This window comes from Gossypium arboreum, chromosome 2 (assembly GCF_025698485.1).
Source record: "Gossypium arboreum isolate Shixiya-1 chromosome 2, ASM2569848v2, whole genome shotgun sequence".
Taxonomy (NCBI): Eukaryota; Viridiplantae; Streptophyta; class Magnoliopsida; order Malvales; family Malvaceae; genus Gossypium; species Gossypium arboreum.
Genome location: NC_069071.1, coordinates 8,639,508 through 8,711,596, shown reverse-complemented (window position 1 = coordinate 8,711,596; position 72,089 = coordinate 8,639,508). Strand labels below are relative to the sequence as shown.

Genomic DNA, 72,089 nt, shown 5'->3' with positions numbered 1-72,089 from the left:
CTAATTATGGAACACAGCCTGGGACACGGGTAGACACATGACCGTGTGTCTTAAAAATTTTGGGTGCAGATTAGTTCACACGGGCACAGAGAATTACACAGCCTGGTGACACGACCATGTGACCTTGAGCCACACAGTCATAAAGAATTACATGATTTGCGCACACGAGCATGTAGAGTAGTCACACTAGGGTATGGATAGTCACACGGTTTGGGCTATGTCACACGACCTAGCCACACAGTTATGTGACCCCTGTTTTCACAATTATTTTCATTTTTTTCTAAAAATTTTCTGATTTATTCAGATCGATCCCCGATTTCTTTTAAATCGTTTTTAGGACTTCGATAGCTTGACTTAATGCCCAAATGTGTATGTTTGCTATGATTAGAATGAAATATTGGAATTTATAATTAAGTTAAATTACTTGTTCTGTATAGAATTTAAAGGTTCTGTTTTGTACAGTAACATTTCGTAACCCTGATCTAACTACAGAAACGAGCTAAGGGTATTACATCTAAATTGTTAGATGATACATGTATTATTTGTACAACAAATTGGTGATCGTAGGACATGGCTTAAATGTTGGGTCATTTTGGTATAAACTATGTTATATGCTTGTAAATATGTTTTACTAATAATGTATGTTTTTTTGTCAGAGGAAAGCAAATTGGTAAATAGGTTAGATTATGAGGAGTTACATATTAGCTTAAAATTATTATTACAAGTATAATGAATTATCTCTGTGAATTATATTGAAACAAGAAGTAGTGTTGATTTTATTCACAGAACAAGTTTATTATCGAGGATGGTAAGCTTGATAACTTCAAATTATTAGTATATGGTAGATATATACATGTAGATATACACGTTTATTTAGGTATGATTGTTAACCATAATATTATCTACTTAAATTATAAAAATACCACTGAATGTTTTACTCAACATACAAATTGTATGTTAAGATTAGATATAATTCAAAATTCCAGTGCATCAACAACATTCAATCTATAATTCTGGCCTCATTCATATTTTAATTTGACATAAACCTAATAGGTTAGATTTTGGGGTTGTTGAATAATATTAAAATCAAACGTTATATCTTATATTCTAATAATAATATATATAGTGAATTTGTTGCATGCTATTAGGTGCATATACAAATGAAACATAAATTTACTCTAGTCTGAATAAGAAATGTATAAATTTAATTATTAAATTATTGTAATTACTCCCGGTGTTACAAAATTAAAGATAGGAGGTGTCGAGGTTCTCATAATTATTCATCTCTTCCACCACTAACTTTTAAATCCAAATACATGATTTAGTCCTCACCACCACAACAGCACCAACCTCGCCACAATAAGAATTGATCACTATCACTGTCACCACTGTTTTCAATAAATCTATCACAAGTCCTTATCCAAATTACCAAGCTCCCCACCATCAGCCTTCCCGTTTCAATTCTTATCCTAAACACAATATAAAAAAATAAAGCTTTCTGAATGAATCATAAAGACATCCGAAATTCCATCGTTATTACAGAACAAAAAATGAGTTAACAAATAATATTTATCTTACAATTAGGTCGTTGTGTACTATGCTTATAATAACAAAATTCTAAACTCAGCACAATAAAACGCGTCTTCAAAAGTAACACCCTACCACCCATCAACACACATCATATCATAACAAACAAATCCAATATCTGCTTCAGCATTTAAACCTCGCTTCGTACTCCTGGGGTTGCTGCAACGATTTTTATGAAAAATGTTATTTCATGATAAAATATAACAAAACTACCCACCTATGTATGTGTCGTAAACAACTTACCATAAATAAGGCTGATATTGATCGGCCTGCAAACCACCTCATGTGCATTGCACGTTGAGCTTTACCTGCTGCTTCTGCGGAGTCAAATCGCAGATAGACGCATCCAGCGCTGTTCCTGTACAAAAGACAAAGAAGTATTACAAGGAGAAAAAGAAGAATAAAAAAACACTAAAACTGCAGTCGGTAAGAGGCAAAGCAAACAAATCTTTACTGATCAAATTTAGTAACATTTTTAATTGACTTAATAAGGGAAAATGTTCGGCAAAAAATACTTCAGGATAATGAATTGGGCAGTCTGACAGATCAAAATTATTAAGCATTGACCGCACCAAATGATGTCAAGCATGGAGAAAATACCACCAGAAGTATGTGAATTCCGACCGTTTAACCAGGAACGGAAAATACCACCAGGTATGCACCATGAACATGACTCGCCATAAATTGTACATGTATGTCTCAATAGTTTCATCAAACAATACAAATAGATTAATAGATTTAAAAATCGCAAGGATCCCCTCGATTGATAGCCCTATATTTCCAGTCTATAGAGCACATGAATGAAGGATACAGATTTCAGTACCAAAATCCAAGCATCTCTTCCCATAAGTAATTATATATATAAGAAATAAAAGGAATTCTGATGCAAAAGAAACATATATATTTTCCTTCTGTTTTTCTACTACAAATTTTCATCTTTCCAATTTTCTTTCCCCTCTACTAAGCAAAGCCATATGATTTATGCATTAACGAAGTCATCAAGTAAAATAAAGTAAGCATAGATTTGACTGGAGCACAATTATTAAGCCAACTACAAAACAAAACTGCAAAATATTAGCTTATCTAAAGTGCTTACTTGTCTACATATATATGCTTCACCCTGCCATATTTGCTGCATTCTTCTTCGACATCCTCTTTAATATCCAAATCAAAATCTGGTTCCGTCTGAAATAGAACTTACAGGAAATGACTACCTTGTACAAGCCATAAAAAAAGAAGAAGATAACAAGGAAATAGCATGTTTAAACAAAAGAAAATTCAAACCTCAGTTGCAGGATCAAACATATTCTTCAGCAGCAAACATTCACTGGGCTGGCCAACAGAATCAAGTGCTGTAGTAGACATGATTGGAGGTAGAATTGGTGTTGGATATGCAGCTTGGCCATTGACAGGTAAAGTAACAGCCTGTGGATTCGGAGCTGACCCATTAAGGAGGGGTACTCCAAGGGAGCCCGTAATGCTGACAATCACTATTACATTAGATATATTATATTTTAAATTGGAAAGGACTATTTAAAAGTAAAAACCAACCTTGTCGCAATACCAGAGCGGTCCAGCTTCCGCATAAGCAATGCCCTTGATTGAGCATTCAAGGCCTGGATGAAAATACAGGAGAAAAATAAGCAGAAAGAGAAAGAGCAAGAAACAAAATTTAAACTTCCTAAGAATTATTAGAATGAGGCAATCTCGGAAGAAATAGTTTCAACCATAGAATTATTTAGATATCATTCTTTAATTGGCTGAAAATTTATGTTGAAAACAGCCATTGAAATCGTTTAGAAATTGTAAAATACCAATACAATAATATGCATTCAAGCTTACCAAGCCACCACCCTCATCATCATCGAAGTCAGCAGATTTTGCTGCAGTATCTTGGGTAACAACATGATCTGTAACAGATGAAACCTATTTGCAAATATAACCACAAATATGTTAATTTCGAAGACTACAATTAGAAGCCGGCAATAGTTACAGAGGAACAAACACACATAAATGGAACAGCGATTATAGTACTTCAGAATACTGTTATAAAGCTCATGAAATTAACAAGCCCACCTTAATGGTTCGACCAGCAATCTCCAGCTTTCCATTCAATGCACTTTGAGCTGCTTTTGCATGTTCAAGTTGAGCAAACTGTAAAGAACAACAACAAATGAGTAGATGTATAATTATTGTGATGAAAATAAACATTTTAATTCAACTTTTAACTACCTGAACAAATCCAAAACCTTTGCACTGCCCAGTCTCAAGGTCAAGTGGTAGTTGTACAAGCTCAACTGGGCCAAAAGGTTCAAATATCTGAGCCATTAACATAATGATGAGAAAAGGGTTTAGAATGAAAATCATGTACCTTTAAAATAATAATAACCAAGTCAAAGATAAAAATAAAACTGGATAGTATCAATTAGGAAGCAGATCAGAGAATAAAATACATCTCAAACAGTCATGAAACTCTTTCCAAACTACTTCGTAAGCAACTTCTGTGGAATGTGTTTCATCCACAAATTTTCATTTAACAAGTTTAACTTACAGTCAGCAATTGCAAAGAAATTTTAAGAATAAAAAGAAAATTATTACAAGTCTTTCATAAACAAAATAAAAGATCAGTAACTTCTGATTATGCTGGTAAGCTAATTGTCCTATTACCTGTCTAAGCTGCATTTCTGTCATATTGAAGTGCAGGTTACCCACATACAATTTTCTATCAACAGCTCCATATGGCCCAGCAACACCACCTGTGCCTGCACCAGAAGTATTGGACTGAACAAGATTCTTTTCAGCCTCAGAAGGTTTAACCATCACAGGTTGACCAAGAAGCAGTTGACCAGACAACGCTATTGCCATTGGAACAGACATCACATCATAAAACTCAATGTACCTACAATTTCATCAGTGGCTGTAATTAGTTTCTTTCAAATTATGAGGGGAAAAATATGATCAAAACTTACAAAGAATAAAGCAAATAGATGTAGGGAAAGAAAACTGTAGTGCAGAAAGCTCATGCTGAGTATCTTTGTTGAATCTGATGTCTCATGTGATAAAAATACGTTAGCTCAGCAAAACAAGATTAGAAAAGCTGAATAGATATCATACACCAAGATAACCAAGTAACACATCAGGACTTAAAAAGGAGGTTGTATTGTTGCCCTGTCCTCACAATATAAAAATAAAAAAAAAAGCCAGAAGGAACAACCTTCTAACGTTATACTCTAGAACTAAGATGTCAGAATTAACTCTGAAAATTACCAAAATCAAAGATGAAGATAAGAACCAAGAAATCATCCCAACCCCTCACGTTCAACCTCAACAAGCAAAAAAAAAATTGAAAATTAACATATTAGGGGAATAAAAAAAGAAAAAGCCCTGCAAATGAGTTTTAAGTCCTCTAAGAAAAACCACATTTAGATTAAGTTCGAAGAAGTATCATTAAATCCTTATCAGAACCATTAACAAGCTAAGAATTGGTCGAAGGTACTCATCTTTATCTGTTACCTTAACGCATAGAAAATTCAAAACAGTAGAATTCTGGGAGAAGAAAAAAATTTAGGTATATGTCATCTACCTTGCGAACGCAGCATGAATTGATTAAACATGAGTGCAATTCCCATCATCCATCATCATTATCGCATTGCTAGTGAATTTAAGAATACAGTTAAACTTGATTCTTGAAAGCATAGACGCGAATACTTATTTAACAAGACTGCAAAAGAAAGTATAACTTTGCTCAACATAAAAGCACATACCCAACTCCCTTTGATCGTCTTGAGTTCCTATCCATGATCAGCCGAACATCCCTCACCTGAAAATCATAATGTAGATAAATATGAGATCAAACAGAAAACAGTAGCTGCAAAAAATTAAATATACCGGGAAATTCCAGACTTTCAACATTCATCATAAAAGACCTATCAAAGGGTTCCTGAAAATATTGTTTTAACACATGTGATTTTAACTCACCCCACATGTATAGTATGTTGAGACACAACAAATTCATAATACTACTCGTAACTGAAGGCAGAGGAGCATATACTGCAAGAGGAAGTAGATGTATCTCAATATTACGCATATATGCATCAATTTATAGTTATTATCACCAATCTATGAAGGCACAAAAGAAACAAAATTGATGACCATGCAAAATGAGATTGCCACATACCACGAATCTAAATGAGGAATTTAATTGAAACAAATCTAGAATTCTAAATTTACACTTGTATTCTCAAAATCATTTACATTAACTTTTTCCAAACTGATTAATATGGACTCCTGGGATACTTGAAAGCTATGGTGAAAATATTGCATACAACCTTCACATTAAGAAAAAAAAAAACCAAATTAAACCTGACTAACCTTTCCTGCTTTTGAGAAGAACTCATAGACATCTCTCTCCGTTGCTTTTAGAGGCATCTGCCATCAACCAATTCAAATTCAACAGTAATCAATATATGCAAAAGGAAATGCATGTTTGTACACATATGTATAACATTTATGCCTAATAGTCCTTCAAAGATGAAAGCAAAAAACAGAATTCATCTACCTGATAAGCAAAAACGGTTCTCTGGTCCCTCTCAGGATCAGCTTCAGGCTCTGTTGCTTCCTTCGTATCTTTAAATCTCCTGAAACATACATATTCATTAGATAATCTAGAATATCACAAAAATCCTGCTCTTAGCAAACTGGTCTATCCAAATTTAGAACAGCATACCATCCACATATATCAAACATGCCCATCCAGATGGCACAATAGTTCTACAGATGCGAACTACTAAAAAAAACCCTCTCACTATGTTTCTTTCACATCAATCACTGAGGTGGATAAATTCTTAAACATCAAAATAGAGCATGAAATTCTCTCCCAAGGAGAAGTTGTCTCAACAATGAACACCCCCACCATGTTCTTGAACTCACTTAGATCATAAAAAGGAAACACAATTGGATTGCAAAAAACACAACGGAATTGCCTCAAAACACAATTTGCTTAGAGAAAGAGACGATAAAAGGGCACCTGCTGTCTCTGATGTCAATGTCACGTTCTCTGTCCCGCTCCTTCTCTCGCTCGCGCTCACTCTCGTGCCTCCTCGACCTACTGCTGCTCCTCTCTCTCCTCTCTCTCTCCCTTTCCTTCTCCTTCTCCCTTTCTCTCCTCTCTCTCTCCTTTTCCCTCTCTCTCCTCTCCTTCTCTCTCTCTTTCTCTTTCTCTTTCTCCTTATCCCTATCTCTCCTTTCTCTTTCCCTATCCCTTTCTCTATCTTTTTCCTTTTCCCTTCCTCTACTGCTCCTCCTCTCTAAATCTCTATCCCTATCTCTCTGCCTTTCCCTTTCCCTTTCTCTATCACGGCTGCTTCTACGCCGATCTTTGTCACGATCTCGCCTCTCCTCGTCATCCTCTTCGCGACCGCTTCTCGATTTCTTGCTACTACTCTTGCCTTCATCATCCTCTTCATCTCTCTCGCTATCTCTCTTCCTATAGCTTCTCTCGTTCTTATCCCCCACTCCTCCTCCGTCTTTGGTCTTCTTCTTCGAATCTTCCTGCTCCTCCACGGTTTTCTCCAAATACTCGTACTCGTCGAAATCCATTAATTATTCTCGAAAAATTGGAAGATTTCAGCTCTTGCTCTTCAAGTCTATGAATCGCAGGGCTAGGGTTTGGGGGAGTTAGGGTTTTGTTGGAGGTTTCAACTTTCAATTGAGGGGGTTTGGGGAAGTTAGGGTTTAATTTGGTCCTCGAAAGTCGAAATCTGGGAGGGACGTGGGGTTAGGATGTAATTGGCATTGACTCGTGGGTTTTTAAGAGATGAATTTGTCATTTTTTTTTATTTCAGATTATATTTTAATTATTTATGTTTAAAAGATTACGTTTTAATAATTTATGTTATTATTTTATTATAAAATGATCACTTTTTATTAAATTTATTTATCTCCTAACAATAATATTACATGGTAGTCTAATTAGATTTTAAGTGTCAACTTTAATTTCCTATTGAGATGAGAATATATTTTTATTAAATAAATTTAATTAATTAAAATTTTGAAATTCTAAATCTTAGTTAAAAATTGTTCATATTCCTTTTTTTACTTTTCTTTTCAATTGACTAAAAAGTTATTATCATCAAAATTTTTATTCGGTACAAAAATAAAAGAAGATTCAATGGAAGGTCCAGGTATGTCTTCTTCACCAATAAATTTATATTTTAAAACTTAAAATAAAGTGGTTGTCGACAAATAAGAAGATAGTAATCATTTTTGTTCGTAATCATTATATTTTTCAATTCTTCACGTTTTTAATAATTAATTTCTTAATCCGATTTTTCCCAATCTAAATCAGCTTGTTTGTTCACAATCCCTTTGTGGGTATCTTTTTTTTTATCTGAAATTCTTTTTGTTGTTAATATTCATATCAAGAATTTTAATTTAGGGTTTTTATTAAATAATAAAAAATTTAAGCTTTCATTTTTCAGTATTTAATAAAAGAGACAGATGAATGCAAGGAAGACATACTTGAAACCTCTATTGAATTCTGATTTCAACTATTTTGATATTAATAATAGTTTTTCCAATCAAATGAAAAAAAAAACCGTTGATAAAAAAAAGAGACTTGAAGAAAAATTAAAAGAGGAGATTAATAGATTTTTAGTTAATGTTTAGGTTTAAAAATTTTAATTAATTAAATTTGTTAATTAAAATCTATTTTATCTTATTTAGAAATTTAAGTTGATATCTAAAATCTAATTAAACTATCACATAAAATTACTGTTAGAGAAATAACGAAACTTAACGGTGGAGTAATGATTTCGTAACCAAAGTAATTTCTCCGGAGAATGAGAGATCAAATAAAACAAGTTTAAGGCTGCACAGCATAGCAATCCAGTGGCAGCGAGTGATTCCTTCCTATTGGCCCACTGGATAAAGATAACTTGCCTTGACATCATAGACCATGTATAAATTGGTAAATCCCTAAATTTGTAAATAATATGAATTAAGAGATAAACGTACTTTTTTTTATGAGATAAATCTAAATTTATATACAGATAAATATGAAGAGAAAACCTTTTAAACTAAAAAACTTATTAATTTACATATATTTTTTAATTAATTAGTAGTATAGTTTTGTGTTCTTTTATACAATGAAAAATGAGATAACAACTTTATTATAAGTTTATATCACTTTCAAGACAAACTAGGGTGATAGGCATCAATTTGAACCAAAAATAAAATATTTACATTTTACTTCTTTTAAAAAATTAAAATGAGATACTAATATATGTATTTTGATTTTAAAATTGAAAAATGTGTTCAACCCCTTAAAATGTTGATTTTATAAGTTTAAACATGATAAAATTACACTTTAATCTCTCAAAATATATAATTTAATTACAATACCTTAAATAAACTTTAACTTCGCCCTATTTATTCACTTTATTTATGGTTCAGTCGATAATAGTTCAATTCTAATTTTATAATCATAGTAAAAAAACTATTATATGTCTTTAAAGTTAAATATAAAATAAAATAAATAACATGTAATGCTTTTCCATCCGGTAAGTTGAAAAACCGTCAATTCTTAAAGTGTATGATATTACGCGCTTAAGCACAATCGAGTTCATATCTTCTAAGTTGTCACAATAATAACAACAATACCAATTAAATTAAGACTCAAATAGCATCGAGGGGCGATGGGAAGGATGCAGGAAGTAGCCTTAGCAATTCATTTATAGCTTTTGTCATTTAAAAAAAAATTCAACAGAGTTAACTTTTTTCGTTAATTCTAATAAAAAATACAATTATAAATTTAACCCTCAATATTTATATTTTTTTTCAATTTAACCCTACATTTTTTTTTTGCTTTAATTATTATAAAATTATAAAAATTTTCTCATACGTGCCAACAGATTAAATATAGGAAATATACTAAACTTACCATTAATCATTACTATTAAAAATTTTAACTTTTAAATCTCATTTATTGGCAATAAATCTCATGTATATTAAATGATTTATATTATAGATTATTGAACTTAACCTCAACTTTGATATAGATCATAAACTTTTGATTTAATCATATTACATCATTTAATTTTAATAATTAATAATTTCAGTCACTTATAATAACACTATTAAAATATTTTAATAAAATAATTGAACTCACATTCTTTCAATTTTCAACATATAAACAAATTAATAGCTAATTAAAATTTTTAAATAAATTTTTCAGTTTATTTTTAAAGTTCGATTAGATGGTAAGATAGAATTCCAAATTTTTTAATCTTTTCTTTTTAATGTCGACACTAATATCAGATAAATATTAGATTAACATTAGAGATTAGTATTAGATTAATATTATATTAGGGTTTCATTTAAAATTAATTGGATATCATTTAGGTGATTATTATATATATTTTTAAAATAAAAATATTAAGATAAATCTAAAACAAATGCTAAAGGGGTAGAAAAGCCCACAAATTTTTGTAAAAAAATCAATGAAGCCCTCGCAAAACATCACCCAATTAAGCCCCTAAATTTAAAAATTACATCAATTAAACCATTTGACCAATGGTTTTCGTTGTTGATCATGGCTATCTTTTAATCCTGCTGACATGTCACTTAATAGTTACCAACTATATTTTTTAAAACTGAAAATTCCACATAGGCTAATGACATGGCATTTTCTTTTATTTTAAAGGAAAACTTAAACCAAAATTTGTAAAAAGTAAGTGACATGGTTAATTCCTTTTATTAACCCTAACTCCCTAAATAAGACCCTAAAATAATACCTAAAGAAAAAATCTAGCCTGAAATAGTATATGAAGTAAACATTTGCCTCTATTTCTTCTTTCCTAGTGAGTTCTCATCTCTCAAATATAGAAGAAAATTTTTCTTCTATAGGCTATTGATTTGATGTATGGTTGTTGTCTCACGAACTCTCTTTTCTTTTATTATAACAATTCTATGGAGTTTAGGAAGATGACAATGTCATCACGTTTATCATTTGAAGGTAGCCGAACAAATGTGCACTGATCATTCTGTTGGTAGTACAAGAAATTGTATAGCTATTGTGGTGTCAAATGTCTAATGTGGACAACATGGAAATCCACTATAAGAAATAACATTTTTAGTGGAGGAAAAGTAGTCACTAAAATTAATGGTGACCAGATATAAAGTTGTCACTTGTTCTCGCAAATACCTCTGTCATTATTGTATTTGTGACAATTGTCACAATGTCATCACAATTATTTAATTTTTTTTATCAATTTTTAGTCACTAAAATTTAAGCAATTGTGACAAAAAATGTTACATATATTTAATCTTTTGTGACCAAATTGTTGACACTAAAACTATAAGTACTTGTGACAGTAATAAATGCTCCCATATATTCAACTTTTTCGTGAATTTTCGACATTAAAATTGTAAGCAATTGTGGCAAAAATAAACGGTTACAATTATTTAATTTTTGTGACCAAATTTTTTACACTATAATCGTAAGCAATTCTAATGAACATAAATTGTCATAATAATTTTTTCTACGGTGACATATTTTTTACTTTGAAATTATATTTCTAACAAGAAAAATAGTCACAATAACTAATTTGCTTATGACGAAAATATTAACAATAGTTATAAAAATTATTGTCACTCCTGTTATTTCAAATGTCTATTCACTAATGTGTATTGAAATTATATCTCATGAGTTGAGTAATAATCAAATTTTATCTAAAATTAAATCAATATTTTATGATAAGCCTGGTCCCAAAACATGTTTCAAAGTTCATATATTGGTTGATTGAACTTGATCAAATTTTGACAAAAAGGTGGGCATAGCCATAAATAATCCATTAGTTTCTAAGTTATAATTATGAACATATGTAACTATATTTTTTATTAATTAAAAATAAAAATAATAGAAAAAATTAAAAATACCCTCAATATTTTGCAAAAATTAGAATTTGGTCCATAAGACCTACACATGTTGGTAAGTTAGAGTCACCCAAACACTACTATTAAGGGTCATTTCTGCCGATTAGTCGCCATCCTATCAACTAGAACCTTATCATACCCAAACCTTCAAACTAGCAGCCATCAACCCCTCCCAAAAAAAAGAATTTTCCTTAAGTCCAAACAAGAAACCTGCAAAATACAAAATAAGTAAGTCAAATAAGAAAAAAAATAAAGAGAAGAGAAATTAAAAAAGAAGGGAGAACACCTTGAATCTTGCAATGTTGGAGAGGTCTTGGACCTCTATTGTGAGACTCAAATGGTGGCAAGGCTTATAGGATGAAAGTAGGCAGTGGTCCAATGTCAAACTCGATTTGATGGCAAAAAATGTCAGATCGAAGTTTATTCATTCATGTGGTGAAATTGGGTGCGAGTGTTTTCTCTGGAGGTTTGAACCAAGGAAGAGAACGGAGAAGGATGGGCTTCGTTTTAGAGTGAGAAAAAAAAGGCCACCAAATGGCGAGGGAAAGTGATAAAGGTGCTGGCTAAGTTTTGTTTGTAACATCCTTAACACCTAGTAAGATGGAAATAGTATTATTTCGGGATTTGCACGTGTTATATTTTAGAAAAAAATTGATTCGAATATGGTTTTCTTACACAACGAAAAATTTAAATTTTGAAAACCAAGCCAATTTGTGATATTCTTAGTAATAAACCATTTTTACCAAATCGCACTTGTGTTTTCAACTAAACGGATTATTGTCATTCCTGATTTTCAACCGAATGACCTTCTCCACTATTCTCATTCTAAAAACTGCTTTGAGTGTGTGCTCAAATGAATTTAAATCAAACACAGAGCCAAAAATTATTTATTTTACTTTTAGTGAAAAAGTAAATCTCTCTTTAATAGAAACGGGTAGAATTGTTATTCCATAAAATATAATTTATAATTATAAAATAAATTCTCACTATTTTCAGGTAGAATAACAATATATCAAAATTTTATCTTTAGCCCTACAAGTATCATCTATTTATAGGGAGAAGAAGTGAAACCATTGTTGAATTGGTAGAATTATATTTCAATAGAAAAGCAAAATCTCAGTTTAACTGGAATTGGGGGTGGCAACTCTAATTAAATATATTAGGGTTTATCGTATCGTGTATTTAGCATGAGGAGCTTTTGGGCCTCTCCTGTAACGAATCCAATTAGAAGTAGTTCTTGGACTTTTAACCAATATTTTACAATTCAATCAAACACAATACATTTTTTTTAACTTCTCAAAATAAACATCATAAATTAATTTCTCAATTAAATAATTTTTCTACATGCAATGATTCACTATTTCTAATTAATTTAATTATATTTTTAACTTCAATTAATTAATTAATTAATAATTCTTAGGTCATTTCCATACTTAGTGAGAAAATAACATTCATTTCCAAATGTTCTCATTTCTCTAACTTTACCATTTTTTGTTCATTTGATTTAACATGCAATTCATTTCTAATTTCAACGAGCTAGCGAATGGACCGATTAGACATATGTGAGTAGGGCTCAAATTATTTATAATTAAATTTTACTTTCCACCTATTAATTATAAACTCATTTAGCCACAAAGTTATTCCACTATAGTATCGTGACTCAGCTCTCCCAAATGATATACCATTACGAAAGCAACTCGATTAGTGCTTGTCCAATGACCTTGTCATAAGTGTGTTACCTTTACATATCATTAACCTCTTTGGGATAAATTTGTTTTCCTGATATGACTATATTTTATCTCATGGTAATCATTACATATTCCTTCATGAAAAGTCAATGTTATCAAATAGCAATCAAGTCATTCATCATAAAGACGAACGACCCGCTTTATTCATATCTCAAGCTATGGATTCCACAATTGTAAATGACGCTACATAATGCAAAAGTTATATACCCAACGCACCAGCTTTCAGTTCCTTATCTATTTGAACTCAGGCTTTTATCTATTTGAACTCAGGCTTTTACTTACATCAAAGTATACGAGTTATGCATACATAGTTCGTCATCCACTCAGGATTAAGGTTATCACACTATGAACGTCATAAGTGAATAAATTCATCAATAGATTTAGGATCTATTCTTATTGGGTCCAGTCTAACATGCTTGGTTTTTGATAATATTTACGTTTTTTAGATCGTTACAGTGTAATGTACAAAGCCCATGCTTGAATTTCTGATTTTGATGAATATTTTGAGTTATTCCATTGATGGATATTTGAGTTTTGTGATGTTAGTTGATGAATTATGAAAGATATGTTTTGGATTAATATGTTTTGTATTAGAATTTTTGATAAATTTGAGTAATTAGGGTTAAATTGTAAAAAAAATAAATTGAGGGACTAAAATGTGAAATAAATGAAATGTATGGACTTGTATGAGCATAAGGAAGATTCGGCCTAAGCACGGTGTGTGTTTTGTGCAATTTGGACTAAATTGTAAAAAGTGTAAAATGTCAGGGGTAAAATGGTAATTTGCTCATTTATGTGTTTTTGGACTAAATTGAGTGAAAATATGTTTGAATGAGTTTAATTTGAATATGTTTAGACCAAGAACCAAAGAAATCGAATTTGGATCGGAGGAAAACCAAAGTTGTCGATTAGTCGTTCCGTTTCGATTATCGTTGTCCGAGGTAAGTTTATAAGCAAATAAATGTTGTTAATTTTAAATAAATACGAGTTTTATATGTTGAAATGAACTATGTGAAAATATATATGTGTTAGCCAAATGTGTATATGCTTGGGAGCTATGTTTACGAATTCGTTTCGACCGAGTTACGACGTCCGAAAGCCCCATACGAACCTTAAGAATAGCTAAGATACATATGTCATGACATAGGATTTCTGATATGTGATTACATGTAAAACCATGTCTGGGACATTGGCATCGTATTTGATTCGTGTAAGACCCTGTCTGGGACAATGGCATCGATATGTGATTGCATGTAAGACCACGTTTGGGACTTTGGCATTGTACGATATGTGTGATTATCTGAGTATCCTATCCAATTCCAAATGGTTCAATGGGCAATGAAAAGTTGTGATCGAATGTGTAAATCGAGCTAAAGTGATCAGGTATGAGATAGTTGATTACTTATTTGAAAATAAGGTAAGTTGGTTATTTGATATGTGATGCAAATTATACATGATGCTAATGTAAATATATGTGTAATTGTGAAGTATATCCGGCCACATGTCATGTATAATTATGTGATATTAAAGTTTGATACGTGAGTATATGCATATAAGTGTATAAATATTCGGTTATATATATTGATAATATGTCTTTGAAAGTGTATGATACTTTCATAATAGAAATATGTACATTCGGACAAGATAAAGTTCATTTATGAAAGTATATGTTGTATATGAAACTTTAAACTTGAGATTAAATGTGATTATGTTATTATAAATTGGTTTGGTTAAATTGAGTTGATATTGGCATTGAGTTATTTATTCGCTTATGACTTACTAAGCTATGATAGCTTACTGTGTGTGTATGTTTGCCTCTGTTTTATAGATTTTGGAGTCTAGTTACGAGCTCGGGGATCGTCAGTAAAGTCTATCACACTATCGACTGTTTTCAGTACTTTATAAGCTGAATTTCAAACCTATGGCATGTATAGGCTAGATTACATTTGGATATGTTGGATTTTGGTATGTGTATATATATGAGCCATGCGAAAATGGCTTGTTTATTTTGTTAAGTTTTGTTTCAAGATTTAATAAAATTATAGTTATGTTTGATTATGGTTTGGTGATTCAGCTATGGTTTATACATGGATAAATATATGTGAACTTTGTTAATGTGCTTTGTTAATGTGTTATTATGTGATTTGGGTTTTTTAAAGTATATTAGATTATGGCATATAGGTGAAATTATGGTTGGATATATGGTTGAGTAATATGCTTAATGAATGGTTGTAGCTTGATCATGTTCAAAGGTAATGTGTATTTTAATGATATATGATATGCGTGAGATATGCCTGATATCATGGATGGATATATTTGGCAATTGAAATTGAAAATGGGTTATTATATGAAATGTGGAAATTGTTTATTAATTTGTTATAGATATGTGATTAACTGAGTAGGTAAACTTGCAAAATGAATTGTCGATCATGAAACAGTCACTTAGGTTGGAAATGCAAGTGTTTAAGTTTAATAAATGGTACAATATGATTTGAATATAAATTTTGGCTATATATATATATATGCGCATAACCGAATTTGTATGTAATGAATTGGTCTTGTGTATGACTTTAATTCTTTAAGATATTAGACAAGTGTTTGCAATGTTTATATATATACATATTTGTGATGTATATGATGTGAAATGCAAATTATGATAAACATATTGGTTTGGTTATGTGAAATGTTATATGCGTGTATAATAATAGAGTATAATGGAAGTAGACATTAAATAAAGCATAAGTATTTAGCATGTTTAATATTCGACTAAAGCTTTAGAAATTGACCATATGAATAGTAACTTATGTTTTTAATAAAAAAGATGGTTTGATGCAATTTTAGTATGTTGCTTTGTTATTGTGCTTTAATTATTAAGTATATGTTATGTGACGTTTTATGTGTATTAATGGAATAGCAATTAGGTAAGCTTGGTTTAGTCAAAACTTATAATAAGGTTGCATGTATATTTGGTCTTGAAGAATAAGTAATAAGTTGTTTAATTTATATGCTTGTATTTGGCTGGTTGATAATAATTTATGGTGATTGTTTATTGATTAAAGTGTAACATGTAATGTTTTGGTTTGGTTAGTAATGTTCGAAAGTTGTGTCTCGTTCGATAATACCTCGTAACCCCATTCTGGTGACGGATACGAGTTAGAGGTGTTACATTCGATGTTGTTGTCAAATGCTTGTTTACCAAAATCTTTTTGGGTTGAAGCGGCCTTTACTGTATGTTTTCTTATTTACCCTTCTTCATCGGTTGCCATTGAGAAAAAGACTCCACAAGAGGTATGGTCTAGTAATCTTACTGATTATTCTAATTTGAAGATTTTTGGGTGTCACGTGTATGCTCATATTGATAATGGGAAATTAAAACCTGGATCCATTAAATGTGTTTTTCTTAGTTATAAGGCTGGTGTTAAATGGTACAAGTTATTGTGTCTTAAAAATAGAAAAGTTGTGATTAGCAGAGATGTTGTTTTTGATGAAACTGCTATGCTACCTAACTTATCTATTAAATACCCTTCCAATAAAGACCAACAAAAGTAGGTAGAGCTTTAGATTGATCCTGAATCTACAACAAAGTTTACTTTTCAAGTTAGTATAGAAACTCAGAGTAGAGCTACTTCTTCACCACAATTCAGAGTAGAGCTACTTCTTCACCATAATATTCTATCGCAAAGAACAAACCTATAAAAGAAATTAAATCTCCAAAGAGGTACGTCGAGGTTGATCTAGTTGCTTATACTTTAAATGTGGTTGAAGATATAGATGCAAATCAAGAACCATCTACTTATTCCGAAGCAATTAGCTGTAAAGATTTAGGAAAATAGATGATTGCCATGTAAGAAAAGATGGAATCGTTCTATAAGAACAGAACATGGGATCTAGTGAAGCTTCTTAAAGGTAAAAAGACTGTTCGTTGTAAATAGGTGTTCGACAAGATAGAAGGAACTTCAGGAGTTGAAGAACCCAAATATAAATCAATGCTAGTTGCAAAAGGTTATAGTCAGATTTCAGGTGTAGACTTCACAGATGTGTTTTCTTCAGTTGTGAAGTATAGTTCGATTTGAGTTTTGCTTGGTATTATGGCCATGTATGATTTAGAGCTCAAAAAATTAGATATAAAAATAATTTTCTTGCATAAAGAACTTGAGAAAGATATTTACATACAACAACTAGAATGTTCTATAGTCTCGAAAAAGGAGGACTATTTTTGCTTGTTGAAAAAAGTCCCTTTATGGATTAAAACAGTCACCAAGGCAGTGGTATAAGGGGTTTGATTATTTTATGACTACTCATGATTTTAAAAGAAGCAGCTTTGACAGTTGTGTTTATTTTAAGAAAAACAGTGATGGTTCTTTTATGTATCTACTCTATTACGTTGATGACATGTTGATAGCAGCCAATGATAAAGTAAAGATAAGAAAGGTCAAAGCCCAACCTAATAAAGAATTTGAGATGAAGGATTCGGGAGCAACAAAAAAGATACGTGGGATGGAGATTCTTAGAGATAAAAAAGTATGTAAATTGTACCTAAGTTAAAACGAGTACATTGAGAAAGTTTTTTGCAAGTTCAATATGCAAAATGCCAAACCTGTTAGTACTCCATTAGTAGCCCACTTCAGACTTTCATCGGCTTTGTCTCCACAATTAGATGATGAGATTGACTACATGTCACGTATTTCATATTACAGTGCAATAGGATTTCTCATGTATACTATGGTTTGCTCACGTCCAGATTTATCATATGCAGTTAGTGCAGTTAGTAGATACATGACGAATCCTGGTAAAGAACACTGAAAAGTAGTTCAATGGATTTTCAAATACTTACGAGGTACTACTAATGTTTACTTATAATTTTGAAGAATTGGAGATAGAGTCATTGGGTATGTTGATTCTAATTTTGCTCGAGACCTTGATAAAAGAAGATCTCTCACAGGGTATGTCTTTACTTTTGGGGGTTGCGCAATCAATTGGAAAAACACTTTGCGAACTACAGTTGCTTTGTCTACTACTGAAGCTGAGTACATGGTAATTACTAAAGCTTATAAATAAGCTATTTGATTAGAAAGACTGTTTGGTGAACTCAGTAAAGACCTTCAGATCAATACAATATTTTGTGATAGTTAGAGTGTCATCTTCCTTACGAAAGATCAAATGTTTCATAAGAAAACAAAGCACATTGATGTTTGGTATCATTTTGTGCGTGATATCATTGCTCGTGAAGATATTGTTTTGAGCAAAGTTAATATTCATGATAATCCTGCAGATATGTTGATTGAGTCACTTCCTATAACCAAGTTTGAGCATTGCTTGGACTTAGTTGGTGTTCATTGTTGAAGAACACCCCTTAAGGGGTTTCGTGGAATAGATGGAGAATTTGTTCGTTGAGAGTTCGTAGTGAAGAACTTATTTATTGAGAATTCGTGTCAAGGTGGAGATTGTTAGAGTTGAGTGACTCGAATCCTTGTTAAAATAAAATACAGTGATAAAATAAAATAAAAGTAAAATCAATATAGAACTATACTTCTTTTATTTTACATTTATTAGAATAATGTTTTTCAAGCTTACTACACTTGATATATTTGACATTTATTAGAATAATATTTTTTCAAACCTATAAATAGATGTAGTCTAAACTCCTATTGTATTATTCGAATTCGACATTAGTGAATTTCTTTTCCTTTGCCCGTGGTTTTTCCCCGAAAGGATTTCCATATAAAATCTGTGTGTTCTTATTTTTATTTTTTTGCTTTGCGACCGTTCTATATTGCCATTATCAATGTTAGTTTCTACAATATTTTTAATGTATTATATATATTTAAAAATAATATGGCCAGGCCAGGCTGAGCATGGTTTTTAACATTTTTATCTGGACCGGCCTTGGATAAAATTTTAGGCTCATTTTTTAGACTGAGCCTAGCAAACGAGAAAATTTTGAATAGGCCCGACTCGAACTCGACCCGACCCATGAGCACATTTAGGAATGCTTCTCAAAAATACTTTTGAATAAAAAAACACTTTTAAGGAGAATCTAAAACTTATAACTTCTGAAAAAAGTAAAAGCATTTTTGAGAAATATTTCTATACTATCCCTAAATCTATTTGATATTATAAAAAATACTTTAATAATTAAATTTCCAGCAGTCTTAAATATAAAAAATATATATAAGTTGTATTTATTCCAAAAAGAAAACTAAAAAGTGCAAAAAAAAAAAAAAAACGTGGACCCATGCGACAACAACTCGAACGATTCAAAAGGGATAAAGAAAGGAAAAACCATTTGATAAAACACGTTCCCATTGTTTTGAGCAAAAAAGAAAAAGAAAGGCGCTCCCATTTTATCCACTTTTGGCGCGAAAATTTCAAAAGAATCCCAAACCGAATTTTAATAACGAGGGAAACCCAAGCAAAAAAAATCTCAAATTTCAAAACCATTTGTTCTTTTCTTTTATCGCATTATATAAACCGCGCTTATGGTTACTCTTTTTCTGCAAGCCTTAAACCTGGTCGACGAAATTGCTTAGAGGTAGAGAAGGATTGACGATGTATGTGGTTAAGAGAGACGGGAGGCAAGAGGCCGTTCATTTCGATAAGATAACGGCGAGGTTGAAGAAATTGAGCTATGGGCTTAGCATCGATCACTGCGATCCAGTCCTTGTCGCTCAGAAGGTCTGCGCTGGTGTTTATAAAGGGGTCAGTACTAGCCAGCTTGATGAGTTGGCCGCTGAAACCGCCGCTGCTATGACTGCGAACCACCCTGATTATGCTTCCGTGAGTTTGTTTCTTTTTTTTTTTTTTTTTTTAAAAATAATGATTCTAAACATTTTGAAATTCTTTTACTAATTCAAATGTGTAATTGCAGTTGGCGGCGAGGATTGTCGTTTCGAATTTACATAAAAATACTAGGAAGTCATTCTCTGAGACGTAAGCGATTTCTATTTAATTTGATAAAGGTTGTTTTTTTTTTTTTTGGAGAGAGGCGAGTGATGTTTTGAGGATGGGTGGTTTATAAATGTAGGATTAAGATCATGTACAACCATTTCAATGAGAGATCTGGACTGAAGGCGCCTTTGATTGCTGATGATGTTTATGAAATCATCATGAAGGTACTATGATTATGTTTCATTCTTTTTTACTCTCAAATTTTGATTATTGCTTTTCTAGTTTGAAATATGGTAGATCTTTTGGCTAGAGTGTCACTTTACACTCAAGTTATTGATGCCTTTTTGATCTCTGTTGAAATTTCTAGTTTAAAAAATGGTAAACCCTTTATCTTGTGGTTGATGACAAAATTGTGTTGGACTAAGCCTACAAAAGCTTGGCATGCTTGTAGAATTGGAAGTGATCCATTTGTGTTATGAATGTTGACGAGTTGTGTATTATCTACATTATGATACTTGATACTGACTGCAAAAATAATGGCCTTGCAAAATTTATACAGTATTTTTTAATACTTTTTAAAGCCTTTTTTAGCTGGATTTATATTTGATGTCCTTACTGCTTATAATTTTATACATTGTTAGAAGTAGATGATCACATTGTGAGTGCATCAAATGCTGATCCTTTCTAGTTATGTGAAGTTTTTAGTGTTTGCTTTGTTTTGTTGCCCTTTAGTTATGCATATTTTCAACATTGTGTATTCTTTCTAATTCCTCTTATGTGTAATGATTACATGTATAAAGGCTAAATTTTGTTGTTGTGTTGATTTCAGAATGCTGCTCTGTTGGATAGTGAGATCATATATGATCGGGACTTTGACTATGATTATTTTGGTTTCAAAACCCTTGAGAGGTCCTACCTCTTAAAAGTTCAAGGGAAGGTTATAGAAAGGCCCCAACACATGTTAATGAGGGTTGCAGTTGGAATTCATAAGAATGACATTGATTCTGCTATAAAAACTTATCACATGATGTCTCAAAGATGGTTTACTCATGCTTCTCCCACACTTTTCAATGCTGGAACTCCAAGGCCTCAAGTAAGTTTTGTGTGCAAATATTAGATTGAGGCACCTTATTTATTGTCATTGTTCATTAAATTCTTTTGCTTACATATGTAGTTCTTTGACTTGTGTTCTGGCAGTTGAGCAGCTGCTTTTTACTGTGTATGAAAGATGATAGTATCGAGGGAATATATGACACTTTGAAGGAGTGTGCTATAATCAGCAAATCAGCTGGAGGAATTGGTGTCTCAGTTCACAATATTCGGGCTACAAGTAGTTACATTCGTGGAACAAATGGTACATCTAATGGCATTGTCCCAATGCTGCGGGTGTTCAATGACACTGCTCGTTATGTTGATCAAGGAGGGGGGAAAAGAAAGGGTATACTTGAACTGTTGTAATTCTATATGCTGTGTTTTCTGACAATGTTTGGTAGCCCTTTTATTAAAAATGATGCCTTTGATGCATTTAGGTGCCTTTGCTATATATTTGGAGCCATGGCATGCTGACATTTTTGAGTTTCTAGACCTCCGGAAGAACCATGGAAAGGTATTTTATGTAGTTTGAATTTGTTTGCATGAGCTGTGTTATTTGGGTGTTAAGTTCTTTCTTTGGCTGATTTGTTGCAATACTGTATAGTATCATATCATATCCAATAATGTCCAAGTTTTGTTGCTGTAGGAAGAGCACCGGGCGCGTGATCTATTTTATGCTCTATGGGTGCCTGATCTTTTCATGCAAAGAGTCCAGAGTAATGGGCAGTGGTCATTATTCTGTCCTAATGAATCTCCAGGACTGGCAGATTGTTGGGGTGAAGAATTTGAGGAGCTGTATATTCATTATGAAAGAGAGGTTAATGCTGTTATATATTTGGTTAATGCTTTTATATTTTTCGCAACTAGAATTCATTTCCTAAAGTTTTCTTGTTTGATATTCAGGGCAAAGCAAAGAAGGTTGTCCAAGCACAGAGCTTGTGGTTTGAGATTCTGAAATCCCAGATGGAAACTGGTACCCCTTACATGCTATTTAAGGTGATTTGTCCAAACAAGCTTTATATTTTATGGGGTATTTCTGTTCTCAGATGAGTATTGTGTTGTTGACCCTTTGCCTCCCACTGTTTATCCAGGATACGTGCAATAGAAAAAGCAACCAGCAAAATCTCGGCACCATTAAATCTTCTAATCTGTGTACTGAGATCATTGAATACACAAGTCCAACAGAAACTGCTGTTTGCAATCTGGCCTCTATTGCACTACCAAGATATGTGAGGGAAAAGGTAGGTGTTGTATGGTGCTTATGTTGTACATGTTGCTTTATCTTGAATCTGCATGTTAATTTAATTAGCTTTGACTTTTTATCTACTTCAGGGGGTTCCACCGGAGTCTCATCCATGTAAGCTTGTTGGTAGTAGAGGTTCTCAGAATAGATATTTCGACTTTGACAAACTGGCTGAGGTTTGATTCTTTACTTTGCTAAAGCACTTATCCAGATATTGCTAGATCGTTTTTCATCCATCTAGTGTATCATTGTGATGGCATCATGAGTTCTGTGTTGGTGCATGATGTCACTTTTGATATTATTTGTTAATAATGATTGTTATGTCTTTCCTTGCACTGTTGTGACAGGTTACTGAAATTGTTACAAGAAATCTTAACAAAATAATTGATGTTAATTACTACCCTGTTGAAACTGCAAAAAGATCAAATTTGCGTCATAGACCCATTGGTATTGGAGTTCAGGGGCTTGCAGATACATTCATCTTACTTGGCATGGCCTTTGATTCACCTGAGGTATATTTGATCATGAATATATGAATCTGATATACCATTTAAGTTGAATCAATTTTGTCTGATAATTTACTGGTTTCAAATTTCAGGCTCAGCAGCTGAACAAGGACATATTTGAGACCATATACTACCATGCTCTGAAAGCTTCTTCTAATATAGCTGAGAAAGAGGGGCCATATGAGACATATAATGGGAGTCCTGTGAGTAAGGTATGTGATTTTGGCAATTCTTTGAAATGCATACAAGTATTCTGGTTATATTTGATGTGATTGCAATATCTTACTAAATGCTCATTTCTTGCTGATATGTTTTGCTCATGACTTAGTTTCCTGTTAAATTTCAGGGTATTCTCCAGCAAGATATGTGGGGTGTTACTGCTTCAAATCTGTGGGACTGGAATGCTCTTAGAGACAACATAGCTAAGCATGGAGTGAGAAATTCACTTTTGTTAGCACCTATGCCAACTGCATCAACTAGCCAGATTCTTGGAAATAATGAGTGCTTTGAACCATATACTTCCAATATCTATAGTCGTAGAGTTCTGAGGTTTGTCCTGGCTTTCTCTTATGCGTCTTGCTCCATTTCTTAGTTGTCCATTGCTTAAAACTTATTTTCTATTTTTCTCCAGTGGTGAGTTTGTAGTGGTGAACAAGCATCTTCTTCATGACTTAACTGAGATGAGTCTTTGGACACCTGTTGTTAAGAACAAGATAATACACGCAGATGGTTCAGTTCAAAATATTCCTGAAATACCTCATGAACTGAAAGCAATTTACCGGTATGGATTGCTGGGTTTTTTTGACTTCTTCGTCTCAATCCCAGTCCCCTTTTCTCTCATTACCTCTTCAGAATGAAGTTAAAGTATATATTTGTTTCTGATTTACTAGGACTGTTTGGGAAATTAAGCAAAAAACATTAGTTGATATGGCTGTTGATCGAGGATGCTACATAGACCAGAGCCAAAGCTTAAATATACATATGGACCAACCAAATTTCGGAAAACTTACATCCTTACACTTCTATGCCTGGTCCAAGGTATTAAAGCTTGGCTTTTATCATGATTAAACACAGATTAATGCCAGTAGTTGCATGATGGTTGCTGATTCCCTTGACTGTATATACAGGGTCTGAAGACAGGAATGTATTATTTAAGATCTCGTGCAGCAGCTGATGCAATTAAATTCACCGTTGATACATCGATGTTGAAGGTAATACATACTGTTCTGATTCATGTTGAAGTTGCATAACATCTAGAATGTCATGAAATTTGCAAATTATATTGATTTTAATTTTTTTATTATTTTCTGTTCATAATATAGGAAAAGCCTAAAGTAGAAGATGATGAAACAAGAATGGCACAAATGGTTTGTTCCCTTACAAATCGTGAAGAGTGCATGTCTTGTGGGAGCTAAAGATTGGTTCCTTTTTGAAGCTTTGAGAGCATGCAATCAGGGAATTTGGTGTCGACGAATGGCGACTCTATATGTGGGTTTTAATTGTCTTCACAATATCTAATCTAATTTAGCTTTCTTGTATAGCTGTGATTTTGGTATGTTTAGCAATTTAGATTATCAGTGATTGTTATGTATTGAAGCTTGCTTATTGTTAATTTATTATTAATTGATAATTAATGAATTCCAAGTCATAATCAAAGAGTTCTCTCTAGCAAGGTAAAAGGTTCGCCTCCTACAAATGTGTCCAAAGATTCAACAAGTGCAATTTTTGTACCATCTATCATTATGCCGGAAATGCCAGTTATTTCAGTCATTTAATCCACATTTGTTAGGTCTTGTTTTTGACTGTTGTGGATAGAAATGATAGTATAGAAAATGTTTGTTTCTTATTTTATTTAAAAGGTTTAATTTGATTTGGTTTTAAATTTAATTCATCATAATTTTTATGAAGAATTTATTACCAGTTCTTAGTTAATCCATTATTTTTTGAGCGAAATTGTTACAATATGGTCCTTAATAAGAGTTATTTCAGTAGGATAATAGTTAGGAGGATTTGAAAAATATTATGACATTAATATTTCTAAGATTTAGCTAAGGATTAGTTTAAGATTCTATTACTTGTTGTATTTAGTTTGGTATTGTTACGGTGCATGACTTGAGATTCACAATAATATTATTGAGAAACGTCTTTATCAAAATATTTTTGCTTTTCACTTTGAAAAATTAGAAATAATTTTTTGTGGACTCGTATATAAATTATAAGCTTTTAACATTTTCATCAACTTAAAAAAATAGTCATTTTATTTTAAAATGTTTATTTTGCCTTTCAACTAAATTTATTTACAAAGTCAGGCCATAATTTGAATATTTGTTAGTCTAAATTCATTTTGATTCCGCTTGACCTAAAAGCTTTAATTATTATTTATTAAATATTAGTTGTTTTATATTAAAATTGTAATCTTCAAACGGTTTGAATAAAATTAATAGCAACAAATAATAGTAAATGAGAAGCATTATGAACAAACAGAACAATTAACGGTAGTAAGTATGCCAAAGCAAAACTCCCCTTTGATTTATTGGCTAAATTAGTTATATATGTCAAAAAAAAAATTATTAATTGGTCAAATATGCCTTTTTTTTTTTGAAAAATTAAAGAAAAGGGTTATTTTTGTAAAGAATATGAAAACTTGTTCAACTATTGACATGTTAGAAAAAGTGCGTTTAACTGAAATATTTTTTGAAAATTCTAAAGAAAATGTGTCCAATAAGGGCACGTTTTCTTTGACATGTAAACAGAAAGCTCGCCTAGTTGGATGAGCTTTCTTGTCAATTGTGCAGAAAGTGCACCCAATTAGAAGCATTTTCGCACACTCCCTTAAAAAATAACATGTTTCTCTAAATTTTTAAAAAAACTTACCTCTTTAGCCAATTAACTTTTTTTTTATTTTATTTTTGGGATGCAACGAACGTGTTGAAACCTTTTAATTGTAATCTTTGAAGGAAAACACATCTATTCAATAAGGAAAGTTGGACAGGTTAAAAGCCTATGAAAGAGTTATTGCTTGATTTTAATTTCTTCAAAATCAATATTTCTTTAAATAAGGTAAGTAGCTCTTATAAACTTTTGTTTGATTGAATTTCTTCTCCAATTACAATCTTGTGAAATATTGCTCAAAATCTATAACTGAATAATCAAAATACATTAATCAAACATGCCACAGTTAAAATATCTTAGTAACTTTTTCTTAAATTATAATTACCGTTATAACCGACTGTTATAGTTAACGTTGAAAACAAATTTTCGCTCGACTTACAATAGTTGGGTATTGGAATGGTCCACCTCACATGGATCTATCCAAAACTAAGTTAAGTTATTAAATGGGTGGTTGACAATGGAGTAACGTGGGATGAGGCACCTCCAACCCACTTTTGCTCCAACGTTGAATATTTGTTTATGGAAGTAAATAAATTGGAAAAATAAAATAAAAGAAGACTGAATAGTCATTTTAAAAGATTGAGTGAGCCCAATAAGCATTTAAAATATATATATATATATATATATATTTTTTTTTTTGTTAAAGTTAGTTTCTGAATTTAATAATTGTTCCCACATTGGGCTTAAACTCTTTTAAAGAAATATCATCAACTAATTTAAATAAAAAAAGTTTAAGTTCAAAATTAAATTAGATAAAAAGTTCAAACTAAATTAACTCATTGGAAGTTATAAATATGGATTTACTAATAAGAGTTTTAAGGCAGTTCTATTTTCTTTTGCTTCCACTATATTTAGAGTGAAGAACTGAGTCAGACAAAGAATGCTCATTTATCATTGAGTTTTGAGGTTGTTGGCTTTTGAATTGAATAGGACCGATTGATTGGATCGAGAATCAGTTAGAGTAACAGTCCAAAGAATGTTATATATTAAATCGGTTGGACCGAAAATCAGTACGAACTAATTGAACTGTTTAAAAATCAATTGAATCGATTTTTTTAAATTTTAATAATTTTTAATCAAATTAATTAAATTAACGAATCGATAACTTAATCAATTTAATCACCGATCCGATTTTAAAAAACTCGAGAAATTAGCGGAGAGAGAGATGAATAATTTGTTGATGAGACTATGCTTCAAGTTGACAACATGTAATACAAATAATAATAAAATTAAAAAAAGTGAACGGTTGCAAACATAAGTTTAGAAAGGTAGTGATGGTGTGGCTATTTCAATTTTCAACCTTCTTTAATTCATCATTGTCAACCCCTGTTGTTCCTGGTATTATTTATGTGGTTGTTTTCTTTAATTTGGACTATCCAATGTCGACTCAAACCTTCGACTTTGACTTCTTGGCGGGTCAAATATGTTGGCAATCAATTACCCATAAAGATTCACCACTAATTTAACTTATTTACCCTCCTTTTTAGAAGAAATAAGAATAATGACGGTGTTGAGTAGTTCATATTAAGATTAGTATACTTCATATTTTAAAATAGGTTAAATTTAGCTTAATTCAAGGTTTCAGTGTTGACCCATATCTAATATATGAATTTAATTTTTCTTGAAATTTATATTTTAAATTCAATATTTTATCCAAAAAGAAATTTTCAGTTTGGAGGAATCACTGAACTTGTGGACATATTTATATATATATTATATAATGAATAGTTTACTTCTTCAAATAGCATTAATAACTAGAAAATTAGTGGCGAAGGTGGATATTAGACTTCGGGTTACTCGGCTCGTCCCTAAGGCTCGCCCAAAATATAAGAGGGTTTGGACAAAAATATAGGTCTGAAAAATGAGCTTGGACAAAAAAATAAGGCCCGTTTAAAAAAAGGGTTGGCCTCGGGTAAGGTATTTTTGGCCTGGGCCCGGTCCAGCCCAACTTGAATTCACTAAATGATAAAAAAAAAAATTGCTTTTTTTTTTGTTTTTGTTTTTGAATGTTATTTTATTGTTGTTTTCTTCCTATTTTGCTACCATATTACTATTATGTTGCTACTATTTTGTTGTTATTGTTTAGATATTGTATAAAACTTATTTTATTATTAATTTTGTTATAATTTTAGAGGCATTTGTTAATTTTGTTATTATTTTAGAGGTATTTGCTTGTTAAGTTACATCTATCTTAGTGCTATTTAAGTCTACATATTTTTAAAATTTATTTTCAATTTGTTGAAAAATATTTATTTTAATTTTTAGTATTTTTGATGTACTATATATATATTTAAAAATTATATAAAATAATATAAAAATTAATACGGTAGGTAGGGTCAGACCGAGTTTTAGCATTTTTATTTAGGTTAGGCTTGGACAAAATTTTAGGCCCATTTTTTTGGCCCGGCCCGGCCGGAGTTAAATGAATGTGCCTAAATTTTTAGTTGAGCCCGGCCCGGCCCGGCCTGGCCCATGAGCACCTCTAGTGGATATCCAGAATATTTCGACAACTATTACTATTTTTATATTTATAGTAAAAATGAGATGATAATTTCCTTACCTTATTCAATCAAGTCCCATGATTATAAGATTAACAAGTGATTACACACAATAGGACAATCCATAACAATCATGGTTCGGTAATTTATTTTTTCAGTATGCTTTAGGTGTTATCCTATTAGATTTATCCAAAAATTAAAGATCTTAGATCACAAATCTATTACGCTTTCAAGAAACTTATGACCTTGGTCGCTATCTTGGTTATCCAATCCACCATAAAAGAGCCAGCAAAGAGGATTATCTTTTCATTGTCAAAAAAATTCGTTCAAAACTTGCTAGATGGAAACCAAATTTCCTTTCCCTTATCAGGGACTTATTCTTATAAAATCTACTACAACATCTATCCCTTCCTATTTCATGCAATCTCAAAAACTCCCTTCCAACATATGTAATGCCATTGATTACATTAATCATAATTTCCTTTGGGGAGGGACAAAATCTCGCACTCGCATTCATTTGGCAAATTGGGCAACTATCTCAAAATTGAAATGAGATGGAAGACTTGAAATTCGCCAGATGAAAGCTCAAAACCAAGCTCATTTCACTAAACTCTGTTGGAAGCTTATGCATTCCAACTTTGAATTATGGACTCAAATTTTTATGCGAAGTACCTCCAAAATGACAACTCCAAAGTTAAATTCTTAGTTACATGGAAAGCCCTAAAGAGTGTGCAACATATTATTGAGAAATGTATCTAGTAGATCATTAAACATGTCTCCTGAGTTAGTTTTGGGCATGATGATTGGACGGGGTTGGGTTCTATTCGTTTTCCTATTCATGGCCCCCTTATGCTAGGCGAAGAAAACTTTTTAGTCAAAGATTACCAATTCGGTTTGTGTTCTTTGTTGTTTGAAATCCTTAATTTCTTATGGGACAATATTCTTGTGCATCCATTATCCATCTTTCCTGATGGTCTTGATACCTTGTGTTGGAATGCCTCCTCGAATGGTCTCTTTTTTTTTTTAATCAAATTGGGTTATCATATTGCTTCAAATCTTATCAACCCTCCCCAACCTACTTTAGGGGATTGGATGTGGATTTGGAAACTTAAACTTCCTCCAAAGTTTTCTTTCTTTGTTTGGGAATGATATATGCATGAATGGGGTGAAATTTATTAAAGCCAATTCAAGCTGCCAATTTTCAAATTTGGTAGATCAATTGATTTGCAATGAATTTTTGGATGGAATTCAAACATTTTTGGGTTAAGATATCTACATAGTGTTCAAAGAACCATTTCATATATTCGAAATGTACTTTGAATCACTCAATTTTGAGTCCAGGAGCTCAAGTTATGACTATTTAATTAAAGACTGCTTTAGAAGAATTTTTGGATGATATTATTATGGGAAATTATGAGTTTCAAGCTTCAATTTAAGTTTGAATCATATTGGGTTTGAGTTTAAGACTTAATTTTGATTATATATGAGCTCAATTAGGTTTTATTTATTTATTCGAATTTTAGGATATTTTTAAATGCTTAAAATTTTTAGGAGTTTTATATTTTTAGTCAACAAGAAAATTTAAATTAATTAAAGTTTCATTACAGTTTTATTTCGATGTAATTAACCTCTTCATTATTCATTAAAAGCAATTAATTCATTCATTAACAAAATTTCAACTCTTATAGTTACTTTTTTGTGAAATATTTCTTTATTGTAATTTTTAGAAGTTTTTTTCTTGATTTTCTTCAAAAGTCATAGGAGTCTACTCTCATCCTTCAAATTTCAAAGAATTATTTCTTGGAGGGTTGATTAGAACTATTAATTAAATTTGTTGTGGGGTTATTATCTTAAAGAATTCAATTGAATAACAATCTCTATCTACATCTATCGATTTATTCGATTAATCTTCCACCTTTAAATTTTCATTTTATTTGTGTATGTTTTGAATATTTTTAATTATGAAGAAAGTTTAAATTGATTTGATACCACTCAAATTAATATAATATTCAAACTCTGAAGTTGAGGTACCCAAAAAAAAAGAAGATATTATAGATTTAATTATAAATAAATATGTTGGCTAAAAGGAGGAGTATTTTGTTTGATGGTTTTAATATTCCATGTGCCAACAAATTGAACGTACTTAACCCTATAATTTAATCACCGATACCGTCAAATTAAAAAAAGAATCCCACAAATTGCAAGTTGAAATCAAAATTTTATTTAATCTACACTGAATTATACCTTTTTTTTTTTTTTTTTGTTTTGATAAGTCTTACCGACGTCCATCACCTTTTTGCCAAACCAACCTACACATTATCAATCACTATTTAAATTTCGGTGCTGAGTGAATAACACTCCAGTATATCTCACATTATCTAAATGTCATGTCTCTCATAAACATAAACTTTTGGTTAAATCTTGCCACTTTATAAAAATTATGGATTTAATCCCTGTATTTTTATTTAATCATTTTTAGTCCCTGTACTTTCTAAATTTTAATATTTCAGTCATCACCAAGTAGTAACTATTAAATTCATTAAGTAAAGTTTTGTTATTTCTGAAATTTGATACGCCAAACATATTATCATATGTGTAATGTCATGTCAGTTTATTATTTCTACGTATTATTCACTAATGGATTAACGACTGTCATTTGCGTTAATACTAAAATTCCAAAATTCAAAAAGTATAGGGACTTAGAATGATCCAATTGAAAAAAATAGACTAAATCTATAGTTGTACGCATAATACATGACTAGTAATTGAATTTAACCAAACAAGTTTAATTGCAATTGTAGGGTCAAGACTAAAACTTCATAATTACAAAAGTATAGGGACTAAAAGTGAGCAATTTGAAAAGTACATGGACTAAAATTGATCAAATAAAAGTATAAGGACTAAATTTGAAACTTTTACAAAGTACAGGGATTAACAACACAATTTAACCTAAAAATTTACATTAGGTTGGGATTTATATTGTGAAGGAAAAGAATGTCAAATTCTGTTATTAGCTTTATACAAGTTGTGGATTTAGTCCTTGTATTTTAATTTGGTCATTCTTAGTCTCTTTACTCTTCAAATTTTAAAATTTCAGTGCTTATCAAACAATAACTGTTAAATTCATTAAGTTAAGTTCTACCATTTTCAAAATATGATATGACAAACATATTATCATATGTGTAATGGTACATCATACAAGCTTGTTATTCCACATATCACTAACTAAAAATTCAATTAATGGATTAACAAGTGTCGGTTGCATCAAGACTAAAATTTCAAAATTTGAAAAGTATAAGGACTTAGAATGATTTGTTTGGAGAATATGGATTAAATCTACAATTGCACGCATAGTAAATGACTGGTAATTGAGTTCACCCGAACGAATTTAATTACTACAGTTTGAGTCAGGACTAAAATTGTGTCATTCAAAAAGTATAAAGACTAAATTCATAGTTTTCATAAGGTGCCAGGACTAATAATGAAATTTAACCAAAAAAAGAAAAGAAAAGAAAGTTTAAAAAAGAAGAAGAAGAAATTAAAAATTAATTTATTTTAACACATCAATCGTTAAAATCATGACAATAATCATAAGGATGAAATTATTATATATTTAATACGTAGTCACCTTAGTACACATAATAAATTTCTTTTCATAAATGGTGTATTTTGTTTTGGTTTGGAAGGATAAAAAGAATGATGAGTAAGTGACAGTGACGTCCCTAAGCCGCATTCCTGTTTAATCTAAATATTGCACTCTCATAATTATTTGGTTATTTACTCCACAACTTCCTAACTACTTGTTCTTTTTTCAATTCAACCCTCCAACTTTTAATTACTAAATTCATATTTCTTTCACTTGCTAAAGATGTATGAGCATACCTTTATTTTTATTACCAGGTACTGCATAAATGTGTCAATGCCATTGTTGTGGATAAAAAACAATGAATGACGTAAAGTAGTGGTGATTAAAATTTTTTATTAGAAAACTAAAATTAGGGTTCAAATTTTATTATTGTCGTTTCCTTTTGTGAAAAAAAATCCAATAAATCAATAAAGTAACAACAATTGTAAAACTTTCAATGTGAAATTAGATGATGTTTATTTGCATTGGAATCAAAATTTGAATTTGAGGTAGGTTATCATCCAATAATGTACCAACAATAATCATAAAAACATGAAGGTTGGTTGATGTTCACATTCTTTGAAGAGATATTTTTGGAGGGGTTAATTGAATACTATTAATGAAATGATGGGACCTACAGTAAAATTTGCTTTTCTTTTTATGTACTAGATACTCTGGTGTTTAATATTCACATTCAAATTTGATTCATTCTAAAATTTAACAAGTGACTAGATAGAAAATATTGACATTCAAAATTTCATCTTAAAAGGGATTGAATTTCCAACTATTCCAACCATTAAACTATGTGTATTATTTCTTTTTTATTTATAGATTTATTTTTTTTGAATATCTTTGTTATATTTATAAGTTGTGATTAACAGATGATGGTATTTGTCGTCACTGAAACTCCATCGACCACCAACATTTTCTTTTGGAAAGTAGGTGGTTATTTGTTGGTTTCTTAATATATTTTTGTTTTGAGAGTATTTCAAAATAATAAATGATTTCACAGTTGGTTTAGACCCGTTTTATCTTAAGTTTATATATATTTGTTCGTTTTTCATTGTTTAATAAGTTTCAATTTTAGAAGTTTTTGTTTGTTCTTATAGCACGATTTTTATTCTTACTTATGCATGTAGTCATGCTTTTACAAATGAATTTAGGGATGATTTTCTTGTTGTCTTTTCTAGTGTTACTTATGCTCGATTCTTTTACTAATTTTTACCTATCATTTTGGATCATATGAAGTTGAATTCCTTATTATATTATGTACTTGTAATCACTTTCGTGCTCAAATTGTGATGAATTCAATTGTTAATATATTATAATATTCTACTAATTTTGAAGTTAAAACTTTTATTATGTTAATAAAACTTATCTTTCACCGCTTAAAATGAATTATTAAATTAATGATTTTTCTTAAAAAAAAAAACAATGTCGGACAGTAGTCCAAAGGGAAAGATTGGAACGTACGCTCAAACAACTTGGTGAAACAGTGATGGCCCCCACCTAATCTATTCAGCTAGTAACAAACCGCGTCTTCTGATAACAAGCTTTGACCTGGGTCAGCTTTTAGACACTCACCACCGCCGTTCTATCCAATCAAATTACGCCACCACATCTGTCAAAGTAGTGAACCATTTTTTATTATAAGAAAAGAAAGATGAAGAAGGGTGAAAAAACTCACTATACATTTTTGGACGCCGTTTCCTAAATTGAATATAATATACTGCTACAAAAGGTTTTGCAAAAATTAGGAAGTTTGCACGTTTAGGTTTTATTGGAATTGAACAAAATTTGGGTGATGAAACGGTCAATGTCCTCTCCCATTGAAATTAAAAAGAAAAAAAAAATCACCTAAATTATATTCCCTACAACTTGTGGGTTCATCTTTGGATTAAGAAGTTAGATATGCATTGTACACCATCAACTAGACCTTTGCAAGTGTTTGATATGATAAAAGCGAAATGAAAAAAGAAAACAAAATTTAACTTTTTCTTTTTAAAAAATGAAACACAAAAAGCAAAACTTGTTTTTTCTTTTTGAGTTGTAATCAATTTAAATTAAATGAGTTTTAGCTAAAATTTCTTAAAAATGGTTCATTAGGGTAAATTTGTACAAGTCACTATAAAATGCTATCGTACATAAGATGCCTCAATACCCCACTCACACCTTACTTCTCACATCACATTTTATTTCATCATGTGCGTGAATATATTTAAATTAATTATCAAATTTTAGTACCATTAATCAAAACAAAAATATCAATAGTCGGTTCGTTTCTCCCCTTTCACACTTGAAAACGTAATTTCTAGTACACAAATCTCAATTTGCCCACCTGCCAGGTCATCTTTTTTTCCCAAGTACAAAATTCCATCTTTTTTTCTTTAATAAATTATCCACAGATCTTTTGTAAAATTTTAAAAAGCGGCTTTCATATTGAGCCAAACTGTCCTTTGTTCCAAGGAGATTCAGTGTCGAATCCCCTATATAAGTCTTGTTTTTATTTTTATTTTTATTTTTATGTTGAACTGAAAAAAAAATAAAAAATAGAACTTGGTTAAGTTTTGTACGACTTGATTTTTGCAAATTACTGCGTAATCATTACAGAGGTGGCGAACAAGAAAGGAAGAGTGGTCGGTGAGAATAGCAGGGGAGCCGGTGACCTAGACCAAGACTATCAAGGATCATTGATGTATCAGTTGATGATGATGAGAGAAGAAGGGTCATCGTCTGCGGCGGTGGCGGAGGCAGTGCCGTCGTCGTCATTGATGTTGTCCGATGTTTGTAGGGAAAGGGAGATGTCCGTTATGGTTTCAGCTTTGACTCATGTCGTAGCCGGCGATGTGCCTGCTGATGATGAAGAGCTTTCAGGGAATGAATACTTGGATTGGCGGTCTAACAATATCAACCCTTCATTGGGATTTGGTGGGCTAAAGAGAGGAAGGGAAGAAGTCGACGGTTGTGCTACCGGTAGTGGTGGTGGCGGACGGATGGCTGTCGAGTCTGTTGCTAATCTTTGTTCGCAATTTGTCCACTTGCCACATGGTGGCTCGTCTTCTGCTGTTGCAGGAGGTAAGCAACATAGTAGAAATTTCAAACTATTATTAATTGTTCTTTTTTACAAGCTAAGTCAAAGTTATAGACTTTCCACGTATGCTATGTTTTTAACCTTTGCCAATTATAGTATATGTTGAATTAAGTTAAGCATCCCCTGTTTTTTGCAGTGAGAGAGGCAAACACCCCAGCGCAATTGGTCCCAACATATGAATACAATAGCAACGAGAACAACAACAGAGAAGAACCAAGGAGGAGATACAGGGGAGTCCGACAGAGACCATGGGGTAAGTGGGCAGCCGAGATAAGAGACCCATTCAAAGCTGCTAGAGTTTGGTTAGGCACATTTGATACCGCTGAGGATGCAGCCAGAGCCTACGATGAAGCAGCCCTTCGTTTCCGAGGCAACAAAGCCAAGCTTAACTTCCCTGAAAATGTCAAGCTCCGATCAGTTCCCCCCAATCAAACAGCAACCCATTTCCCCATTTCCGATTCCCCAAACACCCTTTTCTCCATTCCTACATCTACTGACCCAATCATTCACCACTCTCAGTCTCATTACTTGGTCCCAAATCCTCAAGTTGCCGGCGGATATCTCGATTATTCTCAGCTTGTTTTGGGTTCTTCCACCAGTAGTGTCCCAAGAGAGCAACAACTACAGCAGCTGCGGCAAAATCAACCCATTTATCCATACGATCGAACAGTTTTGTCTTCATCAGAAAGTTCTCAAGCACAATCGTCTTCCTTATCGTCGTCATCGCCTGCTTCGCCGCCGACTTCATATCCTATCGTTTTTCCGCTTCAAGCGTCGGGTTATCAGTTCAACTTGGGTAACAGTAGTCAAGGTGGCGGTATTGGAGATTTTTCGGTGCATTCTTGGTCATCAGATTCCAACCACTAAATAAAGTCATATGATTTTTGCCTTTTTGGTCATTGTATGCCCTAAACAATGTGATTATTGGTTTTTTTTTTTTTTACTTCTCTTTTTAAGAGTTCGATATTTTATTTTATCTATATAATTGTTTTCCGTATTTAGCAGTTTTTCTAAAGATGTTTTATATTAAGAGAAAAATTTAATTTGTCATACAATCTTTCTCTGTAAGTATTAAACAAATAGAAAATATTTCAATGTAATAAACTAAAAGAAAAAATTCAGACATAAAATTCCATATAAAAGAAAATGGTTGAAGCTCTTTATTGGCATTCTCTCCAAAAATATGTATTTTTAGCACATTTCCCTTTATTTCAGTATAAGATACTGTACTTAGAAATTATGTTTTTGTTTTATGTGATTTGAGATACTATAATAATAAAGAAAGAAATAAAAAATGAAGCATATCATTGAATAAAAGATGTTGGAGTTTAGACTAAATTCATTGGTGGGGAGGCAAGTCAACTCTATCAAAAGGAGTTACAATGTTTGGAGGGACGTTGAAAGGTTCAGAACTTTCTTTTCTATTGTGTCCCCTGCGTCTAATGAAACAGTTGATACAATCATAGTTCTCCAACTATGTAACAGTAGCGTCGTCGTTAAGAAACGTGTTTTTTCTTGGAAGTGAGGCCCCAAAGATAAGGTTAAAGATGATGATTAAAGGTGTACATAGGCCGAGACAGGTTGGGTTTAACTAAAAATTTAAATTTATTAATTAAAAAATATATTAAAATATTTAAAACTATTAAAATAAATATTTCTCAATAAATGTTTCTAAAATAATAATAAAATTAACAAATATCTTTAAAAAATAACAAAATTAACAATAAAATAAGTTTTATACAATATCCAAATAATAACAATGAAAGTAGCAATATAATAGTAAAATAGTCGCAAAATAAGGAGAAAACAATAAGAAAATAATATTAAAAATAAAAACAAAAATAGATTTTTTGTCATTTATTGAATTCAGGCTAGGTCGAGCTCTGGCCAAAAATGTTTTACCCGAGGCCAGGCCCATTTTTTAAACGGGTTTTATTTTTTTTATCCAAGTTCATTTTTCGGGTCTATATTTTTGCCCAAACCCTCCCACATTTCGGGCGGGCTTTCGGGCCGAGCTAGGTGGCCTGACCCATGGGCAGGTCTACTAACTACTCATATTTCATACATTTTACGTTATTATATTTAATATTTTGTTTGATTCTTAAAACAACAATCTACAAGGTAACTCTCTGAGCATACAGGTACAAGTACATTATCCATGGGAAATGGTAATTCTGTTCCTATTGCTCATATAGGTTATTCTGCTCTCATTACTACTTCTAGGCTCTTACAATTAAAAAAAATGTTCTTCATGTGCCAAATGTTGTAAGAATTTAATGTTTGTTGGTTAATTTGCAAAAGGCAATAAGGTTTATTTTGAGTTTCACCATTTTCATTATTTTGTGAAGGACATACAAATAGAGATCACTTTGCCAGTGGACCACATGTATGATGGGTTGTACATGTTTAACATTTCATTTTCATCACACGTAACTGTTAGAGCTCGTTTTGATCTTTCTAATGTTTCAAAATCAGTACATAATATTCAATTAGAAAGTGTTGATTTGTGACACAAAAGACTTGGTCATCCTTGTAATAATGTGCTCGTTCAAGTTCTACAAGATTGTAATGTTGTTTTCAATAAAACTAACCTGCCACAGGTTTATTCAGCATGTCAATTGGGAAAAGCTCATAAGTTACCTTTCCCCACTTCTCAAATTGTATATTCTTCTTCTTTTGAGTTAGTGGTTTCTGATTTGTGGGGGCCGATACATACAACTTCAGATGGATATTTGTATTATATTTCGTTTGTTGATGTTTACAACAGGTACACTTGGTTGTATCTCCTTAAGAATAAGTCAAAAGCTTTGATGTGTTTTGTGTTGTTTCAGAAATATGTTGAAGCTCCGTTTGGATGTCATATTAAGATGTTTTTAAAGTGACTGGGGAGGAGAGTTCCAATCTTTCACAAAGATGTTGTTTTAGAGTGGCATTCAGTATAGGATTACTTGTCCTCACACCTCTAAACAGAATGGTGTGGTCGAAAGAAAACACAGGCACATTGTGGAGATTGGACTTACACTTCTGGCTCAAGCTTATTTGCCTCTTGGTTTGTGGTCTCATGCCTTTGTTGTAACGTCCCCTAACCCTCTACCGTCGCCGGAACAGGGTTACGAGACATTACCAATCAGTACAGTCCAATTCCTGGTCATTAATTAAAATAAATATTCACACACATCCTAGTTTTAAGATGTCGTCCCTTTAATGGGCCCGCACAGTCCAATATGAACAGTAAATTCAATTCGGGACTAATTTAGAATCACTACGAATTTTTAGTAAATTTCAAAATTCATATTACATACCGTTGCCAACCATAATTTACACATTTCATCAATACTTCTACAACCTAAATGACTCTCACAAAACATCCTAGGTACATGCCATTATCAATACTCAACATACTTTACCTCATTGAATTCGGATCGTCACGGGATCTTGATTCAACGATCTAGCCTTAACTTAATCTGCAAGAGAAACAAACCGTCTGTTGAGTATACACTCGGTGGTATTTTTATAATCTGAACACTTAAACAATTATAAAACATATTAATTTATATATATTGAACTATTCAAACTCAATGAGAATTCAAACATTCACTTTTCAACCAATGTTTTGGTCTACTTTAAATTTCATATCATTTATTATTTTTCAATAACAATTAATCAATCAGTAATGTTCATTAACACTCAGAACAATTATTTATTCAGTAATAGTCAGTTATTCGGTAACAATCAATTATTCAATAATAACCAGTTATTCAGTATCGATCAATTGATCGGTTATCCAGTAACAGTCAATTATTAAGTAAAATCAGATATTCAGTAACAATTAAGTTATTCAGTAACAGTCATTCATTCAGCGACAATCAATTATTCGGTAATGATCAATTATTGATAATATTGATTATTCAAGAATGATCTAATATCCAATAATAGTCAATTATCCTTAATATCAATTATTCAATAATAATCGGTTATTTTATACTTTTATTTACCCTATTAACATGACTCGGACTCGAGCGGATACGGATCCAACCAACACACCAAGTATGGCACATAGTGCCTCATCGGCCAAGTCGAAACAAGAATACTTGATAATGAGTAATACGGTACGAGTACCTCATCGGAACAAATCCGAACGATAATGATAACAATATTCAACACACAAAGTGTTAAATCGATATGATAATGAGAATGATGATTCGACACACAAAGTGCCGAATCGGTAAAAGTAACGATAACGATGGCGATGAGTCGACACATAAGTGCTCGATCGAAAAAGGCAAAAACCCGTACTCTTTTATATCCTATGGCATGCCAACTATATCCGACTAGCTCGACTAGTTAATAGGGTATTTAACTAACTTTTCAGTATAATTTCTATCTTAGTTCAGTATCAATTATAATTCACTTTCTCAATTCAATAATTCTTTCCTTAATATACCATTCCAATAATTACATATATTCACACATTTTCACAATCTCATACATTTTCATTCAATTCAATATATATATATCTCAATTATTCACATTAATTCATAATTTAATACAATTCAATTCACTTTTCATTTTCATATAATTAAATTCCACAATAAACACATGTTCATAATTATTTTACCACATTTTCAAATCAAATCATTTCAATAAAACACAATACCAATAATTCATACTTTAATTATTTACCATAACATTCAATTAAAATACAACAATTATTAATTAAATTCACCCTTCAATTTCAATCAATATTCATTTTATTTCAAATAATCTAATCAATGCACCTACCATACATAATAAATAATAAATTCAATAATTAAATATTAAGTTCGAATTATAGAAATACGAACCTTAATTTCCGAGCTAACTCCCGTTGATTTTGTCTTGTCCTTTTTTAGCCGAGATTTCTGGTATCACATTGACTTAATTTCCGAGCTAACTCCCGTTGACTTTGTCTTGTCCTTTCTTAGCCGAGATTTCCGGTATCACATTGACTATTTAAGCTTCAAGCATCAAACCCCCAATTTTCCCTTTTTTTTTTTTTCCTTTTTTTTTTCCTTCTTTCCTTCCCTTATTTCGTCCCTGCTCTCTGTTCTTTCTCCTTTCTTTTTCTTTTTGTTTCTTTTTTGGTTTACTTTACTATATATATATATATTATAATAATAATTCTTATATTATAAGTAATTATATAATTGTATTACACATGTATGTATTTAATTCATTACACATGTATATTTTATTATCATACATTTGTTAACTTGTAATTTATTTCATAATAAATATCAATTTAATAAAATAACATTAATAAATATTAAATGTAAAAATTATAATAAATAATAATAATAATTTAATATACATATTTATGCATAAAATCTTTGACTTTTATGCATTTGTAGCCTCACTGAGGAAAAATGGCATAATTCCATTTTGGTCCTTTTATTTTCTTTTAATTTACAATTAAACTTTCACACTTTATTCAATTTGGTTCTTTTACTTAATTACTCTTAATTAAATTAAATTTACTTAATTAAACTCTAATTAACCACTCATTTTACTTGTAAATATTTTAATAAATATTTATGAATCCGTTTTTAGAAGCGGAGACCCGAAAATACACTTTTTCGATAACAGTAAAATTTGAGTGGTTACATTTGTTCATACAATTCATTTGATTAATAAGCTTCCTACTGATGTGTTACAAGGTCAAACTCTTTATAAGAAACTTTATAAAGCCTGGCCAGATTATTCTCGATTGAAACTTTTTGGCTATTCTTGTTTTCCATACCTTAGATCGTACAATCGGCATAAGCTGCAGCTCAGGTCCAAAAGGTGCACGTTTCTTGGTTACAACTCATAAAAAAGGATATAAATGTCTTGATGATAATGGTAAAATTTTTGTATCTCGTCACGTTGTATTCGATGAGAGTTGTTTCCCTTTCACTACCATTACCCAATCAGTTTCTCCTTTAAGCTCAGATTCAACTTAACAACATAAGAAATCTTATGTCCCTCTGGTGATTTTTTTCAAGCCTGGTTCTTATTCTCAAACTACTACTTTTGAAGAGTGTTCTGATGTTCCTAGTCTTTTGGTGATAGCTGAGGGATGTTCTGTTGTTTTTAGTCTTGTACTTTCAACTGGTTCAAGTTCTGGTGATGGTTCCACTAGGTCACACACTCAAGCTTAAGTTACACCGGTTCCAACACCCTTAGTCAGTCGTCCATCTCTACCCGGTCATTCCAATAATCACCCTACGTAGACTAGATAAAAAAATGGGATTTTCAAGCCAAAAATATTCTCAACAGAATTACATGACAAAGAGCTATTGACCATTGAAGAGGGTTTTGAGAGTGAAGCATGGACCCAAGCTGCTCAACAAGAGTTTGCTCATTACTCCAAAATCAAACCTGAGATTTAGTACTTCTGCCTACAAATCAAAAAGTAGTCGGATGTAAATGGGTTTTTAAGTTGAAAAGAAATGCAAATGGCTTTATTGCATGGTGCAAAGGCAAATTGGTGGTCAAAGGTTATTTGCAAGAGGCAGGAATTGATTTCTAGGAGAGTTTTAGTCCTGTAGTCAAACCAACGACTGCTAGAGTGGTTCTCGCTCTTGCTATTACTTTTGGTTGGCAAGTCAGGAAAGTAGACATTAATAATGCCTGTCTAAATGGTGATTTAACAGAGGAAATTTACATGCTTCAACCATCTGGTTTTGAGCAACATCAATGTGATCAACAGTTGGTGTGTAAGTTGAAAAAGGCCCTAGATGGTCTCAAATAAGTCCATAGAGCCTGATTTCACAAGTTAAAAAGAGTATTTGTTGGCTGCTAAGTTTGCTATGTTAAAGTCAGATGCTTCTCTTTTTGTTCAACATTCTGGTTCTACTCTTTTCTATGTGCTGGTTCACGTGGACGACATTATAGTCACTGGGAACAATAAAAAAGCTATGGATAAGTTTGTGCGGTCCTTGGATTCTCAATTTTCTCTCAAAGATTTAAGGAAGTTGAGCTATTTTTTGGGGATTGAAGTAACATACACTGCTCATGGTCTCTTTCTTAATTAGAGGAATTATATCATTGATTTGTTAAAAAAGAGTCTGATGGATAAGTCAAAAAATGCTCCTACCCCCATGGTTACCACCTATAATCTGTCAGCTCAGGTTGGTACTCCTTTTGAAGATGAGTTTACCTATAGGAGTATAGTTGGGGCATTGCAATACATAGTTATCACAAGACCTGACATTGCCTTTCTTGTTAATAAAGCCTATTAGTTCATGCATAAGCCCATTGATCAACATTTTAAGGCTGTCAAAAGAATTCTAAGGTACTTGCAGCATACTTTGGACCATGGTTTGGTTTTTACTGCATCTTCGAAAATGTCCCTAGTAAGGTTTTCAGATGCGAACTGGGGAACTGGTATTAATAATCGACAACAACAAGTTATTTCTCGTTCTACAGTTAAAGTTGAATATAGAAGTCTGGCCCATGCCACTGCAGAAATGGTTTGGTTGCAATCTTTGTTGGTTGAGTTACATGTGAAGGTTGGTAGCAAAGCAATGATGTGGTGTGACAGTTCGAGAGCAGTGGTTGTTGCAGAAAATCCAATTTTACACTCCAAATTCAAACATGTGGAGTTAGATCTATTCTTTGTCAGAGAGAAGGTAGCGGCAGGGACACTTCAAGTCGGTCATGTTCCAAGTCAGGATCAAGTAGCTGATATTCTCAGTTTCTCACCAAACCATTATCAACTGGGTTGTTCACAAAGTTTCGAAATCAACTTAGAGTTCTTAGAAGGTATGACGAATTGCAGGATGACAAAAGACAGGAGTTACCAAGTAGGGGGAATGTTATGGAATATGTAACAAAAGGCAGTTAAAAATGGTTAAGATAGATGAGTCTGTTAATGGTAGTTTTTGTAACTAACTAGTTAGTTGTTGTAACTATTTTCAACTTCCAAATACTTTCTGCTATAAATAGCAGACTCAAGGTATTGCTGAGCGTGTGTGTGTTTGATCAATAAAGCGAAAGCGAAAGTTCTTTTATAATCTATCTTCTTTCTATATTCCAACAATGATGCAGGTGAATATTGTCGTAATTCAACTCAAATTGTTTCTAGCGACAGTTGTAGATAAATAATTTCAGGTTAAATTGTTGTTTTTGAATGTTTGAATCTACCTACCATGAATGGGTAAATTAAGTGGGTGATGAAGCACTAAATCACCCAAACTTATGGTTTTCAAACCCGATTCTAAAATTTCAACTCTTGCATAGTATGATATTTCATAAGAATGAAAGAAAAGAAGAATAAGAGAAGAAAATGAACCCATCTTAGGAGTTGAATTATCAAACCAAAAAAGAAAAAATTATAACAACAAATGACATAAAAATAAGGAAAAACTAAAATCCAGAAACAAAAAATTAATTTTGGAAAAAGAAGAAAATAGGCAAAATTAACTTTGAAAAAATTGAAACCCAAGAAAATGGTCTCTCTTTCTATATGATATCATGATAATTCAGCATTAAATAATCAAGTAAACAAAACAAAAAAACAATTTAAAGAGATTGACACCAACAAACTGGCGGAGAGGCGAGAGAGAGGAGCTCAGATGGCCGCAATGGCGATAGCAAGGGATGAAAAAAGAAGCTATAGTGAGAAAGAAGAGAGTTTTTGGCCGTGAGAAAAAAAAAATTAACAAAAAATATAAAAATAACTTATTAATAATAAGAATTTTATTTTTATTTCATTAAAAATAACATTTTTAATATTAATATCAATATGAATTTGAACTTAAAAATATCAACACCTGACATATTTTAATTGGCTGAACTTGTCATCACAATTTCTTTTAACATTTATTTGAGTTTTGAATAAAAAATTGCAACGAAAATAAAGTTTAAGTATCAATGTGCGATAAAAAAGTGGTACCAATGTAAAAAAAAAAAAAATTTATATTTTAAAGGTTAATCAACAAATAAAGTGAAAATGGCAAAGTTATCTAAATTTTTTACTCCCTCGATCTTTCTAATTCTAATAACTGTGTTAATTCTTGATAAAAATTGATACATATCTCAATATCTCCTTCAATTTGTATTAATCTTTGACAAAACACATATCCCAAATAGAAAATGCCACGTTGCATTATTTGTAAAGCAATAATGTTTTAATTATTACTTAATTGAGTTGATCTCAGTTGACTTTAATATTAACTTAATTATGAGTATAAAATTTATTTTAAATAATATATTTAAAGGGTTAGTGTATATGTTGAGTCATAAATTGATTCATAATTAGACTTGCTCATAAGTTAAAGTAATTCACCCGACTCGGCTTGGATCATGCTTAGACAAAATTTTTTATAGTTTGAGTTAGCTTAACTCGGCAACGTACTTAATTTCAATAAAAAAATATTTTTAAATTTAATTTAATTATAAAAAAATATAAAATATCACATAAAAATATTTTTTATATTTTATTAATTTTTTAATAGTAAAATAAGTTTTTTGGATAGATTGGGCCGGATTGAAAACGAGTTTAAACTTGAATTTGTTTTTAGAACTGAACCTCAACCTAACCGATTGATAGTTCTACCCACAATCAATATACAACCTTAGGTGAGAAATATTTTTCATTTATTTTTATGTTTAATAATAAATATGAAGTATATTTTAAGGATCAATACAAATAATATAAATTTGCATTAAAAATTAAGAATAATTGTTTAATATAATATAAATTAATCATATCTATTATTAATTAAAATTAAAAATAAAGTTTTAAAAAAAAATAATGGTTTAGATTTTGGAGGATTTATTTTCCCGTTTGGGTAGACATAGATAAAAGAGAGACAAGAAACGTGAAACCTGTTCCGAGCAATCTCCTGCAACTTCGAGAAGCCCATAAAATAACGTTCTTAATTTAATAAAGCCCAAATTAGAGAAACTTGTAATAAGAGAAACCCTTTCCATCAAATAAAAACCCTAATTCATAGAAACGGCTACAAACCCTAACCGCAGTCCTCTTTATAAACCCTTCTACTCATTCTCTTCTAGCATCAGCCCCAAAACTATCGACCTCTCAGTATAGGTTTATTCCTTTTAATTTTTTTTTTATTTGGAAATGTTTTTAACTTAGTTTGCTTGGAATGAATTGTGTTGATGATGATAAATCAAAGGCTTGTTTCTCAGAAACATTCGCAGTGGCCGCCTGAGAGCTTTCGCCTTTCGCCGGGCTTGAGAGCTTCTGCTGTTTTGCTCCTTCCTTGGATGTCTGAGACTTTTTTTAACCCCTAGTAAAAATATATATTTCTTTTATGTTAATTAAATCTGATTTTTACTAGCTATCTACTTATTTTATGCTTCATTGTTTCAAAATTTCAATGATCGAGCAACTCTGTTTAGGCTCTGTTTGTTTGTTGCTTTTGCTGCCTTATTTTTAGATATGTTTATTTGCAAGATGATAATTGAATGCATAAATTTTGGTTCGTTGTGTGAAATCAGTTGCCATGTAGTGTTTTCCTTGCTACGTTACGAAGTCAAATATAAAAGTCGATGATGATAAGTTGTAAGGCTTGTTTCTCAAAACATTCGCAGTGGCCGTCTAAGAGCTTTCGCCTTTCGCCGGGCTTGAGAGCTTGTGCTGCTTCATTCCTTCCTTGGATGTCTGAGACCTTTTATGACTTCTATATGATTGTTGTTTTCATTATTTGTGCTTGAAAATTCAGTTATTTTTTCAGAAATTTGGTTCCATATTTTTTTTATCAGTTCAATTGATAAACGATATTCTTAAAATTCAGTCAAAGGAAAATATATTTCTTGTGTATGGGTTTATGATGATAATCCAAAGGCTTGTTTCTCAAAACATTCGCAGTGGCCGCCTAAGAGCTTTCGCTTTTCGCCGGGCTTGAGAGCTTGTGCTGCTTCATTCCTTCCTTGGATGTCTGAGACCTTCTATGACTTGTATATAATTGTTGGTTTTCATTATTTGTGCTTGAAAATCCAATTACTTCCACAGAAATCTGGTTGTATATTTTTTCCTTTTTTTTATCAGTTCAATTGATAAACGATATTCTTAAAATTGTGTCAAAGGATAATATATTTCATTTGTATGGGTTTATGATGATAAGTTGTAAGGCTTGTTTCTCAAAACATTCGCAGTGGCCGCCTAAGAGCTTTCGCCTTTCGCCGGGCTTGAGAGCTTGTGCTGCTTTTATCCTTCCTTGGATGTCTGAGACCTTTTATTATATTTTTATAATTGTTTCACATTTTTAATATAATTTGTGATTGAAATCCAGTTATATTCAGTGAAAAGGAGTTTTTAAATTGATGTATATGTGTTGATGACGACAAAATCAAAGGCTTGTCTCTCAAAAACATTCGCAGTGGCCGCCTAAGTGCTTTCGCCGTCGCCAGGCTTGAGAGCTTGTGCTGCTTTATTCCTTCCTTGGATGTCTGAAACTTTTAAAATTTACTTGTTGGGTGTCAAATGTAATTGGATGCCCGATTTATTTAATACCAAAACCAAAGAGAACCTGATTTGAGTGAAATACCTGTTTAATTCCCTTTGTTTACTTGGATATGATGAAGAGAGATGGGAATTCAGCTAAATCTACTCCATTAGATGGGATGGGAAGTGATTTATAGAATAAAAGTGTTTTTAATTCCTAAAATTAAGATTAATTATGTTGTTGCTGATCCGATGAATTTGCAGCGTAGCACAAAATGGGAGCCTCTTTTGCTTGGTCAGCTGGAATTTGATTCAAATGATAAAATTGTTTTTAATTTCGATTCATATAATTTATAGTGAGATGAGAGGAAAATATTGGATTTACGCATGCCCAATAACAGTGATATATTAAGTGTTTTTTAATTTGGATATTTCTCTTAATTTGTAATTTCTAATCAATCTCTTATTTCTATTGTTATGGTTACATATGTTATTTATTTTATTTGTAAGATTATTTTTCTAATTTTATCAAAATACAAGATCGATGGTGAAAGAAATTAAAAGTCAAAAATCAAATATTTTATCTTTTATTTTTTTAACCTTTAAATTTGTATTTTTTATGTGAATTTTACATCAAAGTGATTTAATAAAAAAATGCAAGTTTAAGAATTAGTTTAAATAAAATGCTAATGAATATTAACCTGCTAAAATTAACTAAATTTATCTTACTAGACATTTATTTAATAATAAAATATTTATAACAATATTAAAATTACTCATATATTATTAATTTTGAAATATTTACCCTATATTATTAAATAACACTATTAATGATACTGTATTATTTCCTCAATTTAGTTTTCTTAATCTAATAATATAATTTTTCATTAAAAAAAGCATATTATAATCTCAAAATAGATCATCTTAACCTAACATCCCTTGAAAGAAATACTAATATCCAAATTACAAAGAAAGTTTTGAAATATTAAACTATACATGTGATATTTCATTAATCATATATATAATCTCCTGTATTAAAATTATTAGGTCATGCAAGGTATATAAATTAATTTTTAAATTCAAATTTGGTTCGCTTAATTTAATTTTTATTCAAGTTTGATTCTATTTAATAAAAGTAAACCCAAATTTAATCCAACCTATTTGTATTTAATTTTCATTTTAACATTAAATTTTATTTAAAAATATAATGCACTAAAAGAAGGCTAAAATAAAAGTTATCAACATAATAAAAATATATTAAAAGTATTAATACTTAAAAATACTACCATAAATATAATAAATGTTTTATTTTATTAAAAAACCTAAATAAATATAATAAATATTTTATTGTATTAAATATAATTTTAATATTTTATATTTTGATTGGAATATTTAGTTGGATAAATTTTTTATTTTTTAATTTTGGGAGTGATTCAGTATAAATATATATAATTAATATAATATTTTTCTATAACATAATAAAATTGTCCTAAACCCTATCCATATAAAAATGGATATTAAATTTTATTTAAGCCCAATTATATAAAATTTTCAAATCTTGAACTCTATTTTCATTTTTCTGGTAACATACGGTTCTATCCTGTGTCAAATAGTTGTAAAAAAGTTACAACACCCCATAAACATTTAACAAACACCAGGGAAGGACAACTTATTATAATAGTTCATTTGGCAAATTATAAAACACAACATCCCTTCCTAAAACAGAGCCTTCAACAGTATTCATGAATCCAAGACATAAACATCTTTCTAACATCTTAAAAATTACGTGATCACTATACCTCATCAATCCTGATCATAAGACAAATTACAATGGCGCGATAAGAACTTCCAATCCCAAGTAAATCATCAAGCTAAAACTAAAACAGATGAATCTGCAATAATTCAAGTGATGAGCACATAAAAATTCTTTTTCTTCTCTTTTTCTTATGATCTTGTATGCGATTCTTTTTATTTCATCTGCTAAGCTTCATCGTCAAAACGTTTCCATTTAAAATTTATATCAATTGAGACCCTATGGAGACACATTGGTTGAGATAGACCATTTGAGATCCTTTTAGATGCTACCCCTTTTTCTCTTCGGTCTCGTACCTTCTCTCTTCATCGTTGTGCTCATCAACACTCTTTGTTCCCTACTACGATTGCACAATTCATGGTTATTCTCTAAACTCAATCCACCTTCTAAACACTGCACCAACCATAGCTGGTTCATTTTCTTAGTCTAATGAGTGAAATCCAACACTCTTTTATCGTGTTCCAAACTTCCTCATCACTTTTATCTAAGCCCAATCTCTCATCATTTTCCACTATTAAACCCTAGTGAATCAGCTGATGATATGTAATAAATACTTAAAAAATAAATTCAACTGACTTCATTTTTAATGTCATATTATCATTTGGTTTACTGACAGTACATATGAATCTTTCTTATTTGCTGCTTTCATTTTGTGTTTCATAAGAAAAAAGGAAAAGAGCTTTTAACTTATGTCACTGTTGCTGCTATTGCACCAATATATAGGCAGATTTATATTCAGTTTAATGATATTGAAACATAGGTATTCTTTTGTATCCATTACTGAAGACTAACATATACACAATCCAAGGCTTTCTCTATGCCTAGTACATATTGATAACCTGCATGACTTTTTATATACAAAAAAAAAAAAAAAAAAAAGAAAAAAAAGAAGCTAAACCCTAGAGATTGTGAATGCTTATATATAAGCATATAATATATAAATATATATGTATACCAATTCTTGATTCTCATATATGTGTAAATCATTTCTTTCATTACTTTATCCTTTCTACCATGTATAAATGTATACACTCAAACAAAAGCAGGTCCAAAGTGAAAAGAACGAAAGAACTGAACTAGCTAGCTAGTACTTGTTTTTACAAAATTTTGCCAATTAATTATGGATCGGTGGCTTTCTTGTTGCTGGAGTGTAGTCCATAGATACTAATTCATCAACACTAATATTAGGTTCTCCATGGTCTTTTGTTGATGTAAGCTCTTGATGATCATGGGGCTTTTGAGTTACCTTGGCCACCGGTAGATTTCGTGCTGAAAAAGCAACTTAACACCAGTATCGAGTTAAATCTCTTAACGACCCTTACTCACTATCCCTTATCAAAAAAAGAAAAAAAAAAGAAGAAGATAGATTGTTGATGAGTTGGAGATTGAAGATTTACCTGTAGCAGTTGTGGAGATGAAGAAGAAGAGGAAAAATGCAGCAAGAAGAAGATGCTTGCAAGGAACCCTAGCCATCTTAGAGTTTCTTTGTTTTTTTCTGCTTTGGTTTATTACAATATTTTGGGTGTGAACAAACATGGGTCAAGTTGCTTGATCTTATATAGAAAGGAAACAAGTACTGGTTATCTACATATTGCATACATGGATTGACAAGTGGTGCATTAATCGAAAATGACATCAAATTTTGTAGTAAGGCTAAGCGAGTAATGTGGCCTCTTAGAGTCAACATCAATGTCTCCTGCTGTCTGGCATGAAATACTAATATAAGGCTCAGAAAAGAAAGGCTCCACAGTTTAACAGCACTGAAGGTGTCATTTGGACTGTTATGTTTAAGTTTGCATCTTCATGATTGAAGGCAATGGGGATTTTATCATTTTACATTCACCCTTATTTACGAGTTAGCTTGAAACTGATCAGTAAAATTACTTACAAATAAAGTTTTAATTAAGTAATACTAAATATTAAGAGATTAAACATGAGACTAATGAAGGTTTTAAACATGAGACTGATGTTAAACTACTGCAAATAGTGTTGATATATATTTTCTAATTACTCTTACGAAGAAGAAGAAAGAAAGAGTAAATAGGCTTACGAGATCATGGTGTATACAAACTAAATTAAGTATTAGTTGTAATGATAAAGTTGAAGGTTTAAATATTATAGTGTTAGGTTATTTATTATTTATTGGTTATTTATTGATTTTATATAAAATTTATATAAAAGATAAAATAAAATCTTCACAATAATATAAATTGCATTTTAAAAATATAAGTTTTAGTTATTTTTCAACTAAAACTCAATAAATAAATGATAATTTTATTTGGAAATAACTAAAAAATTCTTTTACTAAATAACAAATATAACTTATATTCAAGACACTATTGTTGGAGTATTATTTTTTCCACATGTTTTACTCATGGGTTAGGTATAAACCTAATTTTAACCACTCAAATGACTTGTTTCGTGATAGAGAGAAGAGAATTTTAACTTATTTTGAAGAAGTTTTATTTTTCAAAAGAGTTTTTATTCATATTTCTAATTCCATGTTTAAACTTATATTAATTATTATTTTTTTATGTCTAACTATTTTAAAACATAAATATTAAATAAACTTTTCTTCATTCCTCATGTTATTACGTTAATAACTAATATAACAAACAAATTATAAAATATTAAATTTATCATTCTAATCAAAGCTTCAATTTATTTATTTATTATATTCATCGTTTTTTGAGAGTGCCATAATATAGTATCAATATAATGCTATTAACTGAATTGATTTTACAAATTATTTATTTCTTTAAAGAATTTATAAAAAATTTTACGATATTAAAGTTTGAAGCTTGCATCTTTAAGGTAAAAAAATAATCACTACTTCAAAATATATTGTACTTTCTATCTTAAAAATAAAAGGTTTTTTATTTTTATTTTTTCACTAATGTCACATTATTATATGAAACATTGGTTTAATTTTTCGTTGTTTTGTTGGTGTCGTCTTATCAATTTTGCTTACTCTACTTGCATCAGGAATAAGGACCAGGGAACAACTTCTAGCACTGACGGGTTTGTGTACCTAATTTTCTATGCACTTAAAGTACAACATTAATGGTTCTGTCACTTGTATTTTTCACTTTTCTATAGTATTAATATTCAGTATCCGTGTATCATATACCAATATAGATTTACCATTTAAATATATTAAAAGAATTATATTGGCATCAACTATACAAAAAATGATTATAAAAGGAATAAGTACTCTATTGAGGCAAGTATCTCACGGTGTCTCACGTAGTGTAGTGTCAATGGTAGCTGTTATTACGGTTAACACCGTGACAAGCTAATTTTACTTGTCTTTTTTGGAGTAGACAATTTTTGAAGTAAAATCTTTGGGCCGCGAATCATGTCATTGTGGAAATATGAAAGCCCATCTATGAAGAACGATCCATTCAAAGCAACATATCTTGAAGATCGGATCGAGTCAAATCAAGAAATCAAATCCCTTGAGTTATGGAAATTGGATTAGGATTGAATTGAAGACTTATCTCAAACATTCTTAATTTATCTTGGACTTTATTATTATATTGTATATGTTATTTTAGTGGTAGTTTGATAGAGGAATTGATTGTAATTAATCTAGCATGTTAGCAAGCCTCAAAATCTTATATATTTGAAGAGACTTGTATAGGTTTTGTATCAAGAGTTTGAGCACTTATTTATTCTAATTGAGCACTTAGAGGCGAGTGATCTAGTTCTTTAGGTATAAAGGTGAGGTTGCTATACTAGGGTGTGATAGGATTTAAATCATTTGTAGCATTGGGTTTAAAGATAGTGGATTTGGTCATGAAACTAAGCTTTACAGACATAAGGAAAATAACCTACATAAATAACTTGTTGTGTTCTTATTTTGTCTTTCTTGTCACTGTGCCACCTTTAATAGGCACTGCAACCATCATGGCTACTCAAAAATTCTATTTTCTTAGCAATTAACAACTGTAAATTTTAACAATTAGTATCAGAGCTTTCCATGTAACATCCTTAAACAACCTTTGGTTTTACTCATAACTACATCAACCAAACATATTATAAAACACTGAGCCTTTTAATCTGAAGATAGATAACGACCTAAGGACCTGTCTCCAGTTACTCAGTTAGGCCACTAGTTCTTTTGAAGCTCATTATGTAGCTAGCAAATTAATCATATGCTTCTCATGCTTTACTACCAAAGATATTCAAATAAATACATGTAACACCCTAAACTCGACCCTATTGTCATAGTCCTATAGAAAGTTTTCCTTCAACAACAAGCCTGAGAAGGAAAGAGTAACTGGGTAAGTTCGAAAGAACTTAGTGAGTTCTATGGAAATTTTAAGTAAAAATACTAATAACACAGTTCAATCTTGCAAAGGAATCACTTGTAACCATAAAATATGGCCACTAGCGTATACAGAACTCAGACAGACTCAATGCGCCAATGGCATGTCACATGGGCGAATTCTATAAGACAACATAATCATAACACAAACATTCCATTTTCATGCCAGTCATATACCCAAAATTCAGAGTTAGATTCATATTAGATGTTTTCGTTTCATTCATATACATTCTCTCCTTATAGCTCCCCATTTCATAATCATTCAGTAGCATGTTTAATTGTGTTATGCCAATCCGATTTGCAATATATATCTGCCCTACCAAAGGCTACACAACATGTTTCCTTCTACTCCATTTCCATTGGTCAGTTCATATCATATCATTCATTTCAAAAGCAGATGTAGTGGCTTAACATGAAAATGGCTCATACTTCTTATCCTAGACATACAAAACCCGGATTAATAACTCTAGACGGACAATCATTATACACACATATATATTGATCATCCTATAAAGAGTAAGAATATTTACCTTACAATATTATAAAGTAAAGATAATCACAACCCATGGAAGAAAGAAGGAACTCACCAGAAAAATAACAAAGTCTAAATAGCAGGTCCTTTACCTTTGTCACTCAGACCTTTAGTACCGTCTTGAGCTAAAAAATAAGGATATTTGAACATATCAGATTATTACTTCATCGAATCTAAACATGCATGCATGAAACATTAACACTTATTTTACCAAAACATGTTATACAGTAACCATATACCGAGACTTTGCCAGACAACTGTTACATTCATGGTATGTGAATAATGGAAAAGACTTTTTGGTTAAAAATCAGGAATGATAAGGATTCGTCTATTCGAAAAGATATATGCAAATTCAATTTAAGGTTTATTGCTATAAATATCACAAATTGGCTCGATTTTCAAAATTTTAATTTTCCAATGTGCAAGAAAATCATTTTTGAACTGGATTTTTCCAAAATCTATTTCTAATATAATTTCATGATAAGTTTTACATTTATTCAATTTGGTCCCTAATGTAACAAAGTTAACAAACATGTTAAATTAACTTTACAATCTAGCCCTTTTCATATTCTAAGCTTAAAATCTATCAATTTCAAGCCTAATTCTTCAAGAAATTGACAATGAAAACTTTCTAAAACTTTAATAGTTTCACAAATTGATACATAAGCTAGCTAAATCAAGCTGTATCACCCATAACTCGTTTCTGTCGTCGGAATAGGGTTGCAGAGTATTACTGTACATCTCAGAACTTTTCATATCAATTGACATCCAATTATCAAATAAATTTCATAAATAGATATATGATTCAGAATGAAATAGAACATACATTTACAGCCTTAAATCGAGCCTTCAAAGCCCTAAAAATAGGTTAGGAACATTCAGGGACCAAATTGGAACAAATAAGAATATTCAGGAAAAAATTAAAAATTTTCATTATAGTGGTCACACAGTTGTGTGGCTATCCCACACGCTAGTGTGTCTACCCTACATGCCTGTGTTCTCAACCGTGTAACTCAATGACTTGGGCGACACGCCTGTGTCTCAGTCCGTGTGCCAGCTCGTGTGAACCCTACACCAAACACACTCAGGACACACGCCTACATGGGTTGCCCGTGTGTGACACACAACCGTGTGACAACCCGTGTCCCAGGCCGTGTGTGTGTAAAAGTAATAAAATCCAAGCCTATTCTTCATGCAATTGGATAGGTATCTATACCAACTTATTTAACATATTCACAAGTCTATAAACACACTTTAAATCAACCAAAACATGCCATTTCCATTCATCTAAAACCAACCAAAGTATCATGTACCAAACACATTATAATGCTTATGCTACTCATTATCAAACAACTATCTATAATCCATAATATGCATCAACGCACACATTCCAAACACATCATTCCAACTTAATATGACACTTACTGTCTTGACCTCCTACTTAAGTTTACTTAAGGTTAATAATCATACCACAAAGGCTACCATTCATTCATCAAGTAAAAAACATCACACATAGCCATGAATTATAGAATAATAACCATTTGCCCTATTACATGCCCTATAAGCCAAATGTTTACAAAATCTACCAAAAGAGTCCTGGGGATAGTGTGATTCGGTAAGTTGATCCGATCTCCCGACCATAAAATGTAATCTACAAAATAAGGACAAAGCACGAGTAAGCTTATTTGAAGCTTAGTAAGTTCGCTAAATCAAACGATAAATTTTGCCAAATTTAACTTAGCAAATCAAAATATAAAATTAAATAACAAAGTTCCTATCAATCATGGCTCACAGCAGGTGAGTATTATAAAGTACATTAATTCAAATCATATTCCAAAGTCATCGTTTAGTAAGATCTCATTTCAAATAATTTCAGGGTATCACTCATTTGAGTTAATTTCAGAACTTTGATCCGCTCACGATGCTGCTCACACAAGCTACAAAGAATCCACAACACATGCAGGATCTCAAGCCATTGCTGCGGTCTGTATCATTAGTATATAGTATCTGCTAAATAATCACCGACTCAACTCCTAATAGATAACACCGACACAAATCCTGATAAACACACCATCACAAGGCCTGATAGATAACACCGGCTTGAGGGCTGTTATTTAGAAACATCACATGTTCACCATATTCATTTATTATTTATTCTCAAATCATTCAATAGTTAAGTTTAACATTGGATATAATTATAATAAACATGTAATATATATGGAATCATTGTAATATAAAAAAAATATTACGAACTTACCTAACTAAACTGCGGCACGATAAGGTACAATGATTATTCTATAACTTTTTTATGCCTCGAATTTCAACCCATACTTGATCTAGAATAATAATTTTATTCAATCAACTAATTCCAATAGTCAAATTAACTCATTTTATGCAATTAAGTCTTTATATTTTTACAAAATTACTCCCAATATTTTTACTTTTATGCAATTTAGTCCCTAACTCAAAACATGCAATTTAACCATTTTTATTCAAATTTTAGATTAGCCAAATATTAAAGTGCCTTTATACTGCCCATTTTTGCAATTATTTCATATCGAGTACAAGTAACTTTGTCATTTTAACATTTTAGTCCTTAAACATTAAAATCATAAAAAACTACCTTACAAAATTGTATTATTTAACAACCAAACTCAATAATTCATCATAAAATTACAAGAATATAAAAAACTCATCAATGGAATAATTCAAAACATTTAATAGTTTTACAAGTTAGTCACTGGATTAGCTAGGTTGAAGTAATACGAACTCAAAAACATAAAAATTTCTAAAAACAAGCGAGGTTTACTCACTCAATCGAAGAAATCAAGCTTGGGCGAAACTTCCATGCCTTAGCTATGGTGTTTCGATTCTGTCCCTATGAAGAAGAAAGGAAATGCTAATTTTATCTTTTAATTTCTTTAATTTAACTTGTAATATCCTGATTTTGGGCCTAGTCGGAATAGTGGTTTCGTGACCACAAAATCCGAGATAGAAATAATTATTTTATGATTATTTTGAGGTCTATGATATGATTGCATGATTGTGTGAAAATTTCGTGAAGAAATTTTATGCATAAAGTGCTTAAATTGAAATTAGGGACTAAATCGAATAATTTGCAAAACTTGCATTCTAGAAGTTTCTAGTATGAAATTGTTTCGAAATATTAATTAGGAGGTCTTAGATAGAAATTTTACCAATTTCTAAGTCTATGGACAAAAATTAGACATGGATAGAATTTTTGGAAAGTTTAGTAGTAAGGGCATTTTGGTCATTTAGGGGTAAAATGAATTAAAATACAAAATTAAAAGCCAATTTTGCTCATCTTCAACCCCATGGCCGAATGTAGCAAGGAGAAACCATGGCTAGGGTTTTTCAAGCTTCCAAGCTCGATTGTAAGTCCGTTCTAGCCTCGTTTTTAACGATTTTTACGTTTTTGGAGTCCCGGTAGCTCGATTAAGCTTATGCTAGCAATAATTCAACCTAGGGTTCATATTTGGAAAAATACCCATAGGTGAAATTTGTGTATTTTGGTGTTTTATGATAGAATATGAGGTTTTAAATTATGTTAAACAACTTGTACTACTCGGTTTTAAGCGAAAACGAGCAAAAGGGCTTAATCGGTAAAAATACCTAATAGTCATAAGTACATGTTAGAGTGAGAATTTGATGTTTCCATAGAAGGGAAAAATGATCAGCATGTCATAAAACATAAGAAAATAGGCTGAAGTTTAATTTACGAGCTTTGGGGCAAAAGTGTAAATATGTGAAAGTTTAGGGGCAAAATTATAATTTTGCCAAAATATGAGTTTGGGTCAATTTGAATAATGTGAGTCCTAATTAGACTATATTTTAAATGATAGAGCAAGGAAAACTAAAATTCGGGATAATTTGGGAAAAATACCAAGTTGTGGACGAAATGATAAAAGTAGCCATTTTCGCATACGAGGTAAGTTCATGTGTAAATAATGTAGTATAATTGTTATTTTTAAGTTATTGATGTTAATTATATAATATGATGATTTTTATCATGAAATATATGCTTTGTGGTTATTTTCGAATAAAATGCAAATTATGTGAATTATTTGTTAAATATAAAGTGCTACCGAGTATTGGTTTCGGTATTTTACGGAAGATGGCATGGAGATGTGTTCGAGGAAAATCCCGTTTGAACCTTAGGAATAGATTAGGATACAAGTGACATGTCACTAGGATATTTGGGCATCCGAACTCGTTGAGTTGAGTCCGAGTTCACTTATGGATGCGAATGTCCGAACTCGTTGAGTTGAGTCCGAGTTCGAGAGATGTAACTAGGCATCCGAGCTCGTTGAGTTGAGTCCGAGTTCACTTATGGATGCGAATGCCCGAGCTCGTTGAGTTGAGTCCGAGTTCACTTATGGGCGGGTTACATGGTAGCTTGGCTACATATGTAGCACTTATGTGCAAACTTTCCATGTATCCAATTATATTCGATGTGTTCAACGGGTAAAATTCTACTCAAATGGAGGAATACTCGAGATGAAAGGGACGTATTGGTAAGTGTTGTGAAATGAATACTTTGAACAGGTATGTACTTAACCCTCGGGTTGAAAACTTTATATAACAACAATATGGTAAGATGATAAATGAAAATGTGATATGAATGTCTCGGTGATGATTATGCAAATGATGTTTTATGTTTGCTTATATAGTTGTGTTACTTGCTATTTGCATGTGAGCTTACTAAGCATTTATGCTTACTTCCTCCTTTTCATTCCTTGTAGTGTTGACAAGCCAGCTCGGAAATCGGGAACGGTCGGAGGCATGCTCACACTATCCGTATACCATTTTGGCATAATGGCTTGCATATTTTGAGTGTGGCATGTATAGCATTATAATCATTTTGTATATATGGTCTTATGATATGGTTATTGAGTGGTATGGAAATGCTTGGTAATGATTAGCCATTGGAATGGCTAATCATAATCATATTTGGTGTTATGTATGCTAAATTGCTAGCTAATTCATGGAAACCATGAAATAGGTAAAATTTACCATAAAATAGATTCAGACAGCAGCAGTGATGCGAGTTTGAAAAATCATTAAAAATAGTAGAGATACAATTAGATGGTGAATAAAATATGGAATTGAAGAATTATGAGTCTCTTTTCATATGGATGGAACAAAACAGATATATGAGTTATATTTTATGAGATGTTTAAATTTTTGTGAAACAGGGCTAGAGTGATTTCTGGATCCCCTGTTCTGACTTTGGAAATTCACCATAAATTGTTCAAAGATAATTAGAAGTCATGATTTATATCTACAGATTCCTTATTGAGTCTAGTTTTATTAGAAACAAACGGCATAGTCATTAAAACTCTGTACAGGGAGATATCTGATTCGTAATACACAGAGGTCAGAGCAGTCGAACCCTGAAATAGGGGAGACTTTAACTAATAAACTGTACTAATTTGCTCGACCAAAAATTCTAAAAAAAATTAGTAAATAGATATATGAGTCTAGTTTCAGGGAAAATTTACGGAATTGGATTTAGAGTTTTGGAACTCGAGATATGAATTTTAAGCGACGTGATGCAGATTGCTAGCTTGACTGAAAATTTTAAAATAAATTGTTTGAAATGTTTAAGTAATGAATTAATTATGTTAACACCTCGTGTTCGACTCTGGCGACGGTCTCGGGTATGGGGTGTTACATTTGCCTTTTTAATTATTTACTAAATTAACCCTTAAATATAACTTATGAAATTACTAAATTATGTCCATATTTGTCCATCAAATGAGATTATGGTATAATTACCATCTAAGGAAGGTTTAATTGCACAATTAGTCCTACAATTATTTTTAATTATTGATTAATTAAACTTTATTTCAATTTAATCCTAAACTAATTGGGACTAAATGAACAAATAGTCTAAAAGTTAGTGGATTTAATCATGTCACCACAGTGGACTTTTTGACCATGGTCTAATCACCATTTTGGCCCCTTTAGTATTTTAAATCTATAGCTATTAACTTTGACCTCTTTTACAATTTAGTCATTTTACCTAAATTAAGCAATCAATCATCAAAATTAGCGGAACAAACTTCAATTCACCTATAATATGACTTTTTAATTATTTAATAAAAATATTTACGGCTTTAAATTACGAGAACGAGGTCCTAATACCTCATTTTTAATAACCACTTGACTTTTCAGCCGAACCTCTTATACTAAGTTTTAATTCAATTGGTTAAAGTTCCTCAAATCAAAATTTATTATAAAATTACTATTGTAACGCCCCGTACCCAAGACCTTCGCCGGAGTCGAATACGAGGTGTTAACGAGCTTAATTCATTACTTAGACAGTTCAAACAATTTATTTTTAAAATTTTTAGTCAAGCTGGCAATCTGCGTCACAGTCGCTTAAAAATTCATATATTGAGTTCCGAAACTCAAAATCCAATTCCGTAAATTTTTCCTAAAACTAGAATCATATATATATTTAATAAATTTTTTCTAGAATTTTTGGTTGATCCAATTAGTACAGTTTATTAGTTAAAGTCTCCCCTGTTTCAGGGTTCGACTACTCTGACCCCTGTGTATTACGAATCAGATATCTCCCTGTACAGAGTTTCAATTACTATTCCGTTTATTTCTTATAAAAATAGATTCAATAAGGATTTCATGAATGTAAGGTAAAATTCCTAATTGTTTTTTTAAAATTTATAGTGAATTTTTAAAGTCAGAACAGGGGATACAGAGATCACTCTGACCCTGTTCCACCAAAACTTAAATATCTCACAAAATATAACTCATATACCTGTTTTGTTCCATCCATATGAAAATAGACTCATCAAGATTCAATTTCATAACTTACTCATCATTTAATTACATTTCTACTATTTATAGTTATTTTTCAAATTTACATCACTGCTGCTGTCAGATTCTGTTTTATGGCAAATTTTACTTTACTATAGATTTTCATGGACTAAATACCATTTTAAACATACATAACATCAAATATGACTTAGATTGGCCATTCCAATGGCTAATCATTTAAAAACCCTTTTCTATCCAAACCATAGCCATATCATAAGATCATTTACACAAAGTGAGTATTTTGCCATACATGCCACATTCAAAATATACAAGCCATTTTACCAATTTAGGCCTTTGGATAGTGTGGACGAATCTTCGACCTATCCTGATTCTCAAGCCGGCTTGTCAACAACTACAATGAATGAAAAGGAGGGGGTAAGCATAAATGCTTAGTAAGTTCACATGCAAATAGCAAGTAACATAATCATGAAATTCCACATAAAACATCATTTGCATAAACAACACCAAGACAATTCATGTTTCATTTGCATTTAATATCTTTCTACGATTTCATCATACCAAGTTCTCAACCCAAGGATTTAAACACATACCTGTCAAATTTTCTCATTCACCCCACTTACCAATATGTCACCTTCGTTTTAGGCATTCTTCTCATTCACTTAAGATTCACCCGTTGAACACATTGGAATATAATTCGAATATGCGGATTTCATGAACATAAGTGCCATACCCGCAGCTAGACAAACTCAATAGCCTGCGGAACTTATGTAGCCAAGCTACCGTGTAACCCGCCCATAAGTGAACTCGGACCCAACTCAACGAGCTCGGGCGTTCGCATCCATAAGTGAACTCGGACTCAACTCAACGAGTTTGGATGCTTAGTTACAACTCACGAACTCGGACTCAACTCAACGAGTTCGGAACTCAAATATCCTAGTGACATGTCACTTGTATTCTAATCTATTCCTAAGGTTCAAACGGGCTTTTTCCTCTATCTCACATCTTTTCCGTCTTCCACGGAATATCGGAACCGATACTCGGTGGTAATTCATACTCATCAAGTAATTCACATAATTACATATTATTCAACAATAGCCACAAAACATAACATTTCATGATAATAATAAGCATCATATCATATAAATAAAATTAAATTGCTCAAAATGACAATTATGTTACTACATTTACACATGAACTTACCTCGATATAAAATTATTAGCAATCGAGCCTATTCTTCGTAAACTTTGTTTTTCCCTCGATCACGACTTGAATCTCGTTTCTCTTGATCTATAATGCCAAATTAATCTTATTTAATACATACATTCATCAAAACAGCATTTAATATGAAATTTGGAAAAATTACATTTTTCCCCTAAACTTTTACATAATTACACTTTTGCCCCTAGGCTCGGGAATTAAACTTCATCCCTTATTCTTATGTTTTATGACATACTGATCATTTTTCCCTTCTATGGCAACATCAAATTCACACTCTAACATGTACTTATGACTATTAGGTATTTTTACTGATTAAGCTCTTTTACTCGTTTTCGCTTAAAACCGAGTAGCACAAGTTGTCTAACATAATTTAAAACCTGATATTCTATCATAAAACACCAAAATACACAAATTTCACCTATGGGTATTTTTCCAAATATGAACCCTAGGTTGAATTATTGCTAGCATAAGTTAATTCGAGCTACCAGGATTTCAAAAACATAAAAATCATTAAAAACGGGGCATGAAATCACTTACTATGAAGCTTAAAAGTTGAAGAAACCCTAGCTATAGGGAGAGGTAAAATTCGACAGCAACAATATGGAGAAGATGATCATTTTGTGTTATTTTTTCCATTTTATTTCATTTAATATACAAATGACCAAAATGCCCTTACTACTAAACTTTCCAAAAATTCCATCCATGTCCAATTTTTTTGTCCATAGACTTAGAAATTGGTCAAATTGCTATTTAAGACCTCCTCATTAATATTCCAAAACAATTTCATACTAAAAACTCCTAGAATGCAAATTTTACAAATTATTCGATTTAGTCCCTAATTTCAATTTAAGCACTTTAGGCATAGGATTTCATCACGAAATTTTCACACAATCATGAAATCATATCATAAACATCAAAATAATTATAAAATAATTATTTCTATCCAGATTTATGGTCACGAAACCACTATTCCGATTAGCCATAATTCGGGATATTACAACTATTGACTCATATAATTAAATACTAACTACAGCAACTTACTCGTATGATTGTGGTCTGAAACCACTGTTTTCATCACCACTAAAAAACAGGCTGTTACACAAGCTCTTATGACCTCAAATCTATAAAAATTACAAGGAAATAACTTGGATTTACATACCAATTAATGGTCGAATGCCATGAAAATTTTCTTAGGTTTTCTTCTTCTTTTGGATGACAATGGTGGAATGAGGAAGATGATAACATCTTTCCTCCACTAACTTTATATACGTGTTAATTAGGGACTAATTAATCTAACTTAAATTGGTTTAATCATGGTTTACTTACATTAATTTAATTATTAATTTAACTTAATGGAATGACACTATCAGCCACTAACTCCAACTTTAAAATGATTTAATTACCATTTTAGACCTTTGGCTAATTGGTATTTAGATTCCCCAAGTCTTTTGTTAATTGGAACTCTATAGCGATTGAACTTTTACAATTAATTCAACAAAATTACTTGACCAATCTATAATATATTTCTATATTAACTCCATACATATTCAAATTTTGTAATAGCCCGGTTTTAGCTAAATCAGAATAGTGGTTTCAGAACCACAAATCTGAGGTCAGAAAATTATTTTAATATTATTTTTGGTGTTTACAGCATGTGAATATATACGTGTGAACCCGAGGATGCGATGAGAAAGAAATATCCAAACCTATTCTCTGGTAAGATTTTCGGGACAAAAATCCCTAAAGAGGGAGAGTTGTAACAACCCGGTTTTACCTAAATCGCAACAATGGTTTCAAAACCACAAATTTGAGGTCAAAAAATTATTTTAATATTATTTTTGGTGTTTAAAGCATGTGAACATATACGTGTCAAAATTTCGTGATTTAATTTTATCGTTTAATAGCTTAATTTGAGAAAATGACTAAATCGCGTAAAATGCAAAAGTGGCATTCTATATGTTAAATGTGTCTATTTGTTATGGTTTATTAAACCAAAGGTTCTTATGATGTTATTATGCCATTAATAGTGAGAATGGACATAAATGGGCTTAATATCATGGAATTTGATGGCTTTTAATTAAGGTTATAATAGTAATTGTATAATTATTATGTGTTAATTATCACAAAATCAATTTTAAGCTTATTTCTCATATTCTTGGCCGAATATGAAGAGAAGAACAAGCCATTTTTAGGTTTTTAAATTTCGGCTACTTCATTGCTCAATTGTAAGTCCATTTTTACTCGGTTTTTGATGATTTCTATGTTTTTGTGATCGTTGCTTCGTGTTCTAGCTAGCCCATGCCTCAATTTTTGAAAGTGTTGATGATTTTTAAAGTTTCCATTGATGAATTCATGTGTTTTTGGATGTTTAATGATGAAATATGAAAGCTTGGTGTTTAATATACATGTTTTGTAAAATGATTTTGAGTAAAAATGTCAATTAAGGATTAAATTATAAAATTTGTAAATTGAAGGTTAAAATGTGAAATAAATAAAAAATATGGGCTGCTAGTGACTTATATGAATTTTGGCTTGGCTTAAGTTTAAAGAAATTTCATGAATTTTGTGTATCTATGTAAAAAGGACTAAATTGAATAAATGTGTAACTTTAGGGGCCAAAGTGAAAAAATTCCTAAATATGTGTTTTTGGATGAATTGAATAATTTGATGATTAAATGGATTAATTTTGAATGTATATAGATCAAGAACGAAAGAAATCAGATTTAGATCGGGGGAAATCTAAAGTTATTGAATAGTCGATCCAGTCCCTCTATTCCGACTACGAGGTAAGCTCATATGCAAATAAACGTCTTTAAATTAAATTATATGTGTTTACTTGCTATTGAACTGTTATGAATGTTGAAAGAGTAATTACGAGGAAGAATCGACAGAGTTACGACATCCGAAAGGCACGTACGAACCTTAGGAATAGTATAGGATACGAATGCCATGACATTAGGTTATTGAGATATGATTACATGTAAGATCATGTCTAGGGCATTGGCATTGTATTGAAATTACGTGGAAGACCATGTCTGGGACATTAGCATCATTAATCGATTTCGTATAAGACCCTGTCTGGGATAATGGCATCGATATGTGATAACATGTAAGACCATATCTAGGATATGGCATTGTACGAGCTTATGTGATTTTCGAGTATGCTTAACAATTTCGAATGGTTCAAAGGGTAAAGTCAAGCTGAGAAAGAATATGTGTTAATGAGTTAAATGACTCAGGTACGTACGAAATCCATACGAGTATTGGAAAGTGAAGTAATTGATGAGTTTACATGAGAAAATGCATATGTACTTATTGAGAAAGGTTTGTGTATCTATATGTGTTTAGCTGTACTTGGCTTATTGATAGAAAGGTTGTGATTCATATGATAGCTTTATTTGTATATGGCTTAATAAGCTTTTAAAGCTTACTTTGTGTGTTCTTTCCAGGTTTTATAGATTATCAAAGCTAGCTCGGACATCGGGGATCATCAGGAACCATCATCACACTATCGACTACTTGTTGGTACTTTTAGAGCTTTGTATATTTGGTATATGGCATGTATAGGCTAGTGTCATTTTGGTATGTTTTGAGTTATGATTATAGCCATAAGATTTGGCTTGTAAATGTTGATGTGTAAGGCTAATTAAGTTGGCTTGAATTATGTGCTTGTTAAGTGATATATGTTAATTATAAGTTATATTGAGTTTTGGTATGTTTGCCATAGTTGTTGATATGGTTATATAGTTGTTCTTTTGGTTGGTTGTTAATTGGAGTATTAAGGTTGGAATGATGGTAAGCTGTGACTTGATTTTGAGGCATGAAATAGGTGGTAAGTTGAAAGGTAAATGCATTTAGAAGTTATGCAAGTTTTTGATGATTTTGGCATATTGAAATGGTATGTTTTGGTTGTGAAATTGAGTAGTTGAAATGGTTGTGAATAGATAACATGATATGTGTATGAATTGGAAGGTTTTTGGTTACTTAAATATGTGATGAAATGATACCATTTTGGTGGATTTGTGTGCAAGAGAATAGGGTGACAAATTGACTTTTCAAATGACCTATTTTTGTGCACGCGGGTAGAGACACAGGCGTGTGTCTCAACCGTGTGCGACACATGGTCATGTTACACGGCCTTGTGTCCCCTGGGGTACCCTTTCGAATTAAGGCAGTATACCTTACAGTTTTGAAATTGTCTAGACATACATGTGTGTCTACTAGCCGTGTGAGACACACGGGCTGGTACATGGGCATGTGGTTGGCTGTGATCCAAGTCAGTAACCTCTTTAGTTTTCCCACGACCATGGCATAAGGCGTGTCTCCAGTCGTGTGGTACAAGTCAGTATGGGTGCCCTGTTTTCACACGTCCTACGCCACGAGCGTGTTTGGTCACATGGCTTGTTCACACTGGCGTGTGACCCCTAAATGTTAGAAAGTTTTCTAAGTTTCCTAAAGTTTTTAAATCTTATCGGTTTAGTCCCGAACCACTTCTAATCATGTTTTAAGGTCTTGTAAAGCCTTATAAGGGACATTGTGCATGATTTGTATAGATTTTTGATATTAAACATATAAATGTACGTGAATAAAGTGCATTATTCGGTAATGCCCAGTAACCCTACTCAGGCGATGAATACGGGTTAGGGGTATTACATTTATTGGTATCAGAGCTACAGTTTAGTCAATTCTAAGACTAACGTTGCGAGTGAAAGTCTAGCTATACATGCCATATATATAAATTGTGATAGTGTGATGATTCCTGACAGTTAAAATGTGTTTTCCATATAGCAAATGGATCCCGAACGAGCAATAGCTGATGATGTTGAAAGTAATTCGCCTGCTCCCACTTCTACTCAATGTCCCGTCGGCTGAATCTAGGCCGATTTCTACTAGCCAAGGGGGAGCGAGTAAGCAAGCCTTCTTCCAAATGATGAGTGAGTGCTTCACAGTGTTTGTTCGAATGAATCCGGCTGCTCAACAACCTCTACCCCCATCTGTTCCTCAACAAGTCCCAGTTGTGCCACAAGTGATAGATTTGAATTTATTAAGTAAGCCACCTATTGATAAGATTCAGAAGCATAGGGCTGAAGAGTTTCGGGCTATAGTTGATGATGATGTTGAGAGAGCTGAGTTCCGGCTCGAGAACACGATAAGAGTTTTTTTGAATTATCCTGTACTCCAGAAGAATGTATCAAATGCGTAGTATCTTTTCTTAGAGATAATGCATATCATTGGTGGAAAACGTTGACATCGGTGGTTCCTAGAGAATGGGTTATCCGAGAATTCTTTTAGACTGAATTCCGAAAAAATTACATAAGTCAAAGATTTCTTGATCAGAAGCATAAAGAGTTTCTAGATTTGAAACAGGGCCGAATGACTGTGACAAAATATGAAAGAGAATTTGTACATTTGAGTAAGTATGCTCGGGAATATGTGTCTACTGAGGAGATTATGTGCAAACTGTTAGTCGGAATACTTGAATTGAAGAAATTTGTCATGCTGGTTGAGATGACTTGTAAAGCCGAGGATCTCAGCAAAGAAAAGAGAAAAGCTGATTTTGAAGCAAGAGATTTGAGAAAAAGATTAACTAGTAAATCTTATCAGTCTGCATCGAAAAAATTCTGATACTTGTATAATCGTTTAATGCATCTGTGGGACATTCAAACAGAGATCATAAAAAGCAACCTGTGAGTTCCAAAGCTCAAACTGCATCTGTTGCTAGTGTTGGCAGTGTGAGACCTAACAGACCTGAATGTAAACATTGTGGTAAACAGCATCCCGGTGATTGTAAATTGAATGATAGGGCTTGTTGTAAATGTAGATCATTGGATCATTTTATCCGTGATTGGCTGGAGTTGGCTGACATTTTATCCGTGATTTTCCGTAGTTGGCTGAACAAGATACCATACAGAACACGAGGCTGAGTAACACTGCAGCTAGAGGTAGACCACCTAGAAACAGGGGCAATGTGAGTGGTGGTAGAGGTGTGACACGAGATACTGCTATGAGATCTGATGCTAGAGCACCGGCCCAAGCCTACGCTATTCGCGCTCGCGAAGAAGCGTCATTTCCAGATGTTATCACTGGTACTTTTATTCTCTATGATACTAAAGTTATTGCATTGATAAATCTAGGATGATCTCATTCATATATATGTGTAAATTTAGTATCCAGTAAGACTTTTCTTGTAGAGTCTACTGAATTTATAATTAGAGTATCGAACCCCTTAGGCAAGTGTGTGTTGGTTTATAAAGTGTGCAAGAACTGTTCGTTGGTGATTCAAGATTTTTATTTTCTGACTAACCTGATGTTGTTTCCATCTGACGAATTTGATATGTTTTTGGGTATGGATTGGTTAACATTGCATGATGCTGTTGTGAATTAAAAATGAAAGACGATTGAGATGTCAGAATAATGAGATTATTCGAATTGAGTCTGATGATCTGAATGGCTTGCCAGTAGTGATTTCATCGATGTTAGCTCAAAAATATGTGAGAAAGGGTTGTGAAGCTTACTTGGTTTATGTGCTTGATACAAAAGTGACTGAAAAGAAGATTGAATTAGTGCCAGTTGTGTGTGAGTACCCAGATGTGTTTCCTGAAGAGTTACCGGGTTTACCACCGATTCGAGAGGTTGAATTTGGCATTGAGTTAATGCCAGGAACAACGCTGATATCGATAACTCCATATAGAATGACACCAACAGAGTTAAAAGAATTAAAAGCTTAGTTGCAAGAATTAACTGATAGAGGATTTGCACGACCGAGTTTCTCGCCCTGGGGTGCTCCTGTGTTGTTTGTGAAAAAGAAAGATGGCACGATGAGAATGTGTATAGATTATCGACAGCTTAATAAAGTGACGGTCAAGACCAAATATCCTCTACCGCGAATTGACGATTTGTTTGATCAATTGAAAGGGGCTACAGTGTTTTCAAAGATAGATTTGAGATCGGACTATTACCAATTACGAGTTAGAGATTCTGATGTGCCAAAGACTGCATTTAGAATGAGGTATGGTCACTATGAATTTTTGGTTATGCGTTTTGGACTAACGAATGCACCTATCATATTTATGGACTTAATGAACAGGATTTTCAGACCGTACTTTGATCGATTTGTTGTTGTATTCATTGAAGACATATAGATATATTCACGAGATGAAACTGAGCATGCCGAGCATCTAAGAATTGTATTGTAGACTCTTCGTGATAAGCAGTTACATGCAAAGTTTAGTAAATGTGAATTCTTGTTGCGCGAGGTTGGTTTTCTAGGGCATATTGTGTCAGCATCGGGTATTTGAGTTGATCCTAGCAAGATTTCTGCAATAATGGATTAGAAGCCTTCGAGAAATGTATCTGAAGTCCGTAATTTTTTGGGACTAGCTGGCTGTTACCGACAGTTTGTAAAAGACTTTTCGATGATTGCGACTCCGTTGACAAGATTGCTTCAGAAAGATGTAAAGTTCGAATGGTCTGAAAAATATTAGAAAAGTCTTGATCAACTGAAAACTCTTTTGACTAAAGCTCCAGTGTTAGTACAGCTAGAATCGGGTAAAGAATTTGTGATCTTTAGTGATGCATCGTTAAATGGTCTGGGCTGTAGTTTGATGCAGGAAGGCAAAGTCATAGCTTATGCTTTGCGACAGTTGAAACCACATGAAAAGAATTACCTGACTCACGATTTAGAGTTAGCAACCATTGTGTTTTCATTGAAAATTTGGCACCATTATCTGTTTCGTAAGAAATGTCATGTTTATTCAGATAATAAGAGTTTGAAATATCTGATGACTCAAAAAGATTTGAATTTGCAGTAGCAGAGATGGCTAGAATTGCTAAAAGATTACGAGCTAGTGATTGACTACTATCTGGGAAAAGTAAATGTTGTTGCTGATGCATTAAGCCAAAAATCTTTGTTTACTCTACGTGCAATGAATACTCAGTTGGCTATATTTTAGGATGGCTCAATTGTAGCTCAGTAAAAAGTGAGACCGTTTTTTATACAACAAATTTGTGACGCTCAAAAGTTTGATAATGAAATGTTAGCAAAACAAGCTCAATGTGATTCGAACCCTGATTCAGAGTTTCTAGTTGATTTCGATGATTGTTTAAAATTTAAAGGCCGAATATGTGTTCCGAGAAATTCAGAATTGATTAAGATGATTTTGAACAAAGCACATAGTAGTCATTTATCTGTTCATCCGGGAAGCACAAAAATGTATAATGACTTGAAACAACTCTATTGGTGGCATGGTATGAAACGTGACATTTCAGATTTCGTTTCTAAATGTTTGATATGTCAGCAAGTTAAAGTTGAACATCAAGTGCCGTCTGGTTTATTGCAGTCGAAAGAAGTTGAGATTCAATCAAATTTGTCGTATAGTGAAGAACAGATCCGAATTTTAGCTCGTGAGATTAAGGAGCTAAGAAATAAAAGAATAGCATTAGTGAAAGTATTATGAAATCGGCACGGGGTTGAAGAAGCTACATGGGAACCCGAGGATGCGATGAGGAAGAAATATCCAAACCTATTCCCTGGTAAGATTTTCGGGACGAAAGTCCCTAAGGAGGGAGAGTTGTAACAACCTGGTTTTACCTAAATCAAAACAGTGGTTTCGGAACCACAAATTTGAGTTCAAAAAATTATTTTAATATTATTTTTGGTGTTTACAGCATGTGAATATATACGTGTCAAAATTTCGTGATTTAATTTTATCGTTTAATAGCTTAATTTGAGAAAAAGGAAAATTGTGTAAAATGCAAAAGTGGCATTCTATATGTTAAATGTGTCTATTTGCTATGGTTTATTAAACCGAAGGTCCTTATGATGTTATTATGCCATTGATAGTGAGAATGGACATAAATGGGCTTAATATCATGGAATTTGATGGCTTTTAATTAAGGTTATAATAGTAATTGTATAATTATTATGTGTTAATTATCACAAAATTAATTTTAAGCTTATTTCTCATATTCTTGGCCGAATATGAAGAGAAGAACAAGCCAATTTTAGGTTTTTAAATTTCGGCTACTTCATTGCTCAATTGTAAGTCCATTTTTACTCGGTTTTTGATGATTTCTATGTTTTTGTGATCGTTGCTTCGTGTTCTAGCTAGCCCATGCCTCAATTTTTGAAAGTGTTGATGATTTTTAAAGTTTCCATTGATGAATCACTACGTAAAAAATGCCCTAATACGACACTTTTTTTTTACCTAAGACGACGCAAAAAAAGTTGGCATAGGCTTCGCGACGCTTCTCCCGACGCTTCCAAAAAGGTTGTATATAGTGCAGTTGGTATAGGCTTCGCGAAACTTTTGAAAAAGCGTCGGTATAAGTCAACATAAGCCGACGCTTACTGAAAAGTTGCGAAAGTCTTAGTTAATGCCGACTTTTAAAATGGGTTGGTATAGACCTAGTCAAGACCAACCTTTGAAAACGTTGTTATAAACCTGTATAAGGCAACTATAAAAAGGTTGGTATAGTTCTTGTCTAAGGCAAATTTTAAGAATAGTTGGCATAGATACCGTCTATGGAAACCTTTAAAAGGTTGGGATTGACTCATTTAAGGCAACCTTAAAAAGGTTGGGATAGGCCTTGTCTAAAGTAACCCTTAAAAAAAATTGGTATAAACCTTATCTAAAGTAACTTTTTAAAAAAGTTGGGATAGATATTGTCTAAGGCAACCTTTAGGAAAGGTTGGGATAGGCATGTTTAAGGCAACCTTTTAAAAATGTTAGAATAGACATTGTCTAAGGCAACCTTAAAAAAAGGTTGGGATAGACTTATTTAAAGCAACGTTAAAAAGGTTGTGATAGATTCTTCTAAGGTAACCTTAAAAATGTTGGTATATATCTTATCTAAGGCGACTTTTAGCAAAGGTTGGGATTGACCTGTCTAAGACAACGTTAAAAATGTTGAAATAGACCTGTTTACAGCAACCCTAAAAGGTTGGGATAGACCTTTTCCAATGCAACTTGAAAATGTTGGAATAGATCTTTGCTCATGTATGATTATTTTTTACGACGTTTTCCCCGATTTTTAAGAGCCTATTTTGGTGAAATCTGAGCAAATTTGTATGTAATGGGTGTGGAAAAGTTTGAGTCAATATTAATTGAACAATTAATTAACAGAAAATGATCATATAAATACAAAATTATCATTGAATAATGCAATTAGTAATTTATATACAAAATCCTAATAGAAGTTGTCAACATGTTGCGAACATATTCTCAACCTACATGACATCAAAAAATTATACAAAATCCTAATAAAAGCAGTCAATAGGCTGCAACATGTTGTCAACTTGATTCCGATGACACCAAAAAATTATGAGACAATTGCATTCATCAACCACTATAACATATATATATATATATATATATATATAAAATACATAATATGCAATAAGCCTCATTCATCATCATCCGAACTGAAGGCTTTATCATCAAGTCCGCTACTTTGAAATTCAACTGCAAAAAATAGCAATGTGCATTTTCTATTTATACAAGTTAGATGAGAAACAACATGAGCACATGAGAATAATATTTTAATATTAACCAAAGAACCATAAATTGAAGCTAAATAAAGTGTTTTCATTAGTACATCCACTAATTATTAGTTGAGCAAGCAATGAAGACATCGAATAAGAACATAGCATTCAATTACAACAATCAATGTCTATTAAACCATTAACAAACTTATTGACAATCTAGTTATAAAATAGTCACCTTAATTACTATGCTTATTATGAAAAACCTTGTACTTGCTTGACATTCCCTTTGCCATGCACTCATCGATGAGAGCCTTATACTTTTTGTCACAAGCATCCAACATTTCCATTAAC

At 31.8% G+C, this 72,089-nt stretch overlaps 3 protein-coding genes, 1 long non-coding RNA gene and 5 other non-coding genes across 11 annotated transcripts; 7 read left to right on the top strand and 2 right to left on the bottom strand.

Annotated features, from left to right (window-relative positions):
- Nucleotides 1–1,481: 1,481 nt before the first annotated feature.
- Nucleotides 1,482–7,401, bottom strand: LOC108467143 (uncharacterized). Of its 3 annotated transcripts, none has more exons than XM_017767682.2 (13): nt 6,614–7,401; nt 6,146–6,224; nt 5,959–6,015; nt 5,352–5,407; nt 4,255–4,486; nt 3,820–3,906; nt 3,664–3,741; nt 3,430–3,513; nt 3,139–3,203; nt 2,872–3,067; nt 2,684–2,772; nt 1,831–1,945; nt 1,482–1,746 (listed from the first exon to the last, which is right to left on the bottom strand). In XM_017767682.2, exons 1-13 carry the CDS (start codon nt 7,183–7,185, stop codon nt 1,711–1,713), a joined length of 1,746 nt encoding a protein of 581 aa, XP_017623171.2. In that variant the 5' UTR covers nt 7,186–7,401; the 3' UTR covers nt 1,482–1,710. The 3 variants fall into 3 exon arrangements, 2 of the variants coding, with proteins under 2 accessions (XP_017623171.2, XP_052880167.1); XM_053024207.1 differs by lacking the exon at nt 6,614–7,401 and adding an exon at nt 6,314–6,520; XR_008277346.1 differs by lacking the exon at nt 1,482–1,746 and having other exon boundaries at nt 1,852–1,945; nt 2,872–3,012.
- Nucleotides 7,402–19,562: 12,161 nt separating this feature from the next.
- Nucleotides 19,563–24,653, top strand: LOC108461317 (ribonucleoside-diphosphate reductase large subunit-like). Its single transcript, XM_017761127.2, has 17 exons — nt 19,563–20,045; nt 20,137–20,198; nt 20,293–20,380; nt 20,986–21,249; nt 21,354–21,594; nt 21,686–21,762; nt 21,895–22,065; nt 22,152–22,244; nt 22,340–22,489; nt 22,581–22,667; nt 22,839–23,003; nt 23,090–23,209; nt 23,344–23,546; nt 23,629–23,778; nt 23,888–24,035; nt 24,125–24,208; nt 24,320–24,653. The coding sequence occupies exons 1-17, from the start codon at nt 19,818–19,820 to the stop codon at nt 24,410–24,412; spliced, it is 2,424 nt and encodes an 807-aa protein (XP_017616616.1). The 5' UTR covers nt 19,563–19,817; the 3' UTR covers nt 24,413–24,653.
- Nucleotides 24,654–34,357: 9,704 nt separating this feature from the next.
- Nucleotides 34,358–36,100, top strand: LOC108466655 (ethylene-responsive transcription factor ABR1-like). The gene is made up of 2 exons (XM_053020791.1): nt 34,358–35,087; nt 35,240–36,100. The coding sequence occupies exons 1-2, from the start codon at nt 34,706–34,708 to the stop codon at nt 35,968–35,970; spliced, it is 1,113 nt and encodes a 370-aa protein (XP_052876751.1). The 5' UTR covers nt 34,358–34,705; the 3' UTR covers nt 35,971–36,100.
- A 9,144-nt stretch (nt 36,101–45,244) lies between these two features.
- Nucleotides 45,245–45,369, top strand: LOC128289598 (small nucleolar RNA SNORD14). The gene has a single exon (XR_008279243.1). It is a non-coding gene; the product is annotated as a small nucleolar RNA SNORD14 (small nucleolar RNA).
- Nucleotides 45,370–45,637: 268 nt separating this feature from the next.
- Nucleotides 45,638–45,762, top strand: LOC128289587 (small nucleolar RNA SNORD14). The gene has a single exon (XR_008279232.1). It is a non-coding gene; the product is annotated as a small nucleolar RNA SNORD14 (small nucleolar RNA).
- Nucleotides 45,763–45,915: 153 nt separating this feature from the next.
- On the top strand, nt 45,916–46,039 carry LOC128289576 (small nucleolar RNA SNORD14). The gene has a single exon (XR_008279221.1). It is a non-coding gene; the product is annotated as a small nucleolar RNA SNORD14 (small nucleolar RNA).
- A 162-nt stretch (nt 46,040–46,201) lies between these two features.
- Nucleotides 46,202–46,326, top strand: LOC128289498 (small nucleolar RNA SNORD14). The gene has a single exon (XR_008279146.1). It is a non-coding gene; the product is annotated as a small nucleolar RNA SNORD14 (small nucleolar RNA).
- A 99-nt stretch (nt 46,327–46,425) lies between these two features.
- On the top strand, nt 46,426–46,550 carry LOC128289610 (small nucleolar RNA SNORD14). The gene has a single exon (XR_008279254.1). It is a non-coding gene; the product is annotated as a small nucleolar RNA SNORD14 (small nucleolar RNA).
- Nucleotides 46,551–49,325: 2,775 nt separating this feature from the next.
- Nucleotides 49,326–49,905, bottom strand: LOC128283029 (uncharacterized). Its single transcript, XR_008273378.1, has 2 exons — nt 49,748–49,905; nt 49,326–49,619 (listed from the first exon to the last, which is right to left on the bottom strand). It is a non-coding gene; the product is annotated as an uncharacterized LOC128283029 (long non-coding RNA).
- Between the last annotated feature and the right edge of the window lie 22,184 nt (nt 49,906–72,089).

What these genes read in the sequence shown, in the direction of transcription:
- LOC108467143 (XM_017767682.2), bottom strand. Translation starts at nt 7,185, where the DNA reads ATGGATTTCGACGAGTACGAGTATTTGGAGAAAACCGTGGAGGAGCAG. An exon ending in TGTTTGATCCTGCAACTGAG is followed by an intron (nt 2,773 to 2,871) that starts GTTTGAATTTTC and finishes GTTCTATTTCAG; the next exon opens with ACGGAACCAGATTTTGATTT. An exon ending in CAATATCAGCCTTATTTATG is followed by an intron (nt 1,747 to 1,830) that starts GTAAGTTGTTTA and finishes AAATCGTTGCAG; the next exon opens with CAACCCCAGGAGTACGAAGC.
- LOC108466655 (XM_053020791.1), top strand. Translation starts at nt 34,706, where the DNA reads ATGTATCAGTTGATGATGATGAGAGAAGAAGGGTCATCGTCTGCGGCG. An exon ending in GTCTTCTGCTGTTGCAGGAG is followed by an intron (nt 35,088 to 35,239) that starts GTAAGCAACATA and finishes TGTTTTTTGCAG; the next exon opens with TGAGAGAGGCAAACACCCCA.
- LOC108461317 (XM_017761127.2), top strand. Translation starts at nt 19,818, where the DNA reads ATGTATGTGGTTAAGAGAGACGGGAGGCAAGAGGCCGTTCATTTCGAT. An exon ending in CCCCTTACATGCTATTTAAG is followed by an intron (nt 22,245 to 22,339) that starts GTGATTTGTCCA and finishes CTGTTTATCCAG; the next exon opens with GATACGTGCAATAGAAAAAG. An exon ending in TGGCCTTTGATTCACCTGAG is followed by an intron (nt 23,004 to 23,089) that starts GTATATTTGATC and finishes TTCAAATTTCAG; the next exon opens with GCTCAGCAGCTGAACAAGGA.